Raw genomic sequence first — 72,089 nt, forward strand, 5'->3', positions numbered from 1 at the left:
AGAGAACAGACAGGAAAGACGAAATTCCAGGTCTTTGATAGCTAACATATTGGATCTGTGGGGGATCCTGGAAAGAAACAGAAAGCATAGTAGAATGGAGGCAATTGAGAAGAGTTGAGTGAAAGACATTATTTGCAAAGATATGAGCAGAGTTGGGAAAGGCCAACAAGAATTAGGGCTAGCCATGGGGAGGAGAAGAAAAGGGGAAGATCATGTCCTCCATGACCTAAAGGGGCAAAAGAGGGAGGGATTACTGCAAAGGATGGCTGCCTGATGAGAGTGTGGCTTTCAGAAGGTAGACACAGCCAACATTTACCAGAAAGGAAGCAAGGGAGTGTAGGTCCTGTCCTTGATCTTCTACTTCCTTGAGATTCTGCCGCTGTCTTTCATTGGCTGAACCCAGCACGGAAGCAGAGGAAAGGAAGCTCGTTGATACTGTCCAGACAAATGAGTGTTCCAGGACCGAGCAGAGTGGAGAAGATGGAGTCTGGAGAGGCAACAGAAAATGTATATAACGGTCCACCTGTTTGACCTTAGCATCGACTCTGGTCTTTTGTCCAGATGAGGGTAACCAAAATCTCATCAGTTACCATATCATTACACAATGGTGTCAATTCTTCCATACTATCGATGGAAATTAAAAACTCTTTTCATTATCAGTGCCTTTTAAAGAATTGAACAAAGAGGAAAGGCAAAGAAGGAAGCAAACATATTAACCTAAAATGTAGCTATTACAGTCCCAACTTCTATATCTGTTCTATTATTGGTTCCCAGGGTTAATTTAGTAATCAGCCTTCCTTCTCCAATCACCCATTCCATGTCTTCCCTAACTTCCTGACAGCATCTCTGTTAGAGGGATTCTTGACCAAACTTTCAATACTGTTGTCTTACTCTGTTTAGGCTATTATAATAAAATACCAAAAGACTGGGGTGTCTTACTAACAACAGAAATTTATCTCTCACAGTTCTGGAGTCTGGCACATTCCAGATCAGGGTGCCAGCAGATACTGTGTCTGCTGAGGGCCTTCTTCCTGGTCCATGGTGGGTATCTTCTCACTGTGTCCTCACATAGTAGAAGGGACATAGAATCTCTCTGGGGTCTCTTTTATAAAGTATCCATTCCATCCATGAAGTTCTGCCCTTATGACTTAATTACTTCATAAAAGGTCCCACCTCCAAATGCCATCATATTGGGAATTAGGTTTCAACATATAATTTTTTGGGGGACACAGATATTTAGACCATACAACTGTGGAGTCTAGGCCACAGTTCCATCCTTGGAATCTAGATTGTTGTAATTTTCCACTATCCAAAACTAGTGGGCAAGAGAGTAACAGATAATCCAGTGTTTCCTTAGGGTTCCAACCTTAGTCTTCTTTGCTCTCGTTGTTTAACAACAACCTAAAATTTCTAAGGTACTCAAATAAATCACCCACCTTCTACATCTCTGTTGTTTGAACAGTCCAAAATGGCCAGGAAAGAATCCAAAAGGCCAGGTCTTAGCTAATAAGTTAATAAAACTGTACTGTGAAGTAGAAGCATTTGTGCCATGAGACAGGACAACTTCATTGGTATAGAAAGCAAAAAGTACTTAAGTGGATTATAGGTATAATGATGATGATGTCAATATCACCTATATGTTTTGATTCCTGGACTAAGAATTCAGGTTTAGAAGTTACTTTCTAACACTGTTGATTGAAAATTGGAAGTCTATATCCCATTGTGGTATGGCATCCTAACCTCATAGAGTGTTGCCTCCAAGATGGCACCCTAGTCAATCTTTTAGTATGCCATTTTACCATTCTATCAAGCTCACCTTTTCTAGGTAATGAGGTATATGGGATTATCAGTGATTTCTATGAGAATGAATCTTTGCTCCTCTTCCTTTTCTATAAAGTGAATGATCTGGTGATCAGCGTATTGGAGGTCAATGAATAATGCATTCTTCAAATTCACAAATGATAATGCCTGCAGATTTGCTGCAAGCAGGGGAGGTAGAGTACGGTTCTATCGTTATGATGACACATTACTGACCTCTCCAAAACAGAAAGGAATGATGTCAATCTAGGGTTTAGTACTGGCTGTTGCTTTTCTTTCTTTTTTTTTTTCTTCATTTTTTTAATGGTAATGTTATCTGATCAGTTACTAAGTATAATGGTTTCTTTGCCATAGTATCTTATTTATTTTTTAATTTTAATTCCAGTGTAGTTAACATACAGTGTTACATAAGTTTCATTTACTTATTTATGTATCTCCTTCCTTCCTTTTATCATTTTTTTCTTCTTTATTTTTTTCAACGCACTTCTGTATTTCTGGAATGCTTTTTAAATGAGCATTTATCATTTTTCTAAAACAAAGGCAATAAGTGACCATTCTTTTAATATGCATTTGTAAAACAACAACAATGCAACCATTGCCTCAGCTAACTCATTACAAGAAATCAAGAGGGAAGTGATTGTAATGAACTAACTTGCACTTTTTCTCTTTATTTTTCCCAGGAAGGCTTATATCACCATGAATTTTATAATAGTACAATCAAAGGGATCATGGAATTGTGTTTTTAAATTTATGCTCAAAATTTTTTCAAAGACAGATAATTCCTTGGTAGTTTACAAAAAGAATATAGCTAACACCTTAGGGATGATATCAGACACTCTTTCAAACCAGGTGGATGCCATTTAGTGTGCTGAATTATTAAATTATTTCTAGCAACCTAATGGCTTAAAAGAGTTTACTGGATTGTCCCATAGCTTCAAATTACTCTTCAGTAGGAACTTAAGATAGTAGAAATTGATTCACCTTGTATATAAACAATGCATGTGATATAGCTAATTGCTTCTTGCAGCAAATTGAAGCTGACTATTTTATGGACCCAAAACCTGATATCTATATGTCTAGTCATATATTTTTGAAAACATAGTATTATCAAATATTTAAACAATTCTAAGTTATCTTCCCATTAAAATTATATTTCTATTTATGGAACATTGATTTAAAAAAAAAGGAATCACAATGTAATCATTCAAAACTAACAAATACAAATGAAATACAAATAACATTTTAATAGTGCACAGGAGGCATCTGAACAGATGGCATGAAGAAAATTATTTTAATTAGTATACTACTGTTTTGGCTTGAATTCTGTTCTCCCAAAATTCATATACTGAAGTCTTAACTCCCAGTAATGCAAACTGTAAGCTTATTTGGAAATAGGGTTGTTGCAAATATAATTACTTAAGATCATAGTGGAGTAGGGTGGGCCCCTAATTATATGACTGTTGTCTTTATGAAACGAGGAAATGCGGACCCAGACACACACATAAGAACACTCTGTGAAGGTTGTACTTATACTGTCACAGCCAAGGAAAGACACCTGGAAACATCCTTCCCTAGTGCCTTCAGAGGGATCATAGCCCTGCTAACACTTCAATCTCAGACTTCTAGCCACCAGAACTGCAAGACAATAAATTCGTATTATTTAAGCCACTCAGTTTGTGGTACTTTGTTACTGCTGTGCTAGAAAACTAAAACAAGTGCTAAAAGAGGTTGGCAATGATACACCAATATTTTATGATAGATATTCAATTGTATTATTATTAGTCACGAGAAAATCATTTAAGGGAGAAAAGGACAAAAATGTAGAGAAAAAAAAATTAAACACAAGAAAACTAACAATTTCCCCAAGAAGATTCATAAAAAAAGTGTTGTCACACCATTATCAAGATTTCCAGTCCCAAGTGGGGATAAAGGACTGATTTCCATGGGAAATGGTATCATGAATGAGTCAGCAGGTAGAGGCAATTAATGATCAAAATGCCACATTAAACTACAGGTCAGTAGTTACACTGAATCAGATCGAAGACATCACTCTAATAAACAATATATACATCTCATCTGAATAATATGTTAATATTCAAATGGTTGAATTTTCAGAACATTTGCCTCTTCTAAGTCTTATTAGACCTCCCAAGAAATTACTCATTTCTCTCTGTTGGCTATGGGAGGCTCAAATCCTGAGTGTTTATCATCAAAATGATAATCAGGTTCCAGATAACATAAATCCACAAAGATTTCCAGTAACCCTCTAAGAAGTATAACAACAAAAACCAACACGAAAAGAAAAGCCCAGTGTTGTGCCAACATGAAAAATGTACAGATAGATTCTATTTCTACATATATGCGACAAAATAGAAAAAAATTTTAAAAAACATACACTTGAGAGAAAACAGTGTCTGGGCATAAAGTTTTATTGTCCTATGGTTTCTGAGCCTCTGGTGTATTGCTTTGTATATCCGAGAATATTTGTATTTCATTGTGAAAAACAGAAGTTGGTGCATTTTTTTAGAGATAGTGTAAATTTAATCCATGGATTAAGGGAAACTACCAGAGATTCATGCACAAAATTGCAGAATTTTTATTGATGAATTACCCTTGGCATTCTGTTTTTACCCTACATGGAAGGACATTACAAGAAGACACTGTATAGACTGACTATTATTCATGACAGAGCCAGATGCGTGGCCCCGAACCCATGGACCATGAGATCATGACCTGAGCTGAACTAGGACACTCAACCAACTGAGCCACCCAGGTGCTTCAGTAGTTAGCTGTTTAATATCTTATCTTTGCTTTGATTTATAAGAAACTTAAAGTTAAATGTGTGTCCTAAGTCTAACATCATATACAGGTATCAGGGCATCAGGTAGCTACAAGCCTTGTCCTTGGTTTTGTTTTTAATTATCTCATTTTCAATTTTCCCGTAATTTGTCAGTTGCTTTGATGTGATGTACATATTGTGTAAAAAGAAAAAACGAATTCATCAGGATAACAAACTTCTGTTCTTCAAAAGAATATTTGGAAAATGAAAAGGCAAGCCAAAGACTGGGAGAAAAAAAAAAACGCAATACATATATCTGGCAAAGAATATATAGGGAGAATATATGAAGACTCCTACAAATCAATAATAGAGACAAACACCAAGAATAAAAATGGAATAGATACTGTACAAAAGAAGATATGGGAAGAACCAAAATAATATAAAATGATATAGATAATTATTAGTCATTAGTGAAACACAGAGCAAAACCTCCAAAAGACACTACATCAGATCCACAAGAATGATTTAAAAAACTGACTATAGGGGCACCTGGGTGGTTCAGTCAGTTAAGTGTCCAACTCTTGACTTCAACTCAGGTCGTGATCTCACGGTTCCTGGGTTCAAGCCCTGCTTCAGACTCTATGCTGATAGCACAGAGCCTGCTTGGGATTCTCTCACCCTCTCTCTCTGACCCTCCACCCCCCTCAAAATAAATAAATAAACTTAAAACAACCTGACAATATCAAATGTTAGAGGGAATGGGTAATAACTAGAACTCTCATCCATCATTAATGAAAGTGTAAAATATTATAACCCTTTGAAAAGCTATTTGGAAGTTTTATTTTTTCTTTAAAATGAAACATGTACCTTTATCATGATTCAGCAATTCTATTCCCATGCATTTACCCAGGAAAGATGATAATGTATGCCCCCTTAAAGATTTATATTAGGAAAGTCAGAAGAGATATATACATCATGAGAAAACCTAGAAACAACTGGAATGTTCATAAACACAGGGAATTAATGAACACATTACAGTTCAATGTGATATAACACAATGTAATACTACTTAGCAATGAGAGGAACAAACTATTGAAACATATGGCAGGCACCACTAATAAATTTCAAAATTGCAGTGGTAAGAGTTAGAAAGTCTTATTCAAAAGAGTACATGTTGTATAATTGGATTTATGTGGAGTTTACAACAGGCAAAATTAATCCATGACATAGAAATCAGGTCAATGAATGCTTCTGGTCAGGGGCGCAGACTGACTAAAGGAGCAAAGATGAAGTTTCTAGGATTGTGGAAGCATTGTAAATCATGACTGAGGTGATATGCATTTTGACAGGTATATGCATTAGTAAAAGCTTAATGAACTCTGCACTTTAAATGTGCACTTTTAGGATATGTAAATTCAATGAGAAAGTATTGGTTATATACATATATATATATATATATATATATATATATATATATATATATATTTTAGAAAGGATAGGAAGACATGATAAGAACCTTGAATAAATGTATATAGGGCTACATTTCTCAACCATCTGCCCAGACCCTCAAACCTCTGCACTAAAGTACACTTTCAGGAACGTATGATAGTAATTTTTGTGGGCCATTAACTATTATGGGAGGTCAATTTCTTTTAATTAATTTCAACAAACGTGTACTAAGTTTCTACTCAGAAAAAGACACTGAAGGATATTGGTGAGAGACAAAGGAAGATTCCCTACCATCAAGTAACTTGTCTAATAGACTGAAAGACTCCAGAGAGAACTATTTCAAAGGCAATTTAATTTTTTTTTAAATATTAGCTAGGACAGGTTACAAAGTCATAATCATTATAGTGGTCCTTGTACCAAGCATAGTGTGAGGTATAAGGCAGGAATAACTTGTAAAACTAAGCATTATTAAAGAATAATAAAGATACCATCATAAGGCAAAATTAGTGGGGGAAATAGGTAAAAACCAAGCCTCTTACATCCTCTTTGAGTCCTTCCGTACAGCAGCTTGTCCAAAAAATTGTGGCTGTGAGGTCTTAAAATAGCTATGAAGTGAAGCAAAGCAGCAACAAATTAACGTCCTTGAGGCTTTAAAAAATTTTTTTCATGGTCATAACTAGTCAAGTAGGTTCTGTGGGAAGAAGGATTTGAACTTCCTCAATAAACTCTGTAGGTAAATGGGAACTTAAGTGTTTCTGTTCAGTGGATTTTGATCTCTTATTTACTTTTTAGCTAGTAAAGCAAAAAATATACCATGGCAATAATAACAATACCTACAGAAAAGCATAGTGGTTAAGAGGCTTGGAATCCTGGCTCTGTCATTTACCAGCTGTGATCATGTCATTTAGTTTCTTCTTTGCCTTAGCATCTCGTCTGAAAATGGAAATAATTGCAGTACCTACATCATAGGGTGTTTCTACGAATGATATATGATACTCATACAAACCACATGGAAATTCCCTAGGGCATAAACAATAAATGTCTATTTTATTACTTTAAAAATCATAAAGCCCTTTTGTGTACTGCTTGGCGTTGATGACAATATATGTTACTTGTACTAATATTCATTATTTTTGTTTCACTTCAATTAATAATTATTATTTTAACCTCAGAATTGCCTGTGATGTCTGGTACAACAAATATGTGTCCAATACATGAGCGCAACCTCACATCAAAAAAAGAAATTGAAATTGTCAACTGGCCTGACTTTTTTTTTTTTTTTTTAAAGCAAACCAACACCTTTCAAAATAAACTCTGGGGATATAATTAAATGCTCCACGAATGACATATAGAGGAAAGTGAAATAAAAACAAAGACATTTTGTGTGGTAAGGAAAAGGACAAAATTCTCATGCAAAATGGTCTGAATTGATCAGGAGGGATAATGGAACAGAAAGTTCTTTTCAAAAGCAAAATCAATACTCTGATGGAAAAAAGACTATAGCTCATTTTAAACTGAGAAAACGGGCAGATGAAATAAACTACAACATATGTGACAGAGTTGGAAGGCAAATCGAGATTTGTCAAAGGAAGAAAATATCAGCAATTGAACTTGTAATATAATAGCTTCCCATTTTTCCCCATACATCTTAATTTAGAGCAAAATGACATAAGGAAATCAGCAGAATGCCAAAACAGTGTTAAGAAGGCACAAGTAGCCACAGCAGGGATGTAAAAGAGCGACATTGCAGATGAGATTTGTTTGATGTCAGATAATCTGCTTTCAGTTATTGATCTCGATTATCCACCAATCAATATCTTTTCTCTGTTTGCCAGCTGATTTCTGAATCCACATGTGCATTCGCCCACACGCGTGCGTACCCACACACACTCTGGAATAGGATATGTGATCCAACTGCCTTGAAGGAAGAAACCAGAACAGAGATGTGGAAACCACTATGTATGACAAGTTGCCTGCACTGTGGAATACAGCTGTTCCAGAAGCTGTCAGGAGACTTTATCCTGGCTATTAGACTTGAGAGCTGCAGACCCGGAGACAATGTCAAAGTGTTTCTGGAGGCAGGAAAGGTTAAGCAAACCTATGAAATGGTGAGTTTTAGTGAACGGAAGCACATCATTGCCTCCTAAGTGTGGGATCTGAGGACAGAAAGGTCTACATAGGAAGGCCAATCATGTCACTTAACAGGTGAATGGCTGGCTTAAAAGTTCCCAACTTTTTTTTTATATAAATTTTTAAATGTTTATTTATTCTTGAGAAAGAGGGGGACAGAGCGTGAGCGAGACACAGAATCTGAAACGGGCTCCAGGCTCTGAGCTGTCAGCACAGAGCCCTATGCAGGGCTTGAACCTATGAACTGTGAGATCATGACCTGAGCCAAAGTCGGATGTTTAACCAACTGAACCACCCAGGCACCCCTGTTTTATTTTTCCCAAAGAATTCTACTATAGTTTGTTGTTGTTGTTGTTGTTGTTGTTTTTGGAATTTCTACCTTTTTGTTTTGTTTTGTTTTAAATCACTGTGTTGCATAGTGCCCCCAAGGGAGAGGATACCAGAGAAAGCAGGGAAGTGGAGAGGAAAAAAAGGAAATGAGGAGGAACAAGAAAAGAATGATTCCTGGCTATCTGAGGCACACACAGCTGCCTGGTGTCCAGGTTCAGCAAGGAAACTTCTGCAGCTGTGGACCTTTGAATACTTTACAACGGTTACTACCTACTTTCCTTTAGTCAATGCAAAGATAGCTGTTAATAACATATTTTTGCGGTTGAATATTACGTATATTATCAGTCATTATTTTCTGATTCCTCCTCCCTCCTTTATTTCTACTCCCTTTTCAGAAGATGATCTGTTCTGTACTCCTTATCTTGGAAAAGGAATGTAATAACATGAATCATAAAAAACCCAGTAAGCTTTAAATTTTAACTTTGAAATGTTTTAATATTTAGAGACCAGGGACTCCACAGCAGCGTGGGGAAAACATGAGAGGGGCAAAAGGCCTTTCCACAAACCTGTACTAAACCTCTCCCACCACTATTCAGACTAACGAAAGAATTTCTTCGATCTTGGAAAGGGGCAGAAAAATGGAGAAGAGTTCATGAAAGGTTTATGGGTCTAGGGCTGTAGGAGGAAGCATGAGCCGGTAGAAGTTTAGGGGACTTTTATCCATTGAATTCAGAGTGTTTGCAATGGGGATGTGAGATTTATAAATGTGAATGACCAGGGTTGGGCCCTCTGCCAGGGAGTAAGTCCTATACCTCTTGCAATCCCTGGGGTCACTCTTCCCTTCAGCTGTGTACTCTGACACAAAGTTCTTATTTAATCCACCAAAGGCACAACATTTTTATTACATTTCTGCTATGGTCTGGATGTTTGTGTCCTCTTGAAATTCATATGTTGAAATCCTAACTCCTATGGTGATAGTATTAGGAGGTAGGGTTTTAGGGAGCTGATTAAGGTGATGAAGGTAGAACCCTCATTCATGTGATTCTTAGATTATTATAATTATCTAGTATCCTAATAAAAGAGGCTCGAGAAACTCCCTTGCTCCTTCCACCATGGGGGGGGGGGGGGCGCTGGGAAAAAACAGCCATCCAGGAAGCTGTCCTCACCAGGTACCAGACCTGCCAGCTCTTGATCTCGGACTTCCCAGCCTCTACAACTATGAGAAATGATTTTCTATTGTTTATAATACACTCAGTCCATGGTATTATTCTGTTATGGCAGCCCAAATGAGTTGACAATTTCTAATGATTATCGTGGGTGATTTTATAGAAGAGAGCTCATTTTTGATAAAATTTAAGTGAATTTTGATATCTATAAAAAGAAATAAAGTTGATACATTTTAAATGAGTTTGGGAATGATCTACTATTAGGGGGATAGTCGTATACTATTGTGACTCTCCTTGTAGGAATATGGTTCCTCTCTTCATGCTTTAACATTTTCCTTCATGTCCTTTAGTTGAGTTTGTGATGTAAGGTGAGCTCTGTATTTCCTAAATGTATCACTAGGTAATTCTGATGTTGTTGGCATTGTGATTTTTGTAGTAATGATTCCAGTTAACAATTGCTGCATGTTGATGATGTACCAGGCATTGTGCTGAGCAGTTTAATAGTATTAATTTGTTTAATTTTCACAATAATCCTGTGAGTTAAAAACTATGTGAAACCCATTTAGACTATGCAATTGACTCAGATAAATTAAGGAACTTGCCAAAAGTCATGCAGAAAGCATCTGTCAGGATGTAAAACAAGTTTTGTCTCCACATCACACTATTTTTTTTAAATCATTATACTATTCTGTTCTGCCTCATTGATTTAAGGAAACACACACACACACACACACACACACACACACACACACACACAGATGTTTTCTAATTAACAGACTACAAAAATCTTCCATGAGATAATCCTAATTTTCTGAGACATGTTGATACAGAAACAGTTTGTAGATATTGTTTAGAAAGTAATTAGTCTGATAGAATTAGCCTTATACACTTCAGTTGATTAACTATAAAATTCTTTTTCCACTTCACACCTTGGGTGATTTGGGGGCACTTAATGTAAACATGATTTCACTGACCATACTTATCTAAATTGTAGCTTTTACCCTGGAAATAATTATTATGTATGTGATTATGTAAATTTCCTACCAGTATAAGTAAAAACATGATACTACCCAAAATGATTAAGTATTCTACTTCATAATTCTCTAATGAGGTCCTGCTGCCATAAAATTTTGGAGGAAAGTCTTTTAGAGGTTTATGACACTATGCTTGTCACTTGGACAAAAAGAAGGGAAGAACTGGGCTCATTTTGTGTTTATACTGCTTACTTCAGTAATAAACTATGGGGCATCTAGCTAACTTCTCTGTTTTTAAGTTTCTACAACACACAAATTGAGAGATAGTATTGCTACAGCCCTTTGTAGCTCAAATGGTGTGTAACATTTATGTTTTATTATTCATCAGGTGTCTCTGAGTAGCATTCTTATTGACTAAAAATATAGCAACAATCTATTGATAGAATGATGCTTCTCTTAGTGCTTTGTTGAGAACCTTGAAGTGAACTCATGTAAAACTGCACAAAAGCAGACTTTTCTCTTTTGCAAATTTCCTACCAGTATAAATAAAAAGGTAACTCCAAAGAGCATAAGTGAATTATTTGAATCTCTAGCTCAAGCTACATAGGAGCTATTGGGATTATTATTGAGATAATTTGGTTCACTGTGCACAACTTTCAGCAGTAATAAGTTACTAAGGGCTGCCAATATATGATCAGATTTTTCCTGCAAATATAGAACCATTGTACTTGGGAAAATAGCCTAATGCAACCATCAGTGATACAATCAATTCTCTATTGTATATTTTGTTACTAGACTTTATCATTTCACTCAGTTATTAGGCAGGAAGAAGTCCTCAACAACCATACTGCATATCAACTGTGGCAAAGCTCTGTAAAAGACAATGAAGACAAAATGATTATATAGACACCTTACTGGCTCAGTCGGCTAAGCATCTGACCCTTGAGTTTGGTGGCTCAGGTCATGATCTCACAGTCATAAGATCAAACCCCACATCGGGCTCTGTGCTGGGCATGGAGCCTGCTGGAAGTTCTCTCTTTCCTTTTACCCTGGCCACTCCCCCCTCTCTAAAACAAATAAATAAATCTATTTAAGAAGGAAATATATATACATACATAGTATACATTTTTGCAAAAGGTATCATATCCCTTAAAGGGAACATATAAAGTGTCAGAATAGTAATTAATAATGGGTTAAAAGAAAGAACCAAGCACCCCTGAGATATAATGAGATCATAAGTCTTTCTCTCTCTGTGTGTCTCTCTGTCTCTCTCTTTCTTTCTTTCTTTTTAGCAGGAGCACTCTACTTATCATGCCCAGAAATCCCAGGAATAGAATGCTTGGGACATCTTGACAAAGGAAACATTATCTTTAAAAGTACAGACAATAGACAGCAACCTCCTCAAGTTAATAGTTAATATCTACACAAAACCAACAGCTAACATCACACTTAATGGTGAGAAACTCAAAAGTTTTTGCCTAAGATCAGGAACAAAATAAGAATGTCCCCTATAACCACTCTTTTCCAACACTATACTGGAAGTCACTGTTATAATAAGAAAATAGAATTAAAAGTATACATGTTGGGAAGGAAGAAATAAAACTCCTTGTTCACAGATGACACTGACTATTGGTGTAAAAAATCTGTAAGAGTCAACAACAACAACAAGCTCCTAGAACTAATAATGTTTTATAGCAAGGTTGCAGGATACAAGGTTAATATACAAAAGCCAACTGCTTTCCTATATAAAGCAAAGAATTGAAATTAGAAATTAGAAACACAGTATCATTTACATTAGCACACTCAAAAATAAAATATTTAGATATAAGTCTAACAAAATATGTACAAGTTATGTATGAAGAAAACAATACAACCCTCATGAATAAAGGAAATAAGAAATAAGGAAATAGAGGTAATATCAGAGACATGATTGAACAAGATATCCTGATTCATGTCTCCATTCCAGTGACAACAATTTGGCATCTAATCACAGATAATGGTACCTCTGTGGGAGCTGTGGGATTCAGCAACATGTTTGAAGGGACACAGGAGGACTCTTACCCACTCATGTGTTTAGCAATAGGCATGTAGACCTTGATCCTGGCTATGGACCCTGGAGGGCCTATGAACTAGCTTTAGCCCCACTCAGCTACAGTCCAGGGGCCCCTGGAAACCCTGTCTCAGACAGTCACCTATGGACAAGAGAGCGTTTGTGGAAGTCCAGGTTTCCAATGAAAAAGTTCCAGCACAATGTTGGAACAGCAATGTTTGAGTTTGGATGCACTGGAAAGGGGAAGAGGAAAAGTTTGATTTTACTTACATCAATCCTCCTTCAAGGTGGCACACTTAGGGCCAAGAGGGATCTTGTTGGGCTGTAATTTTTTCCACTTAAATACCTCATTTTCAACAATGGTTAACTTATCTATACAGAAAATCAATAGGAAAATGTTTGACTTAAACTACACTTTAGACTAAATTTACCTAATAGATGTGAACAGAACATTCCATTCAGCAAGAGCAGAATACACATTCTTCTCGAATACACACAAGACATTCTCCAGAATAAATTATATGATAGGTCACAAAACAAGTCTTAGCAAATTAAGAAGACTGAAAAAAACAGAAAAGACGGAACGAACTACACCCAATTTAGAAGAAATAACAAAGCTCACAACAAAAATAAAGACCAGAAAAACAATTTTAAAAACCAGTGAAACTAAAAGTTGGTATTATTGAAAAGATAAAATAACAAACCTTTAGCTATAATAACTAAGAAAAAAGAAAACTCAAATAAATAAAATTAAAAATGGAAGAAGAAGAATTACAACCAATACCACAGAAATGCAACAATCATAGAGACTAAGAACAATTATATGCCAGGAAATTGGATAAATCAGAAGAAATGTATAAATTTCTAGAATCATAACCCAACCAAGACCAAATCATGAAAAGTAGCAAACCTGAACAGACCAATAATGCCTAAGGAAATTGAATCATAAAAACAAAACAAACAAACAAAAACCTAATGAAGAACCAGGACCAGATGGCTTCACTGGTGAATCCTACTGAACATTTAATGAATTAACACCAATTCTCAAACTTATCCAAAAAATTAAAGAAGAGTGAACACTCCCAAACTCATTAACGAAGGCAGCATTATCTTGATATCAAAATCAGATCAGGACACCACAAGAAAAGAGAACTATAGGCCAATATACTTAATGAATATAGTTACAAAACTTTTCAACAAAATATTAACCAATTAAATTCAACAGTATAGGGGTGCCTGGGTGGCTCAGTCGCTTGAGCGTCTGACTTCAGCTCAGGTCTTGATCTCGTGGCTTGTGAGTTCGAGCCCCGTGTCGGGCTCTGTGCTGATGGCTCAGAGCCTGGAGCCTCTTCAGATTCTGTGTCTTTCTCTCTCTGCCCCTCCCCCACTCACACTCTGTCTCTGTCTCTCAAAAATAAATAAACATTAAAAAAAAATTCAACAGTATGAAAAGACCACATACTATGATCAAATAGGATTTATTTCTGGGATGCAAAGATCACTTAACACATGCAAACCAATAAATGTAATACATCACATTAATAGAATGAAAGACAAAAATCATATGATTGTCTCAATGCAGACAGTGCATTTGACAAAATTCAACCTACTCGCATGAAAATACTCTCAATAAATTGGGGTGAGAAGGAATTTATTTCAGCATAATAAAGGCCATATATGGCAATTTCATAACTAACATCATGCTTAACAGTGAAAATTTGAACATTATTTTCTCAAAGATCATGAAAATGGCAAGGGTCCTCACTCTCACCTCTCCTATTCCACTTAGTACTGGAAGTCCTAGCCACAACAATTAATTAGGCAAGAAGAAGAAATAAAAGGCAACCAACTGTAAGGGAAGAAGTAAACTTCTCTTTGTGTGCAGATGATATAATCTTATGCATAGAAATCCTAAAGACACCACCAAAATCTGTTATAATTAATATTCAGTAAAGCTGTAGGATTCAAAATGAACATACAAAAATCAGTTGCATTCCTACACACTAACAGTAAAATATCTGAAAAAGAAAAAAGAAAACAATTCTATTACTATGACATTTTTAAAAATGCTTAGGAATAAAATTTAACCAAGGAGATGAAAGACCTATACATTGAAACTGTAAGACATTGATGAAAAAATTGAAGAATACAAAAATAAATGGAAAGATCTCCTACCTTCATGGATTGGAATATTTAATATTGTTAAAATATCTCTATATCCCAAAGCTATCTATAGATTCAATGCAATTCTTTTTTTTTTTTTAATGTTTATTTATTTTTGAGAGAGAGTGAAAGACAGAGCATGAGCGGAGGAGGGGCAGAGAGAGAGGGAGACACAGAAACCACAGCAGGCTCCAGTCTCTGAGCCATCAGCAGAGAGCCCGATGCAGGGCTTGAAACCATGAACCATGAGATCATGACCTGAGCTGAAGTCAGGCACTTATTAGACTGAGCCACCCAGGTGCCCCAGATTCAATCCAATTCTTATCAAAAATTCCAATGACATTTGTCACAGAAACAGAAAAAAAAATCTAAATATTTATATGTATAGCCAAAGCAATCCTGAAAGTGGGAAAAAGCTGGAGGCATCACACTTACTCATTTCAAACAATATTACAAAACTGTATGCTTTGAAGCACTATGGTACTGGCATAAAAGCAGACACATAGACTAATGGAACAGAATGAAGAGCTCAAAAATAAACGCTCTTATGTAAAGCTAACAAATATATGACAGGAGAGGCAAGGATACTCAATGGCAAGGATGATCTCTTCCATAAATGGCATAGGAAAAATTGGATAATCACATGCAAAAAAATGAAATTGAACTTTTACATTACACCACTCAAAATTAATTTGAAATGGATTACGTACTTACATATAAGACTATAAAACTTGTAGAATAAAAAAGGGTAAAAGTGTCTTGACATTAGTATTGGCAATGATTTTTTTGGATATGACACACACAAAAAAAACAAAGGCAACTAAAGCTAAAATAAATAAATGAGACTACATAAAACTAAAAAGCAAAAGAAACAACCAACAAAATGGAAAAAAAACAAACTATGAATGGAAGTAAAATATTTGAAAACCATGTATCTCGTAAGGGTTTAATATAAAAAAATATATAAGGAACTCATACAACTCAAAAGCAAATAAAAACAATTTGATTTAAGAATGCCAGGGGGACTGAATAGTCTTTCCTCCAAAGTACCTATATAAATTTCCCACAGATTTGAAAAGATGCTCAGCATCATTGATCATCAGAGAAATGCAACTCAAAAACCACAGTATCACCCGCACCTGTTAGAATGGCTAGTATCAAAAAGGCAAGAGATAATTTTTGGCAAGGATGTGGTGAAAGGGAACCCTTAAGCACCATTGGTAGGAATGTAAATGTTTACAACCATTATGGAGTATGGAGATTACTCAAAAAATTTAAAAAAAGAACTATCTCATGATGCAGCTAAGTGTTCTGAACCCCAGTTTCGAAGTTTGTGTGTGATGGATGGAGCTAGTTTGCAACAAGCAATTCTTCCTTATCAGGGGGATGTCCTATAATTCAATTCAATTCTAACACTATCTACCAGGAGTTAGTATTAGATTCCACTGGTTAAGGGCTCAGTCCTACAAGACTGCTCTCTACTTCACTTACCAATTGCAAGACCAGGTTGTTACCTGTGTTTCAAACAAATGGGCTACAAAAATGAACAAATCAGGAGACTATAGATGCTGGAGAGGATGTGGAGAGGGAACCCTCTTGCACTGTTGGTGGGAATGCAAACTGGTGCAGCCACTCTGGAAAACAGTGTGGAGGTTCCTCAAAAAATTAAAAATAGACCTACCCTATGACCCAGCAGTAGCACTGCTAGGAATTTACCCAAGGGATACAGGAGTACTGATGCATAGGGGCACTTGTACCCCAGTGTTTATAGCAGCACTCTCAACAATAGCCAAATTATGGAAAGAGCCTAAATGTCCATCAGCTGATGAATGGATAAAGAACTTGTGGTTTATATACACAATGGAATACTACGTGGCAATGAGAAAGAATGAAATATGGCCCTTTGTAGCAACGTGGATGGAACTGGAGAGTGTGATGCTAAGTGAAATAAGCCATACTGAGAAAGACAGATACCATATGTGTTCACTCTTATGTGGATCCTGAAAAACTTAACAGGAACCCATGGGGGACGGGAAGGAAAAAAAAAAGAGGTTAGAGTGGAAGAGAGCCAAAGCATAAGAGACTCTTAAAAACTGAGAACAAACTGAGGGCTGATGGGGGGTGGGAGGGAGGGGAGGGTGGGTGATGGGTATTGAGGAGGGCACCTGTTGGGATGAGCACTGGGTGTTGTATGGAAACCAATTTGACAATAAATTTCATATATTTAAAAACAAACAAACAAACAAATGGGCTACAGATGGGGGGGTTTCCACAACCGCCCACCTGGGTTCAATTAATTTGCTAAAACAGCCCACAGAACTCAGAATATCCACTAGATTACAAACTTATTACAAATTATATTAAAGGATAAAAATCTATAGCCAGACTAAGAAATACATAGGGAAAAGTCCTGAATAAAGTAGTTTCTGCCTTGCAGAGTTTGGGGCTTGGCATGCTGGCATGTGTAACCTTCTGGTTCCTCAACCCTGAAGCTTTCTGAACACCCTCCTTTTGGGTTTTTATGGAGGCTTCATTACATAGGCATGGTTGATTAAATCATTGGCCATTGGTGATTGATTTAACCTCCAGCCTTTAACCCCTCTCAGAAATCGGGGTGGACTGACAGTTCTAACCCTCTCTTAATGGCTGGTTCCCCTGGCAACAAGCCCCATCTTTAAGGCATTTCCAAAAGTCATCTCATTAACATAAACTCATTTGTGGTTGAAAGGTGATTGATCAGACGAGATCGGGCACGTAAGATACCTATTTCAATGGCTTTGAAGGATTTTCAGGATCTGAGGACAGAGAGACTAAATATTACAGCAAAAGATGCTCCCATTGCTCATATAGGCTCAGGACATTTCAAGGGTTTTGGGAGATGTGAGCTGGGAATGGTGGATGAAAACTATATATATATGAGACATATATCATGGTCATCTGAATGGCCTGTACACAGGTATTTATAGCAGTTTGATTCATAATTGCCAAACCAAAAGGTTCTTCACTAGGTGAATGAATAAAAAACCATGATAAATCCAGGGATGCCTGGGTGGCTCAGTTGGTTAATTGTCTGACTTCAGCTCAGGTCATGATCGCACAGTCCGTGAGTTCGAGCCCCGCGTCAGGCTCTGTGCTGACAGCTCAGAGCCTGGAGCCTGCTTTGGATTCTGTGTCTCCCTCTCTCTCTGCCCCTCCCCTGTTCATGCTCTATCTCTCTCTGTCTCAAAAATAAATAAAAATATTTAAAGCAATCAAAAAAAACATGGTAAATCCAGACAATGGGATACTATTCAGCATTAAAAAACAACAACAAAAACAACTATCAAGATATGTAATTTTAGGGAGGAAACTTAAATGCATACTACTAGGTGAAGGAAACCAATCTGAAAAGGCTCCATATTATATGATTCCAACTATATGACTTTCTGGAAAAGACAAAACTATAGAGACAATAAAAAAAGATAAGTAGTTGCCAGGAGTTACGGGGGAGAAAAGAATGAATAGGTAAGGCATAGAGGATTTTTAGGATCATGAAACTACTCTGTATGATGCTATAATGGTGGATTCATGTCATTATACATTTGTCCAAATCCGTACAATGTATAACACCGAGAGTGAACTCTAATGTAAACTATGGACTCTGAGTGATACTGATGCCACAATGTAGGTTCATCAGTTGTAATAAATGTGCACTCTGGTGGGGGATGTTGATAATGGGGGAGGCTATCTATATGTGTGTGTGTGTGTGTGTGTGTGTGTGTGTGTGTGTATGTGTGTGTGTGTGTGTGTGTGTGTGTGTGTGTGTGTGAGTAGTGGTTATGTGGGAGAACTCTATACTTTGTGCTCTATTTACTATGAAACTAAATTTCCTAAAAAATTAATTCTATTAAATTTTTAAAAACTTAAGTAAGGTTAAGAAATCGGGAGAAACATTGTGATGTTTGTATTATATTGTACAGGTGGGTGGGAAGTCTCCCTCTGCTTGATAGCAAAGTGTTAGAGGCAGAGATTAATGAGTCAAAGCTAATTAAAGAAGTAATTGCTTCTGGGGATATACCCTAGGTAGGGAGGTAACTGTTTTGGAGGCTAAAAATATCATAGCTTAATAAAATAAAATTGCACAACTGAAAGGTAAGTAGAACAATAAAATGCCAAACATATTAAAATGTACTCTGTTTATTAGAAAAATAAATTGTATTCTGGAGTTCAATAAAAACCTAATTAAGGATTTTGGCTGGGCTTCACTGTTGTTGCAACTATTGTTACCTATTAATTGTTCTCTGGGGTCCAAAGATCTCTATACTGCTGAGGGTATCTGAGACCCTAAATTTCCTAGAGCAAGAGTAATTGGATATAAGGTTTTAAAATTTTTTGAAAACGTCCAAAACACTAATGAAAACTGCACCTCTATTCAAGCGATGGCTGTGCAAACTAATTAAAACATTGGGTTCTTTTGCTTTGGGGGTAGAATTGTACCTATTCCCTGTGGGGAAACTGGCTAGCTCAGATATTTGTTATTCGTCTTCTATTAATAAAAAGGAGAAACAAATTAAGTATTCCCTGAACAATGCAGTTGGGCAGTCAAGATTTTTCTAAACATGGGATTCATCCATGAGTGAGCATAACCAAGGAAGTATTATATAGTGGGAATGTCTCTAAAATTCTCTTAAAGCTTCTTGTTCAAATTTTATGTCACCCAGATCCTTCCAACCACTTGCCATCCTGTTGGTTTCCTATATGCTACAGACACTGTCTTGTCACATGAGTGAAATTTCAGTGAAGGATGATTAAATAGTGAGTAATTTAGATTAAGCAAAGGTGTACTTTTAGTTCTAGATTATTCAGACTGCTTTGACTTATTCAAGTCATCCAACATTTTACCGTACAAAGGCTGCCCCTTCTAGTTCTGTGAACAGGTTTATGTAAGTTTACCATGCACAATAATATTTGGTCACTTCCTAACAAATTATTCAGAAGTTCTCATTGATTTTATTAAATTTTTTTTAACATTTATTTATTTTTGAGAGTGAGACAGAGTATGAGCAGGAGAGAGGCAGAGAGAGAGAGGGAGAGACACAGAATCTGAAGCAGGCTCCCAGCTCTGAGCTGAACACAGAGCCCAACACGGGGCTCGAACTCATGAACCATTAGATCATGACCTGAGCTGAAGTCAGATGTTTTACTGGCTGAGCCACCTAGGTGCCCCATCTCATTGATTTTATTTGAGATCTAACCTGAATACTTCCTCCAGAGACTGGGCACAGTCACCAAACAACAACAGCACCAACCAACCAACCAAACAAAAAACACCAAACAAGCAAAAAACCCTGGTCCTTAGCAAAGATCTTAAATTAACACTTGGCACTCTACCAATGTCTTATGTCTTTACCAGAAGAAGGACTGAAACAAAAGAAAACAATAATTACATTATATCACAGTCAACTGATGCTTATAAAAATCATTGTATAGCGTCTAAAGCCTTTTCACAATGCTTCATCTCCTTGTTTCTCTATAGTAGATAACAGAGACACTTTTATTCTGATCTTGATATTCCCACTGCTCTGAATTTGACGTATCTGCCTGCCATTACTTCATCTGGTCTGTGACTCTTAATCAGAAGGTTCATTAACTGATGATTAAGTTGATAAACATTGATTCATCCTCTGTTACTTCATTAAGCTCACCCACCAGTCCACTGAGATTTATTTTCTACTATGTCATTATTCACCTGTAAAATCTCTGGTCTCCAGCTTCAAAAAGTGCTTTGTAAGTTTTACATACATTTCATTGTCCTATTTTTTTTTCACTCATCCAAAAGACCTGATAGAGTTTTCTTGTCTTTTTTTTTTCTTTTTGCAACAGGACACCAGCAACTTCACGCTGAGACCTTTCTTTTTAATTTGCAGTAGCTCCTTCAAAGAGGAGGTGTTTTCTCCATATCATTTCTTTTCCAGGGGAGGACAAGTTTCATTATGTTTAACTGCAATTCTTTGCTGTAAGTTTCCTCCGTGGTTCTGTGTCAGGGAAGAAAAATAATCCAGAGTGTGTATCACCTCACAATTTACAGCTCAGTTTTGTGATCAAAATATGATCTTTTACAGCAAATGCTAAATTGGAAAAATTCAATTTTCTGATTGACAAACAAAAGAATTCCAGATGTTTCCCAATGAGAAAGAAACTGGGCCATCAAGTATGAAGTGAAAAAATTGCTATCTTTTCCCTTTTTGCAAAACTCTTTGCTGTAGAACTCTGTTATTGAAAGGAAGAGCTTATGTAGATTCCTGTGTGAGCCAGCTTTCCTACCTCTCAGTTATGAGGATTTTATTTTTATTTAATATTTATGAAAAATGAATGACATGCTATGGTTATTAGAGAAAATACATGTAAACAAGATACCATAATCTTGGTTAGAAGAATCACCAACGAAATGGGAGATTGAAATCCCATAGCTGTTTGTTTGTTTGTCTTTTTTTCAGCTTTGAGATATAATTGATGTAAAACACTAGTAAGTTTAAGGTGTTGATGTGATAATTTGATATGTGTATGTATGGAGAAATTTTTGCCACAGTAAGTTTAGTTAACACATTCTTTACCTCATGTAATTACCATTTTGTTGTTGTTTTTAAGGGGAAAAGACTAAAACTATGTTCTCATTGCCACTTGCTTTTTTTATTTTATTTTATTTTTTATTTATTTATATTTTATTTGAGAGAGAGAGCACAAGAGTGTGGAGAAGGAATATAGGGATAGGGATAGGGGAAGGGAGAGGGAGGGAGGGAGAGAGAGAGAGAGAGAGAGAGAGAGAGAGAGAGAGAGAGAATCATAAGCAGGCTTCACGTCCAGCATATGGAACCCAACACAGGACTCCATCCCACCTTCCTGGGATCATGACCTGAGCCAAAATCAAGAGTTGGTCGCTCAACAGACTGAGCCACCCAGGCTTGGCTTTTTAAACAAAAGAGTAAGTGCTCATTTGGCAGCACATATACTAAACTTGGAATGATACACAGAAGATTAGAAAGGCCCCAGCACAAGGATGACTCAAAAATTCATGAAGTTTTCCATATTTTTAAGCGTTGGGTGATGTATGGAAGTGTTGAATCACTGTATTGTACACCGGAAACTAATACACCACTGTATGTTAACTATACTGGAATTTAAAATTAAATTAAACTAAATTAAAAAAAAATAAAAGAGTATATCACAAGGGCAAGGTCACTTCCAGGATCTATGATAAAATGAAAACCTCTCTGCAGGTGGAACAATCAAGAAGGATACTCAAAACAGCAGAGAGAGATGCATTCTAACAGGTATGCAAGAAAAATGAATAAAAAAGCATGAGGGGTGATGCAAAGGACTGAAGACACAGAAGAAAAAAAATGAGGAGTTAAATTTAATCCAACCCAGCTGTGCCTGGGTGGTTCAGTCTGTTAAGCATTCAACTCTTGATTTAGCTCAGGTCATGCATGATCTCATGGTTGGTGAGATTGAGCCCCGTGTTGAGCTATGTGATGGCAGCAGAGCCTGCTTGAGATTCTCTCTCTCTCTCTCTCTCTCTCTCTCTCTCTCTCTCTCTCTGATCCTCTCACAGTCTCTCTCTCCCTCAAAACAAATGAATGAATAAATAAATAAATAAATAATCCACCCCAAACAAGGAATCTCACTAGCCTCTGTCTGTTCATTCTCCACAAAACAACTCCAGATCAGAGCCTAGGATATTATCTTTGGCATAAATGAAATTTATACTATCTCAAGTTTCACTAGAAAGAATTCAGTTTCAATTGATTTTATATACTTTAGAAAAAATAGATGTGGTGAAGCTCTGCAAGCTTTAGCAATCGCCTAATAAGTTCCCTAGCCTATTTCAAATTCAATATACAGTATTTCTGGAAAGCATTAACTATGATAATTATACTGCCCATATATTCCCCTTTAATGTTTGCAATAACCAAAAGAAAATTAATGCAAGAAAAGAAATATAGATAATAATACTTTTCTTCTTAAGACATATCTTTCTAAGAGAGTTATTCTGGGCACCAGCTATAAATTACTGTACCCATTTAAAGCGTTATAAAAATAAAAACTAGTGGCTAGTGAATGGAGATTTGTGCCACACAGGCTGTACTGCAGAAATAACTAGCTTTTTACAATGGGGACATTCCCATTTACACAAAATAATTTCAAGTTATCTTTTTTTTCTTTATTTGACACCACAATGCTGTCATGACCTTCATCTACCCTGTGAGTTTTGGTAATATTTTCATTTATATCTTCTCTCCATAGGGATAAATGGTTCTAACCTTGAAATCTCAGTTCCTATGTGAAAAATAACTTTATAAATACTTCAAACACTTACATTTTCAGCAACAAATGTTCCAGTATGAATACAAAACAGCATTTCTGTCAAACACAGCAATACATAACTTGAACTCAGAAGACAGGAGTCCCTATACACACACAGTTCACTGTCAATTCTCAGAAATCGTTTACATATTCTTCAGTGGCATTATGATCATATATTTCTTCTTAGGTTGTGACTGACTTGGGGTTCCTACAGCTGTTCGCTGGCAACTCTAAGCGTTTGTTGATTAGGCTGTAATCTTTGAGATGCTTATAATCATCAATATTAATTACATATTTAAAAAGCTATCCATTCTATCCATTGATATATTAATTTCACAAACATTCTTTGAACAGCTATTATTTTCCAGGCACTTTCCTAGGCCCAGGAGATATAAAGATAAATTATACCTGATATCCTTTGCCTTTAAAGGACTCACATTTGAGTAAGAAAAGCAAACATGTGAAAATATATTTTAATCAAACAATAACTCTGTCGTGACAGTTTTTTATTAGGAGTACAGTGTGTGTGTGTGTGTGTGTTGACACAATGTAAATGCATTCTTAATTTGGATTACCCCCAAAGCACACACTAAGCAGGGATTTGAGTTTCAAGTAATTATTAAGGAGGTAATCACAAGAAGTCCTCTGAAGGATTGACTTGTACAAAAACTATCTTCAGTGGCCTCTAGGGAAGGACTGAAGCAATATCTCGAGATTTAGGGTACTCTAACATTACCTGAAGTGTTTATTTTATTTTTTTTTAATTTACATCCAAATTAGTTAGCTTATAATGCAATGATGATCTCATCAAAATGAAGTGTTTGATACAGCGCTGATATCTCCATACCCAGAGCTTCACATCCAGTAGATTTGCAATGGCATATGAGGACTTGCATTTTCAAATTCCTACTTGATGCTGAGACTGAGGGTCTCCAGACTGCATTTTAAGGACCACCGAGGTGGCAGGTATGAGCAAGGCATAATAGCATAAGCCATGCGCACATATATTCGAATATTTTTGAGGTCTTGTTCTCACCCAAACATCACAGTTTCCTCGTGCTTTGAGCCACGTATCGAACCAATGATGGAACTTGTATGAATTTCAGTCATGCGTGAACCTGGAAAGCTTTGCCCCCTCATTAACCTAGTTATTAGCCAGATGACTACATTCAGTTGGCTAATGAGAAAATATTTGACAGGCACCCTGCACCCATTTTTCCTTATTTTATATTTTCTGTGATGCCTGTACCTATAAACTAAATGTCCATCTTTGGTTTGAAAGGAGCCCAGTGCCAAGGTCATGTCTATTGTATGGAAAATGTCTTCTTGGATAATTCATGTGAAATAGCTTTTGGCTGCTTATCTAGATCAGGGCACGCAAGGATTGGAAGTGTGTGTGTGTGTGTGTGTGTGTGTGTGTGTGTGTGTGTGTGTGCCTGTGTATGTGTATTAATGATATGCGCATGTATAGCAGGAACAACTATTTTGTGTTCATAAATATTTGATAAAATTCTTCCAAGCATGAAATCGGAATTTTCTCTGCACCAAGCAATGTATTTCCGTGAGGTTCATGGAGCCAGGATAAAAACAGAAGTCTCGTAAAACAGTTTGGCAAAAATAACTACATATATACCTTATTGCCTTTGAATAAAGAACATTTTGTGTAGAAAGCTTTTCACTCTGTTTCTTGCCTGTGACTACACTACAGGTAAAAAAAAATGCCATTTATGGAGGGACATTTTTAAAACAAAATGAGTGTTTGTACCTATGTGGGGAGCATAGTAACAAAGAAATGTATTTAACTGCAAAATGCTATTTGTTTCCACAGAATACACATGCAATTTTCTATTCCGAGTGCACATTTAAATCCACATAAAAAGGGCACTTTATTTTCCAAGGACACTGAGTGGAATAATGTAAACTGACTAAAAAGAGATGAACTCTACTTCTGCGTGTATTCTGGGCCTTCAAAGGCATCAAAATTAGGAAAGCTAAGTAGATAATATCAGCTGTATAATCTGCTCATTCTAATGTATAATTTTTGATGTTAAAGGGTCTAAAATAACTATACTCTCTTCTTACTGAATACTTAATTATCTCAATAAAATGCACACAGGAACAACATATAATAAAACATTTGAACAAGACATTTAGAGTCTCTTGACTCGAAACATCAATATGCTGTATCTCTTAAAGTCCATCGGCTAAGAAGCTAAAAAATAAAATGAATGTTCTCATATTATTAACTGCATTTAAATAGTGCAGCTTAAACATCTAGCCTGAAAAAAATATAATTACATTTTTCTTTGAGTCAATGTATACATATTAAATAAAAATTTCCCCTCCAAATCTTATTTTAGAATCTCTTTCTTGCTTGTTATGTGGCTGAATCCCTTTCTTTTTGGAGAAACTCCAGTTATTCCCGTGCTCGGGTTTTCGACCATTTGTTATCTTCCAATTCAATCACATGCTTCAAAACCGGTGTTCTTTAAGAGAAGACTTTGTGATCTGCTGTACCTTTGCTGGTTTTACCAGGATTCAACTCAAGCCAGGTTTTTAAAAGCCGGGTATATAGAAAACTTCACTGGTCCCTCATTTACTATTGAGAGCTTACAGCCAGGAAAGGGGAGGAGGTGCGGAAGAGGCAAAAGTGGCATTTAACACAGATTCATTCAACAATTGCTAAGCTCCATGGGCCGCCTGGGTGGCTCAGTCGGTTAAGCAGTCAGCTCTCGGCTTGGGCTCAGGTCATGATCTCACTTTTGTGAGTTCAATCCCCGCATCCGGCTCTGTGCTGGCAATGCGGAGTCTGCTTGGGATTCTCTTTCTCCCTCACTCTCTGTCCCTCCCCCGACTTGCACTGTCTCTGTCTCACTCAAAATAAATAAATAAAACTTAAAAACAACAACAACAACAACAATTACCAAGCTCCTGCTCTGATTTACTGTAAAGTGTGTTCAGTGTGTGACAGCAGCACTTTGCATTTGCTATTTCCTGATGGTATATGTATTAATGTGATCATGCCTGTTCAGACTGCTTCTGCTCTCCACACATGCTTTTTCATGCACCACACTTCCACCACCAGCCCTTTTCACGTAACAAAAGGCAGCTTCAACTTCAAGACCCACTGCCAGTGTCCTCTTCTTTACAAAACCTTCTTGTCTAGTCTACTTCCCAATATGAATCCTTCCCTACTGTGCTCAGTCAACATTGTTTGTTTATAGATTTAAATCCATATTAGGGTACTTACCACTTTGATTATAGTTCTTAGCATTTGTGCCTACTACTCCACAAAGGCTACCAACTGTTGGGGGAAGAATGCTAGAAAACGATGTCTCTTTCTCATTAGCTAACAAGTTTTGAAGCATTTCCACGGACTGCCATCTTCTTTGTAATCCAGTTCTGCTCGGTTCAGCCAATATTTATTGAGTACCTACTGTTGTCCTAGGAATTGAGATAGTCCTCAAGAACTCGCAGATGGATTAATATTGAGCATTTTGGAGTGACAGCTATGTATCTAGGCTATTTCATACACTGGAAGTATGGTAGTTTTCCTGAGCAAGAAGCGTTATATACCATGACACAAGAAGGTAGCATAGACTCTGGATTGGAAGAGGGAGGGTATTTATCAAGTCTACATATCAGGAGGCATAGGGAGGAAAAGGAGTCACTCCTGATCGAGTGTGAGAGTGAGCCTGCTCCCAGGAAGTGTGCGTGTTTGTGTGTGTGTGTGTGTATGTACTAAAAGCTGTGTACTAAGGTTTCATGAAGATCTTATAGCCAAAGATAAACATTACCCAGTGATAAATTACTGCCTGGTCAGTAAATTCACAGAAGTCCTAAGCCACTGAAATGCTTTTATCCAGTGGAGAGAAATCATAGTAGGCAGCCAGTTTGCGAGGTTTCAGGAACAATGACCATCTGAGGCCAACTCGGTCCAGCTTCTATGGGTGGTCAGACCACCTCTGCACCTGACAGTGGAGTTAAAAGTCTTTCAGGACAGGAGCGCCTGGGTAGCTCAGCCGGTTAGGCATCTGACTTCAGCTCAGGTCATGATCTCACAGTTCACAAGTTCTGCGTTGGGCTCTGTGCTGACAGCTCAGAGCCTGGAGCCTACTTTAGATTCTGTGTCTCCCTCTCTCTCTGCCCCTCCCCAGCTCACGTTGTGTCTGTCTGTCTGTCTGTCCCTCTCAAACATAAATAAACATTAAAAAGTTTTTTAAATATGACATTTATCGTACCCAGTGCTCATCCCAACAGGTGCCCTCCTCAATGCCCATCACCCACTTTTCCCTCCCTCCCACACCCCATCAACTCTCAGTTTATTCTGTTTTCAAGAGTCTCTCTTGGTTTGGCTCCCTCCCTAATGTTTTTTTCCCCCTTCCCCTCCCCCATGGTCTTCTGTTAAGTTTCTCAGGATCCACGAAAGAGTGAAAACATACGGTATCTGTCTTTCTCTGTATGACTTATTTCACTTAGCATAACACTCTCCAGTTCCATCCACATTGCTACAAAAGACCATATTTCATTCTTTCTCATTGCCAAGTAGTATTCTATTGTATATATAAACCACAATTTCTTTACCCATTCATCAGTTGATGGACATTTAGGCTCTTTCCATAATTTAGCTATTTTTTTTTAAAAGTCTTTCAGGACAAACCTATTCCTTGCTGTATTTTCCAGCGCTATTTTCTCCTCATAGGAGTGATTAAGTCTAGCCATTTGAATTGGCTAAGTGTCTTGCCGCTTGGATAGTACAAAGCCTTATGATAGCAAAAGAGAGTAAAAATCATTTAATTTGAGCTGGGAGTCATTTTTATTATTTTTTTAATGTTTATTTATCTTTGAGGGGGGAAGGGAGGGGCAGAGAGAGAGACACACAGAATCCAAAGCAAGCTCCAGGCTCTGAGCTGTCAGCACAGAGCCTGATGTGGGGCTTGAACCCATTAACTGCGGGATCATGACCTGAGCCAAAGTTGGATGCTCATGACCTGAGCCGAAGTTGGACACCTAAATGACAGCCACCCAGGAGCCCCTGAACTGGGAAACATTTAAGTTAATTGGCAGTGAAGTGGGAAAAGACAGTTGCATAATGTTATTAGTGACTAAACCAGACTTGTCATTTCTAAATGCTACCAAACATTTGCCCCATGCTATTCCAAAATCTTTGTTCAAATGAGAACATTTCCAAGGATCTTAAAAAATGCACATTTTATTATGGAACATTAAAATCCATGTGATTGCCCCCAATGTCTCTTCCTCTTTGATCTCCAGACTAGGTTCAATTTTGTTTCCTTTGTTTTTCATACTCCCATCCTTCTATTTCCATTCAGAAGCTCTCTATCATCACCACACTATGTCTTCAATTTTTAAGGCAAGGGGAACAAAACATTAAAAAACTAAGGGAACAAAATAAAATTATCATAAAGTAGCAGGAAAAAAGAGGAAGCAATAGAAAGATAAGGCTAGGTCTAGTTAGTTTGGGGCAGGGGTGGGAGGGGAAACCATGAAGAGGCACTAGGAAGCTGCACAAATGAAGGAAATAAATACAAAAAAAGAATATGATTTAAACAATTTTTTTAATGTTTATTTATTTTTGAGAGAAAGAGAGAGAGCACAAGTAGGGGAGGGGCAGAGAGAGAGGGAGACACAGAATCCGAAGCAGGCTCCAGGCTCTGAGCTGTCAGCACAGAACCGAATGTGGGCCTCAAACCCACAAACAGTAAGATCATGACCTGAGCCAAAGTTGGATGCTTAACTGAGCCACCCAGTCACCCCAAAAGAATATGATTTTTAAATGAGGATTGCACGTGCCCTTCATTGTGCTTAAGAAACATTTTTAGGGGGCACCTGAGTGGCTCAGTCAGTTAAGTGCCTGCCTCTTGATTTGGGCTCAGGTCATGATTTCATGGTTTGTGAGATCAAGCCCCATGTGGGGCTCTATGCTGACAGTGCAGAGCATGCTTAGAATTCTCTCTCTTTCTCTCTCTCTCAAAAATAAATAAATAACCTTAAAAATTATTTTTAAAAAAGACCATTGTTTTAAACATTTTAAAAATTATTTTTCAAACTTAAGTTTTAATCTTTTTTTTTTTTTCAACTTAAGCAGCACTATATGGGTTACAGTTTCAATAGCATGGTAGGTTTATTTTCTTTTCCCAGATCAAATACATGGCCTCACTCAGCCACCACGCTGCTATGAGTGGGAACTTCAAAGTACCACTGAGGGACTTCTCAAATAGGTCTCTAAAAAGACCTAGTCAACTGGTAGTACTTTGCTGAAAAAGTGAATTAATGGTTGACACTCACAAAGTAGTAGAATTTATTCTTCCAGAAACTCATTTGTATTAGTAGAATCCTTTGTAATCCTACACTGAAAACTAATTAAAAGGATGGTATTCCTGACAGCATGTTCAGCGGTCAACATATTCATGATTGATTTAATATATAGATAATACATATTATATATTCCTGAAAGAGGTGAATGGAAAGAGAGCTAATATGAAGTATCTCCTATTCTACCTATTTTTAAGGCCACTGTATGCACCCAAAACTTAAAGAGCTAAATATGCAATAAAATCTTAATATATACTTATGCCTATGTTCTTTGATGGGGTTTATGGTGTATTGATTTTTTTTAACATTTATTTACTGTTGAGAGAGAGAGAGAGAGAGAGAGAGAGAGGTGGGGGGGAGAGCATGAGAAGGGGAGGGGCAGAGAGAAAGAGAGGCAGAGGATCTGAAGCAAGAGAGCCTGATGTGGAGCTCGAACTCACAAACTGTGAGATCATGACCTGAGCTAAAGTCAGATGCTTAACTGACTGAGCCTCCCAGGCACCCCAATGGTATATTAATTTCTAAACAATACCTTAATTCATGTTCATTTTGACCCCTTGAGAAATTTACAAGTTATGCATACTAAATTTCTTATTTTGTAGTCAGAGATGTTGTTTTGTCTATCATTGTATCCCCAGTGCATACCACTATGCCTGGCATTGCAAATACTTGGGAAGATACTTGACTTATAAGTGAATGAATAAGCGAACAAATACTACTCCATTTTATTTTGCAAAGGAAGTGCATGGTAGCAATGGAGTAGGTTCGTAAGTGAGCCTTGTGCAGATTATGACTGCTTATTCATAAACACCCTAAAGAACAGTATGTGGCAGTGAAGCAAATACTTGTCTGTTGGGTGGTGGTGAAAGATTTTGGAAGTTAGCTTGTCCAACAATATTCATTCAGATGTTACCTGTCTGGTGCTTGAAATTATGTCTGTGATACAACAAACAGAATTCTCTAAATTGCCTCTGATAACTTGCATGGGGATCCTGGACAACGAGGTACCAAGGACCTGAATGCCCCTGCCCATCTGGCTGAAGGGGGCCGTCCCTGAACTGAACCCCTCACAGGACCAACAACATGCATGGACTGAAGGAGCTTCCATATTCTTCAGGCCCAAAGGTCTCCCAAATTGGGGAGTCTGGCTTTACCATACAGTTCTTACAAAAAGCTGGCATCTAAACACAGACTGCCGAGACCCACGTGGTCAGTGTTTTTCTCCACTGGCAAATTTGCCTTCACAGTTGTTCCAGAGAAGAGAAAGCAATATAAAAGAAGAGGTTCTCCTCTTCCTGGGATGATTTACTCTCAGCGTGACCGATAGGATACTCTTGTCCTAGAATTTCTCTCCCCAGCTATATAGGGATAGGAGGAATATTTCCCTTTTCTTTTTGTTAATGCTGGCTTTATAATGTTCCCCAATAAAACCTGATTTCTACACCATATCTTGTGACGTTGTCAACTATGTCCCAGCACTCCAAGTCCTGTTGTTAGATGGTGACTTTAAACAGATCGTCCTTGTATGACAAAATTGTTCATTAGATATAAGCATTGCCATTGTCTTTTCTACTGGATGGGACAGGTTCAGGGAGGAGTCAGGTAGAGTGTTACCTTTTAAAATAAAATTCTTTCTGGGAGAAGTTGTTATAGTACTCTGAGTGAGTCTTTCAAATCACGATTTTCCTTCATGAGAGGACAATTCAGCCCACACGAGACATTCAGAAAGTGATGTCTAATCACCATTATCTAATTGTGTTGTTACAACAACACTGCATGGTGGGTAGTCCCAACTCAGTCAAGTAATTTGGTCAATGCCACAAAGTTAAAATACGAGCTTTGATCTTTCTATTTCTGGTTGACATATAGCACTTGGGGTTCTATATTCAGTTGTTAAACAAATGATCATGAATGGTTCTTGAAGGGTTAGGGAGATTTTCCCCATGATAGCAAGACTTGTCATGTCTTTTTATTGGACAAGGTAATGGCACCTATAAGTGCTTATTAATGTATGTAAAATCATTAAATATGCATGTAAAATTATATGTGAAATGTCAAGTATATACGATCTAAATTCTAGTGGAAATTTCAGTGATTCGAAGATAGTGTTTTATTTTGTTTTGTTTTTTAGATATCGGTCATGGAGGTAATTTGGCACAACATATAGAATGCATTCTCTGACATCAGAAAGATGGCTTCAAGTTCCTATCTCAAACCTTTGCCAGTTAGGTGAACTTGAGCAAGTTTTTGACCTTTCTGATGCTCATTTTCCTAAGAATGTGACTTATGCCAGGCTAGACCAGTGTGTACCAAACTGCATTGTGCACAGACATCACTGAGGGCCTTATACAAATGCAAATTCTGGAGGGTTGGTGGAAAGTTGGAGATTCTCCATATCTAACATACTTTCAGTTGACGCTGTTACTGCTCAATTTTGGACAACGTTCTGTAGCAAGGGGTAGAATTTCATCATCAGCCATACTGACATTTTGTCCAGATAGTTCTCTGCTATACAAGGTTTTCCTGTGCGCTGCACGATGTCCTGTGCAATGTAGTAACATTCCTGGCACAGTTCCTGATACATAATAGAAATCAGGTGAATATTTGTTCCTTTCTTTTCACATCTTCTGCTTAGACTTGGTAGTTGTCAAGAAGTTTAAACTGAAGCTCACCTCTATGATGATAGTGTCCTCTAAAGGAAGAGTCAGCAAACTACCTCTCATAGGCCAAATCTAACCTACCACCTCACTTTGTAAATAAAGTTGTGTTGGACCATATCTACCACCATTAGTTTATCAATTTTCTTTGGCCACTTTTGCACTTAAACGGCCGAGTTGAGTAATTCCAGCAAAAACCGTACAGCCTACGAAATCTAAAATATTTACTACCTGGTCCTTAGCAGAAAAAGTTTGCCAAGACCTCTTCTTGATACCTGAAAATCCTGGAGCTATAGGTTTTCTATGCTGTAGAAGCAGAGTTTTATAGCAGTCTTCTGGGTGTAATTCAACAGATGCTAAGTCAAGAACATTTCCTTTGGGTTGGCCCCAAAGAGAGTGCCTAGATTCTTTCCATTTTTCAAGGAGCCATTGGCTTCTACAATGCAGGTGTTAGGCGGCCTCTTCAGAAACAGTGGAAATAAGAAAAATCCCCAGTGCCAGAGAGCACTGCATAGGTTTCCCTTTTGTAAAAAACAGACAATTTACCTTCCTAATTACAATTGACAAGAATCAGTCACAGGAGTAAAATGTATTTCCTGTGGCTGCTAACTTTACTTAGTATGCTAAGTTGGTGACTGGTGATTTGCATTTGTATAAGGTTTCATAGGAGCCAGACTGTTTTTAAAAACAAACTCAGAGGATTTTGATGGAAAGCAAATAGGCAGGGAGTAAAATGAGGAAGTAACGATGAAGAACGGTTGTCTATGAAATAAGATTTGGGGAAGTTACATGGGTGAGCTGCACTTGGTTACTGTTAGTAGAAGGGACTATGGTATGTGTAGCCTAAAGTATAGTTTCATTGTGATGTGAGCAGTCATCACAAGGGATCTTTACTGTTGCTTCACACATTCTCATGCTTACTTTGAGGCAATAATGTGTGCTAGAATAGGCTAGATCAGGTTTCTCAATCTCAAGCACTATTTTTGGAACGGATATTTCTTTGTGGTGGGGTCTATACTATTCAGTATAGGATGTCAGGCAGTATCTCTGGCCTTTACCCAATACATGCCAATATTAATGCTTTCCCCAGTTGTGGCAATCAAGACTATCTCTAGACATTGTCAAATATTCTTTGGGCATCAAAATCACTCCTGGTTGAGAATTACTGGGCTATCTTATTCCACAAGAAGAAATAACTCCACAATCTCAGTGGCTTAATATACTAAATGTTTATTTCTTGCTGACATAAATCCTACCGGGCAGCTTTCCAGGGCAATTGTACTCTACGTGGTGGCTCGGGACTCAGACTGACTTTGATCGTATGGTATTTTTGACCCACACATTCTTTCTAGATCACCATGGAAAATAAAGGGAGAGTATAGAATTGAATTCAAGCTCTTAAATATTTATGCTCAGAAGTGACAGTTCCCACTTCTGTCCACATTTTATGAATCAGAGCAATTAATATGGTCATGCCTACCTTTAAGAGAGTGAGAAGTAAAATCTTCCTCCAAGACTAGTAACAAATATTCTGTTGTCAAGAGCAGATCTTATGTGTTAGTTTCCACCTTATTTAGTGAATGCTTGCTAATACTGAGAACTACCATATTGTCAAGGGTCTAGAGGCAGGATAGCAATGTAGTTGAAAGCATGGACCCTGGAACCACTGTACTTGGGACTCAACCAAGTTTTACAGAATTACATCTGTGATCGTAAACAAATTAGGTAACCTCACTGTGCCTGAGTTTCTCACCTATAAAACAAGGGAAAATAGAAGTACTCACCTCAGAGGGAATTCACAAGAATGAAATGTGTTAGCATTTGTAACACCTTAGAAAAATGCCTAGCACATTATAAGCACGTTGTAAATATGTTTAAATAAAAATGTATAACATTTAAAATATAAAAATATTTTATAAGTAAAATATAAGTAAAATTTAAGTAAAATTAAAATTTTACTTAAATTTACTTAAAATTTTTAAGTAAAATTAAAAATTAAGTAAAATATAAGTAAAATGTAAGTAAAATTTATAAGTAAAAATATAATTTTAAAATAAAAAAAATATTGAGAGTCTTAAAAAAGTATGCAGTGTCATGTGTATTGAGAGACATTTATCAACTCTCAAACAGGGCGCCTCCATAACTGTACCTTAGAAATACGTTGCAAAAATAAAAATGTCCAGAAAGGCATGTCTTCCAACTCCAGCTTGGAGGTACTTACCGAGTTCAGGGAAATAAATCCATAAATATTACAAAATGTTTGAAGGTATACTTTAAAATTTTAATGTAGGCAAAACAAGATAGAAATATACTTGTTCTCTGTTCACCAAAGCCATGTTACAACTGCTTAATGTTGACTATAGATGAAAACAGTTGTCTCTTGCTTATTAGAATTTTACTAGAATCCTTCCCTTAAGAAACTATTCGATACTATTTTAAACGTCCACCTATTTCAGATATCATGAAAGTACTAAGTGTCTAACTGTTCCGTCTATGCATTCATTCAGCATTTCCTTTCCTGCACAGTCATTAATGTTCTATTACCATTCAGAAAGCACCATCCTTTCCTGCCACCGTTTACCACCAGGGGGAGGTTAAGCGCCAGCACCACTGATAGAAAAGAATCAAGTTACAACCTACTTTTCTCTTGTGGCTGTTGTATTTCCTTTGAAGGCATTTAAGGAACTGTTTACATTCTAAATGCATAAAAGCAAATATTCTTCCACGTGCACCGTATTTGTGACTTGATTTCCTGAATTTCCCAGTTTCATCTGCTTTCCAACTCCTAGACCATTCAACGTACTGAGACACTTCTCTATCATTTTATCTTTAAGTCACCGCTTTAGCAGAATTCTGATCTAGTCTTTCTGATCTTGACTCCTTTTGTCTCTTGCCTCTCGGAATGTCACAATCACATAAAGCTTCCGGTGAACAACTTTCTTATCACCACCCAACTTCCAAAATCTTATTAATGTTGGTCTGCTAGAGATTAGAAGATTCAGAAAGAGGAAGTAATTTATCTCCTTAGATCCTGTTTTTCAAAGTGTGTATCAAGAAACGCTTGTGTCAGAACCATGTGAAGACCTTGTTAAAAATATATGTTCCTAAGATTCAGCCCAGACCTGGTGAATCAGAATCCCTTGGAATGAAACTGGAAATCTGTATTATTAATAAACTCTCCAGCTGATTTCTACCCACACCACATAACTATAGCCAAATTCCTTTAAGAAACTATATTATAATAGGATTCTACTACATACCTAAAATTCATTTGTAGACTAAGTAAAAGTAAGCAGAATAAATTGCTTGAAGTATATGTCATCAGGCATGTGAAATCATTATCATAGTCTCTTAAAAAAAAATACATACATATGTCTTTAAAATGATCCATCCAAGTGTTGGTCATGATTTGGTCTGTTTAATTCTTTTACTGGGTTTAGAAATATTGTCAGTAGAAAAACATCACAAGAATATAGTTAAAGAATAACAATAATGTGTCTGTGACTTTTTGCATGGAGTTTTTAGTATATTTCCCCCTTCCCTGTGGCTTTATCTTCACAGAAATTTCAGAAACATTTCTAAATAATAGATTATAGGCTTTTGGAGGCACTGCTTCCTTCCATCTCTAAAATATGCTGGTATGATGAAATGTCCTGAATTCCCTTTAAACATTAATTGTGATAAGCAAGCTCTTCTAAATGGTCTTTGTCCAGACCATTTTTACCAGAATTCCCTCTTGAAATGGTCATCTATAACCTATTTATGGTATAATTGATGAGGAAAAAGAGAACCATAATGTCAAACTTTGTATTTTATGTTGTGACTGAGACTCACTTCTCTTTTGATAGTTAAGGCCCCTGGTTTTAGAAGAGTTAACAAGACAAATACTTAAGACTAAGTAATCTGGGGCACCTGGGTGGCTCAGTCGGTTAAGTGTCAGACTTCGGCTCAGGTCATAATCTCACAGTTTGTTAGTTCAAGCCCCACGTTGGGCTCTGTGCTGACAGCAAGGAACCTGGAGCCCAGAGCCCGCTTTGAGTTCTGTCTCCCTTTCTCTCTGCCCTTCCTCTGCTTACACTTTGTCTGTCTCTCTCTCAAAAACAAACAAACATTAAATAATTTTTAAAAAAATAGGAGTAATCAGTAGCTTCAAGGTCAGCTTGACAAAGTAAATTTGTACAAAGTTACAGGCTTATGAACCTTTCCCTGTACTAGGACAGTTTCCAGACTCAAACTTTCTTTATGTCAGTATAATAATCACAGCTCATAAGAGGCAGTGACAACAGTATTAGAAGTAGGAAAATGAGACTGAATAAAACCTTTCCTCACAATTTGAAGACATTTGCCCTTTGGCATTTCACTTGGATTTTATCTTCTTAACATCTCTCTATCCCCATGTGGTATACAATATCAATACATCTACCTCTCTGAAAACCACCTGAGAGATTTAGGTGGCACTAATATCGTGACCTCAAGGATTTTACTTAGATCATCATGGTTCTTTCACCAATATCCAGTATCAACAGATGAGATGCAGCCTAAAAACATGTTAATCGTAGATACCAAACAGGAAAACGTGCAGGACAATACTGTTTTACAGAAGAAAATATGCAAATGTTCCAAAAAAATGTAGTTACAACAGACTTTTCTATTATCTGTGCAACAGACTTTTCTCCTTTCTATGCATGAGAAAAATGTAGGGAGTCAGAGATTTCTTTTTTGGCCAGAAAATCATGGTCTGAGTATTTCCTTAAAAAACAGGGCTATATTATTCCTACCCCCTCCAAATTTATCACTTCATACTTAGTAGCAGCTACCAAAGCAAGCAAGCATGATTTATAATAGTGACTGCAATGCAATAAAAACCCAATAAATGATGGTTTTGTAGCATATTGTTATTGTTGTCAACGACTATACCTTTCAAGAATAAAGAGAGCTATGGCAGTTGTGAAATGGAACTAACATTAGACGTATACTTTTAATCTAACCATGTAACAAAATTTACCTGATGCCTAACTACCTGCTATTTAAGCACACATATACACACAAACACACAAATTTGGGTCACCTTTCATAAAGTAGAATGAATAATTATCTATGGAAGGTGCTTGATACAAGATACCTTTTTTATGTCTAAATATAGCATTATGCCTATGTGCAAGTTTAAGATTTCCACCACTATTTTTGTTAAAACATTATACCCCAATATTTATCTTTAAAATCCAGGTACACTAGGTGGAATGCATTATGCTTTTTCATAGATGGTCTATTAGAAGAAGCTGAAAAGTTAGGCATTTTAATTTACTATGCCTACTTCTGTGTGTGTGTGTGTGTATGTATCACTACATCCATTGGGTTCTTCATTTCTTCTTACCAAGATTTCTGTAATGATCTCCAGTCTTTCATTTCATTCATCTCTTCTCTATGTTGCTACCATAGATCTCTACTGCTTAAAACCTTTTGTGGTTTCCTAAAGTCTTTTTTTTTTTTTTCCGATGGGGGAAGGTGTAGAGGGAGAGGGAGAGAGAGAATCTTAAGCAGGCTCTGCACCCAGCATTAGCCCAATGCGGGGCTCGATCTTGACCATGCTAATCATGACCTGAGCTGAAATCAAGAGTCAGATGCTTAATTGACTGAGCTACCCAGGTGCCCCTGAAGTCTTCAGTAAGAATTCCCAGTTTCTTAATGTCATGTAGAAGATGTTGAATAATCTGATCCATGCACAATTCTGTAGCCACCTTCCTCAATCCCATATAACCCATATGCACACTCACACATACATTCCTTATCTTGGTCAGTCATACTAAGCTTTTTGCTAAATGCACTGTGCTTTTTCATTATTTTTTATGTATTAGACTATGCCTGGAAACTTCTAATTTCTCTCATCTGTTTGCTGCATGTAACTTGTCATTTGACACTGAACAAGCACCAATTGGAAATTTGTCCTGACTTAAACAGGATGAATTAGATGCCCTTCATCGATAATCATCCCAGCTTACAGTTGCCCCTAAACAGCATTTATCACATTATATTGAAAGCTTTGGCAGCTTTGTCTCTCTTCTACTAGACTGTGGGGTTCAGGAAAATGGGGAATGAATGCTGTTGTGTCAGTATCTCCAATGGTTAGAATAATGTCATCTAAATAATAGAAACTTAGTGAATGCTTACTGAATGTGTGAGCATGAAAGTGTTTGATTCTTAGAGGAAGGGGAATTCTCGGGGAGGGGAAGGGATGCTATGAATGATACTGCTGAATTTGCAAAGGCAGTGTCCTTTATTTCTCCCCGGAGCAATTTAGGTAGCATGATAAATGTCTCTTTGTGCTTGTGGGAGTAACCAGCCTCACATTTATGGTGACTGTCACATCAAGGCTCTTGAGTCACACATAAATTCGCAATCTATTTCTCTTCCAAACATTTTTTTTCTGTTTAAGTGGTATCATAGATCCAACAACACTTACAGCTGCCATGTGTCCCTTTGCTTAATGATAATTATGAATATATCATAATAATGAATATCATGTGATTAGTTTGTTAACCTTGTATTTCTGAAATTGTTTCTGTGGAACACTGGCTAGGATATTCATAATTATTACAATTAAAAAAGGAAAGAGTGAGGGATTCTATGATCCAATATATTATGAATAATATTGAGTTAAACAATTAAATATGTTACATTAGTGCAGGACTTTGCCATTATTGCTATGCTGCTGTGCATTGTGGATCTATAAGAAAATAAGAAAGTAAGATAGTGATTTCCAAATGTATTTGAGCATGCACTTTTTTTGTTTTCCTCCCTTAGAGTATATTTAGCAACAGTAGGTTCTGCAGACATATGGAACATTCTAGAAGAGTGCTCACAGGTATGGATCAATGAGAAGGACAGAAACTAAAGAACCCAGTTCGACTAAACACACTCTTTTCTAACAAAACATCGCTTGATTTAAAGTAATTCTAGAAATACTAGTTAAAATAAATTAGGCTTATATATGCTTAGAAGAGAATATGCCATTGAGCAAGATAAAAGGATATATTTTGCCATGGAAGCCTCAAATTGGTGCTTTACCTCCAGTTTTTGCTTATTAATTCACCCAGTTTAGTTATTTACTGTTTATGCTTATGTATTGAATATTTTTGATCTTAATCTCTGCAAAGAAAGTAGTAGCTTATCATGTCTGAACTTGTCCTTCTTGCCTTGCTGTCTTGGTTAAGAGAGGAATCGTTTCGCGTGGATGTCAGAGGACCTAGGTGAATCTCTGTTCTACTTATTTCTAATTTTGTGATACAGGCAATATGTAAACCCTTTCTGAGTTTAAGGGTTTTTTGTTTTGTTTTGTTTTAATGAATCAGGGTGTTACTGACTCATCAGGTTTTGGTGAGGATAACCTGAGGCATGATATAATGCTGTGACTACCTAGTCAGTGCCTTGAATATTTGGGGAACTAAACAGTCATTTAGTCCATCAGTTAATCAGTTAATTATCCATCCATTCGGCAACCTGTAAGTACAGCTCTTCCGGAAAGCTTGTTGTCCCCATCCAGTTTTGGATTGAAGAGATTCTGCCATATCCACACATCTTTCTCCAGCGATGATCAAAAGCCATCTCAGATATGCTTCAACAAGCATTGATTGGCCTTGTCATCTTTCATACCCTCACTTCTAATAAATGCTTCTTTTTCATTAAATGATTTCACAGGCAAATTTAATTCTCTAATTTGGTTTTCTATGAAGTTTTACTATTTCTAGAGACTTGTGTATTTGAGTATTTTCCAGATAAAAATGAAGATAAACCTCTGTTTCAGAGGAAGCCTCTTACCTCAAGTTTCTTGTTCACTGTATTTTGAATAGAAGAGAGCTGAACAATGTAACCATTGCTTACATGGCTGAATGATGGTTTCTACACAAGAGAAAGGGTATTGTCGTAAGTGGTCAGGTGATAGTTATCTTTCGAACACAGTTAGACACTATGCAAGAAATTTTACATGAAATCTCTCATTGGAGTCCTTGTGGTAGCACTTTGTAACCAGTATCATCCTCTCATTTGCCAATAAGGAAGCTTGATGTTTGAGATTCTGAAAGTTCAAATAATTTGCCAGTATCACACAGCTAATGAATGACAGAGCTGGCATCAAACCCTGGGTCTATCTGATTCAAAATTAGCCCTTATTACATTCTGCCACACTGCACCAAGAGGCCAAACTGTGGCCAGAATCTAGCCTCTACTGATTCTAACTGCAACTGATAGATTTGACCAGAATGTACAATTGAAATGTTTTTGAAACAGTCTTCCACTCAAGTTGAAATACACAGCCAAGAAAGGAAAGAATCAGGAATATGGAGAGAAAAATGAGGAATGGAGGGAAAGAAAATAAAAGAACTCTATTGAGAAGCATGAAATAACAAGTGAATTGCAATACTCCAGAGAATAAACCTATTTGACTAGTTGGCTCTACCGAAAATGCATCATTTCAGCCCTCTGTGCCTTTTCACACTTGATATGTGTAGTGCTAGATTCCTTGATCATTCTGCGAGCCATACTAAATCCTGTACAGATTTCAAATTTATGCATGTTCTATATAGTTAATCAAATTTTTAATACTTTGGCTTTAGTATAATTATTTTAATGAGTATATGAAAATATAGACCTATCAAAGACGATAGCTTTATAGGCTGGTTAATATCTTAAATTGAATATTGTGTCATATTGAATTTGGAGAATTTCTGAACTTGGAAAAAAAATCACTCAACTTTCTATGTTTAAATGACTACACTGGTGACCTGAGTTTGGAAATATTACAGCCTATTGCAGTTTATTGTCATGGGGGTTGTCTCAGGCACAGTGGAAAATGAAACAAGTAGTCCCTTACAAAATAAGCCACATCAGCCTTCTTGCTAAAAAAAATGGTTACGATACCAGCTGGAACACCATTTAGAATGATATGGGATTCATGTGACCTTTATTATTATAATACATTCTAAACTGCATTTCCATGGAAACAAAGTAAAAAAAGAATAACTGGGAATATGATGGGGTTGAGAACAAGGGTATAAAGAAGGAAACTTTCCTTGATGCATGTCCTGCATGAAGCCTGTAGCAGGAGCCATACGGGGCCCAAAGTCTAATCCTACATGCAGCGAATCACTAAAACCTTATATCTAGTACTGTCCCTGCTACACGACTCCCTCAATGCTATACCCACCAAGTCTTATGTCCCTGTGAATCATGCCAAAAATATACACCAGTTTTGTCATCTATTATATCCTAAATTCTCCCAATTCTCATCCCAATACTACTCCTTATATTCCCTTTATCAACCAAACCTTCTCTCCACTCTCAAACTCTTTTGCTTGACTCATTGTGTCCAATGATCATTTAATCCTTTATATTTTCGTCCTCTTCTTCAAAGGTTCCTTCCATCTCAATGTAACTTAAACCTAGAGTTTCACGAAGATATCACTTTCCTTCCATGATGTTAAGTTGGGTTTTTTGTTTCTTACACTCTATTTATCTAAAGACCTAGAAGTAAAGTTAGGGTTCTCCAAGTTCCCAATTGCTGTTTCTGGGCAGCTAAATACTCTCACCTGAGCAAAAACCTTGTTCCTTTGAGTCTCATCTAGTTATAACTCACTTGGGCTCCTAATAGCAATCATCTGCAGACCTATTTACCACCGTGACTGTCCCTCATTTATTGAACATGTTAGTATTTCATTTCTAGTATTTGTATCCTCTGCAATTTCTGTCATCATTCTGGGTCTGTTTGACTGGAATCTAATACCTTGCATCGAGCTCCCAGATGCCCTCTAAAATTGCATTTTCCTCCATTCTGATATACTTTTAAGGTCCTTTCCCATTCCATGTAACCTCCTCAAATCATGAAGTCACTTAGTCCTTAACCACAACTTTCTGTCTTCTGAGTTGCCCAAGCAACCTAATGCAACAGTCATTAAATTCATAAGTTTATTACTCTGATATTTTCTCTCTATTCTTTAACCTTCTCTTCGATAGTCTTCACTTTTGCCAAGCTTAGAATCTATGAATCAAAATTATTGTCACCTCACTTTAAAGACTTTCATTTACTCTGTCACTCACTTATTTCTTTGAACCTGGTTTTCAAAACCTTACCCTCAAATGGAGCTGAGTCATCAGTGATCCCACCTGCATCTATGAGCTCAGGCAAGGCAATAGAGAATTACAAAATCAGATTGGTGTCATTAACAATTTACCATTTTCTGCCTCAGAGTCTAAAAATCACCTAAAAGTATTTCAAGAATTATGACAAATTCATGCTCTTACACTTTACTGTGATGTCCTTCCCATTTCATTTTTTAAATGTTTATTTATTTTGAGAGAGAGAGAGCTGGGGAGGGGCAGAGAAGCTTATGCAGACTCCGTGCTGTTAGCACAGGACCAATATGGGGGTTGAACTCACAAACCATGAGATCATGACCTGAGCTGAAACCAAGAGTCGGACACTTAACTGACTGAGCCACCCAGGCAACCCCATTTCATTTTGATTAAACGAGAACCTCTCATCTTCCCAGATCCTCAAACCTATCTTCTTTAGGACTCCATATGGTTTTCCCCCCTCTCATTTCTCTGGGTGGGGTTTCATCCACCTGTGAGAATACAAGCCTATATATCCCCTTTAGGAAAGGCAATCCCACTGATCCCATGGGCAGGCTGCAGGAAGGAGAGAGATCCAGCCTCGATTTTGAGACTTCAGCATATAAATAACAATTGAAAACCATGCAATGCTTGCAGAGTAAGAAGTGAAGCAATGACATTAGCTAATTCCAAAGGAAGATTAACCCGAGTGGAGAAAAAAGGAGGAAAATCAGAAAAGTTAAGGCCCAGTGTTTCAAGAAAGAAGCAAGTAAGTCCTAATACTCTGATGACTATGAGAACTGGGAAGTGCTCACTGGGTTGTCTGGTAATTAGCTCTTTGGTAACTTCAGCAAAGAGTGCGTGTATGACGTCACAACCTGCTTTGGGTAGGCTGATAGGTAGATTAAGAAATATTAACATTTGTGAAGCATGTGTTCACTAAGTGTAGTTGCGAAAAGGAGAAGCAGGTAGGAAAGTAACTTGGAGGAATGTGAGCATGAAGGAGCTTTTTGTTTCTTTTCTTTATAAGATAAAGGTGACTTGAGGATGTATGACTGCTACTGGGAAGAAGCCAATAAAAAAGGAAAGTGTGGGAAGAATTGGGAAAGATTGGGGTATTGAAGAAACATTCTCTCTGAAGGGGCAAAGAGGGATATGATTCTAGTGAAGAATTACCTTAGAGCTGTGGTCTCTGAAGAAGCAGCTTCAGCAACACCTGGGTCTTGTTAAAAACACAAACTCTCAGGCCCCACCTCCAAGACCTGCTAATTCAGAATTGCTGGGTGTGGGGCCAATCAATCTGCTTTCCTGAGCCATCAGCTACCTTCTAGCGTATGTTAGATTTGAGAACCACTGGATTAGAGAAATGAAGCTACCTCTTCACTGTCATAGAAGAAAGAAAAAAAAAAAAGAGTAAACTGCAGGTAAGTTAAAGATGTTGAAACCCAGTCAAGATGGGGATGGGGAGTTAAGGAGTGCAAATTTCTGGTTATGGAGTGAATGGTTCATTGGGATGTGGTGTCTATAGCAGATGCTGCATATTTGACAGTTGGTAAAAGAGTATATCTTAAAAGGTCTATGAGAAAAAAAAATTGGAACTGTGTATGGTAATGGACTTAACTGTGGTGATCATTTCACAGTATGTGCAGATGTTGAATTGCTGTGTTGGACACTTGAAACTGCTATAACGATGAACGTTGGTTACATATATGTATATAAAATCATATATATCTGTAATGGGTAACAAAGTTATCTGCTGAAAATGGACGGGTAGCATTGGAGTTTTAAAGACACTGGAAAAGGTTTACAGTAACTGCTCTTTTGGAAAAAGGGCTAACGTGAACACATGGTGGAATTCTAAGTTGTGTGAGGACCTGAGGTTGAAGAATACGAATCTCTAGAGCAGGTAATTGCTTATAAGCATGCTTATTTTCCCAGGTATTCAAGGCATGTGAGGATATGAGCGAGAAGGTAAGTTGATTCAAAGCTGAAAATTGATACTCAGTTGAAAGTTTTATAAGGTGTATCTAGGTGAAACATAGTAGGTTTAAAATCTGGGAATGGTGGCAAGAGAGTAGAGTAACGGACTTCTAATTTTAGTCTGGTTGGAGAAAAACTGAATACAAAAAGGTCCTAATAGACTGGGAGAAAATAGAAGATCCTCTGCCTATTTTTTAATCAGTTTGTTTTTGCTATTGAGTTATATGTTTTTTTTTTATATATATTTTGGGTATTAATCCCTTTTTAAGCATATGACTTGCACATATTTTCTCATATTCACAGATCTGCTGTGCAGAAGCCTTTTAGTTGGATATAGTCTCTCTTGTCTATAGTTTTGCTTTTATTGCTTGTGTTTGGTGTTAGATTAACAAAGATCCTCATCAAGACTGATATCAAGGACCTTAGTGCCTATGTTTTCCTTTAGGAGTATTATGGTTTTCTGGCCATTACAGACCTTCAAGTCCGTAATCTATTTTGAGTTAGTTCTTGTGTGTGGTGTAAGATAGTGGCCCAGTTTTGTTCTTTTGCATATGGCGGACCAGTTTTTCCAGCACCATTTTTTGAGGAGACTGCTTTCCCCATTGTGTATTCTTGGTTCCTTTATCATAAGTTAATTGACAATATATGTGTGGGCATACTTCTGGGTGCTCTATCGTGTTCTATTAATCTGTGTCTGTTTTTATGCCAATACCATACTATTTTCATTACCATAGCTTTGATTTTTTTTTTCTTAACATTTATTCATTTTTAAGAGGCAGAGTGACAGAGCACAAGCAGGGGAGAGGCAGAGAGAGAGAGGGAGACACAGAATCAGAAACAGGCTCCAGGCTCTGAGCTGTCAGCACAGAGCCTGACATGGGACTCAAACTTGTGAACCGTGAGATCATGAGCTGTGTTAAACTTGGACACTTAACTGACTGAGCCACCCAGGTGCCCTGTGATTATTATAGCTTTGTAATATAGTTTGAAATTGGGGAGGATGATTGCCTCCAGCTGTATTCTTTCTCCAGCTCGCTTTGGCTATTCACGGTCTTTTGTGGTCCTATGCATATTTTAAGATTGTTCTATTCCTGTGAAAAATGCCTTTGAAATTTTGATGGGGATTGCATTAAGTCTATAGATTCCTTTGGGTAGAATGGAACTTGTAACAGTATTCTCTCATGAGTACAGCGTATCTTTCCATTTACTTGTATCTTCAATTTCTTTCATAAATATCTTCTAGTTTTCAGTGTACAGGTCTTTTGCCTGCTTGGTGATATGTTCTATGTCAACTATACCTTAATAAAAAAGGGGAAACTGATATACAAAATACAGTAAAAACCACAAAGTACTGGGAATACTGGAAGTTGTAATAAAGTGTATTCCAGAGAAAATGGTGTCTTCAAATAAGAGACAGGTTTTAATGGTACGCACTCTTCGTCAAAAGTTGAAAATGTATGGGATTGTTTTTATCACAGAATGGGGGTCCCACAGGGGTGCAGTGGAAATGTTTGGAAGGAAAGGAAGCCATATACTTTCAGGCGAGAAGAAAGAAGGCTAGAGCAATGGGGAATTGGGATAAGAGGAGATAGATTGCAAAGAAATTTACAGTGTGGGACATGAACAAGGAAATGAACATAATTTTAGATGAAATTGTGGGAAAGATATAGTCAGTATGACCAATTGTTCATAATAATGAAATGGCCCAAAATGACTATTCGAAGGCTTTGATTCCTATAATGGATTGAAATGTTTTCTTCTTAAGTACTTACATTTAATTCTCGGGTTTTGTTTTAAATTTCTGACTCCTTTTATTATATAACTACTGCCCTTGTTTGACCAAGTCTTCCTGAATTTTTAAACTATGTATCCTGCACTAGTGGAGTTGTCTGAAATCAAAAACGTCAAAAATAAGCATTTCTAACTATCCATATATATTGTAAAAGCTCTTGTGAACCACAAGGAGACCTTAACGGCTGTTTTCCGGTTTTAAAATTCTATTTAGTTTTAAATTTCTTGCCTTTATATCTTAAATTCATTTTAGTGCATAATGACTACTTTTTAGCAGGGTTGTCCATTTATTCAATTGTATACTTTTCAAATGCTTTCATAAAACTACTCCATACGCTTATCATGGTGAGCATTGTGTAATGTATAGAATTGTCAAATCACTGTTGTACACCTGAAACTAATATAACATTGTGTGTCAGCTATACTTCGCTAAAAAACCTACTTTATAGGGGTGCCTGGGTGTGAGCCCGTTAAGCATCAGACTCTCCATTTTGGTTTAGGTCAAGGTCTCCTGTTTCGTGAGTTCCAGCCCGACATTGGGCTCTGAGCTGACAGCACAGAGGCTTCTTGGGATTCTCTCTCTGCCCCTACCCCACTCATGCACGCTCTCTCTCTCTCTTGCTCTAATTAAATAAAAAAACAAACTTAAAACTTTATATAGAAACCATAAATAAATTGAAGTATCTTACTTATGGACAGAAAGATTCAATATCATAATGGTGTTTTTTGATTTCCGATTAATATAATATTATAAAGCAACCGAGTTATGTTTAAATAAAACTGGCAAGTTAATCCTAAAATACATATAGAATTGTAGAGCAAAAAATCAAGACTCTGAAGAATAAGGACTTAAGATTATTAGGCATTAATAGCTTGAAAAGTTTAAATTAATGGAAAAATGGTCTCAGTACATAAATAGATAAAAAACCTAATAAGAAATAGAGGAGTAAGGTGTAGGAATGAGTGCTTGATAATTGAGATGATTTTGACATATGACAAAAGACATAAGTGAAATATTTTGTAAGTGACTACATTTAAAATTAATGTTTCCGTATGATAACAAGATCAGTAAAGTGGAGAGAGACAGTACTAGCAAAGCATGTGAGTAACAAATGATTCCTGAACGGAATATATAAAGGAAAGCAAAACCTAAATGATCCCAGTCAATAGAAAGTAACTAGTCACATAGGTAAATAGGTAACTTCCCTAGAAACACTGTTGCATTGCTAAGAAAGAAATGGAAAGATACTCAGTTTTTCATAATTGGGAAACTGTGCACTAAACATCCTGCCATTTCACTTCCATGGTACTGTTAAAATTAACGTTTAATTAAAAGTGTTAACAATAACAAGTGGAAATTGAGACTGTTTGACATTGCTGATGGGGGGGTATGCATTGGTACCACCACTTTGGAGAACTATCGAGCAAATCTCTACAAGGGGAATACATGCATATTCTCTGATAAAGCAGTTCTATTTCTTGTTTCCCTAGAGACCTTTTTGAGCATATGTCCAGGGATATTAATGTTTAATGGCAAGATGTTATTGGGGAGATGACTTTTTCTGCAAGAGAATGAAGAAGTACACTATGATTTATGTACAATACTTTTTTTGCAATTAAAAATGTTAGCTTGATGTGAAAAACATGGGAAAATTTAGAAATAGAATTCTAGTGATACAGCAAATCGCAAAATGACTGTAATGGTATGATCTCTTTTATAACAAGTTTTAAAAGACATGCCTCTGTCATAAAAATACAAAAATAGAGGATGATCTGTACAAATAAAGAATAGTTACTTGTAGAGGAGGAAGGCTGGAAAGTGATTGGAGGGATGGGGCTTTGGCTCTATCTCTAAACCACTGTTCCTTTAAATAAAAGGTGAGATTATAGATAATGTGAAATAACTAGTAGTGGTGGGTAAAGCTGTATATTTATGTGTGCTTGAACTGTCTGATAATTAACAAAAAAATGGCACAATAAGAACGCTGAAATTCTAGTAAATATGTATCCTTCACCCAAGCTTCTGCAAACTGACATCCATATCTAAAGTAAAAGATTAAATAGCATCCCACCCCAGTGGTTCACAAGAATACAATTAGTTCTTAGATGCTTCTGCATACACCAAGGTGGAAGAGGTCAGGGAAGAGAGCAAAAGTACATCGGTTAAGATTCTGCATGAGAAAAGGTGGAGGTGTGCTTCACTTACCTGAAGACAGGAAGCCATAGTTAGTATGATGATTAATTGAATCAATAACTTCAGATGGTGCCTGGTATAGTAAACATTCAAAAAATGTTGGTTATTATTACTATTGTACTAGGAGAGAGATTGTAGAAGTAACCAGCTCTAAAAACTATTAAGAACAAGTCAACAATAACAAGGCAGCTAAGAACCGAGGTTAGGGCACCACTCAGTTATAAGCACTCCATATTTACATATCATTTAGTCTGCAAATCTCAGGCAAAGAATTTTGATGAACAGACCCATGCCTGTGCCTTTATTATCTTATAAATAACTGAAAGGGATAAGAACAAAGTCTTCAACGTCAGCAATGATTCACAACCAGCAGAGCTGTGGATGTCCCTTTCACAATTATAGAGCATATTATTCCTCCCCAAGCTGACAAAGTGCAAGTGTTAGTAGCCTTGCAAAACGAAAAGTGTGAATTTTGAGGCTTATTTCAGGGTTCAAATCAGGATACACCTTTTTTTAAAACTAGGCAAATAATATTGGAAAAACAGTTAAATATTCTGTGCTTCAGAAAATTAATCCCATAAAAATAATGCCACGACTGACTTTCCCAGGTTGTTGTGAGGTTTATAGTAGTATAAACATAAAGCCACAAGCCCAGAGTCTGGTACTGCTATATGTAGATAATGTTAGTTCCCTGTGTTAAAAACATGCTCGACTTTCACAATATTTAATGTCTCATTGTTCGATATCCCCCATTATTACACCTTAGTCATTTCTATAAGAATCACTTATTAGTCAACTTAAAATATATCCTTGTAAATCCTTGTAGCTATACATTTCCATTATACCATCTAGGAACTCCACATGTATTATAAAACATTTATTATTACTATTACCTGCTTCTCCAATTCAAATCATTCATTACACACACACACCCCACAACCCACACAGATGTGCAACAACTTGTTTAACTGGAAGTGTTGAGAAAATATAAATTCACTGCTATAGCTAGTTCCCATGCAACCTCTCAGTGCTGGAGAGAAAACATGGACTCCGCCACCTGAATGTATTTTTTTTTTGTATGGCAGCAAAGAAAGCCAGTGGTCTGCTGTTGCACTCTCCCTCTCTCTCTTGATATCCCTCTCTATGCTTCTCATCGGTGATTCTTTACTAGAAGCCAGTAAAAGGTAGATTAGAGGATCTGTGCCAGCGATTGGCATCAATTTGCAGTTGAAGTTTCATTGCTACCCTATCGTGCCAATAGACCATTAATTGAGAAAATAGGCATATAGCTTCCTAATTCAGTTCTCATTTTTAAAAAAAGTAATAAGACAGTTTATGAGAAATTCTCAAGACGCTTGCCAAGATGGCAGAGTTGGAGACTCTCATCCCCATGCAAAGTTCAACATTTAGCTTACACACACACCACATACACACCACACACACACACACCACACACACACACACACACGTATGCATGTACACAATGCTCTTGGGGAGCGTAGGAGTCATTTAAACTTCAGCAACCTGAAATTATAAAACCTGAACTCGTACATTTCAACATAGAGAAAAAGCTCCTTATATTAGTCTTGGCAATGATTTTTCTGGTTATGACCCCAAACTTGAGCAAGAAAAGCAAAAATAAATACAAAAAGCTTCTGTACATCAAACTGAAAGTTTCTGTGCAACAAAAGAAACAATCAACAAAAGAAAAGGCAATCTGTCTAATCAGAGAAGACATATGCAAAACACCTATCAGATAAGGGGTTAATATCTAAAATATATAAGGAATTCCTATAACCCAATAACACAATAGCAATTTGATTGAAAAATGGGCAAAGGAACCGAATAGACCTTTTTTCAAAAGAAGACCTACAAATGGTCAACAAGGCCATTTGCTTGATAAAAGATGTTCAACACCCCAGTCATCAAGGAAAGGCAAATCAAAACAACAATTAGATATCACCTCATACCTGGTAGAATGTTGTTTATCGAAAAGACTGGAAATAGCAAATGTTGCCAAAGATGTGGAAAAAAGGGAACACTTGTGCTCTGTTGGTGGAAATGTAAATTGATACAGTAACTATGGAAAACAGCATGGAGTCTCCTAAAATCATTAAAAATAGAACTACTATATGACCCAGCAATCCTACTTCTGGGAAATGGAAATCACTATCTTGAAGAGTGAGATCTATACTCCCACATTCATTGCTACATTATTCACAACAGCCACAGCCTAAGTGTCCTCAGTCTATGGATGAATGGATAAAGAAGATGAGGGTGATATGTATGTAGATAGATAGGTAGATAGAAAGACAGATATGTCTCTAGATCTATATACAGAGAGGGATATTCAGCAATAAAAAAGAAGGAAATCCTGCCATTTGTGAGAACATAGATGGACCTTGAGGGCATTATACTAAGTGTGGTAAATCAGAGAAATACAAATACTATATGATATCACATATTATGTGGAATCTAAAAAAGCCAGACTCCTAGAAACAGGATGGCCCTTAAGCAGTGGGAGAAATGGGGAGATGTGGTTCAAAGGGTATGAACTTTGAGCTGCGAGATGAGTAAATTCCACGAATCTAAGGCACAGCATGGTGACTACAGTTGACAATATTCTATATTTGGGAGTTGCTATGGGAGTAGATCTTTATTGTTCTCACCATAACAACAGCAGTTAATTGAGGTGAAGGATGTGTTAACTATTGCGATGAACATTTCACATTATATACATGTAACAAATCATCACATTGTACACCTTTAAACGTACACAGTATTATGTCAATTAGATCTCAAAGCTAGAATAAAAAAAGGAATGATCATATATTAACAGCTTCACAAAGTAATAGCCGTTTTACCTCTTCTCAGCCATCCTGTGTCATCATGGGGGGTAAATTAGCAGAATCTGGCTTTAAAATTATGACCTTTAGTAGGGATTTCAAACATATAAGGAGTTATGTTTCAGGGCTTTAAGTCATTTTAATTTTTCAAATGTTTTTTATTTTTGAGAGAGAGAGACAGAGCACGAGTGGGGGAAAGTTAGAGACAGAGGGAGACACAGAACGTGAAGCAGGCTCCAGGCTCTGAGCTGGCAGCACAGGGCCCGGCACGAGGCTCAAACCCATGAACCACGAGATCATGATCTGAGCCAAAGTTTGACGCTCCAATGACTACACCACCCAGGTGTCCCTAGGGCTTTAAGTCATTTTAAATGTGGGTTTTACTAAAAATGGGGGTGTCTGGGTGGGTATGTTGGTTGACTGTCCAACTCTTCATTTTGGCTCAGGTCATGATCTCATGGTTTGTGGGATCGAGCCTCACATCAGCCTCTGGGTGGCCATGGGGATCCTGCTTGGGATTCTCTCTCTCCCCCCCTCTCTCTGCCCTCTCCTGGTTGCATACAGTCTCTCTCTCTCTTTCAAGAGAAATAAATTTTAAAAAATAAATAAAAATCATGAGGAATCAGTGAAGAACTAGGAACAAGTGTAGCAGCCTAATCACATTTGTTTTCCTGTCATTTGAAGCTTTGAACTATTACGTAAATTTTTATTAAAAATGCATACTGTAGGGGCGCCTGAGTGGCTCAGTCGGTCAAGCGGCCGACTTCGGCTCAGGCCATGATCTCGCAGTCCATGAGTTCTAGCCCCGCGTCGGGCTCTGTGCTGACAGCTCAGAGCCTGGAGCCTGCTTCAGATTCTGTGTCTCCCTCTCTCTGACCCTCCCCTGTTCATGCTCTGTCTCTCCCTGTCTCAAAAATAGATGTTAAAAAAATTATAAAAAAATGTATACTGTACATAGATGTGCACATAGCACCGTCTTCTCAGGTGAACCTGTATTCTAACAAATAATGGTTAGTTAATGGCTGTGCCTAATTCTAAGTGTAAAGTACAATTTTGTGAAGAACACATAGGTTCACTGGTAAAAAGAATATTATAAAATCTTAAACGTGGAAGGGACTTTAAAGGACCTCTAATCCCAAGTCTTTGGCAACACAAAATGCATCCCTCAGTAAGGTGATAGTGCCCATCATGTCACTTGGCACCTACTTGGTATTTAATGAATATTACTTCCCCAATATCTCGGTGCTATGCCTGTGACATTGAACTAGTTCCACACTGATTTAGTAGAAATTTCAAAAAAGACCTACAGATAATTAGATCTGTTTTTGGTGAACTTATGCCAACTGGTGGAAACTTCTGTGTCTCTAAGAATGAATCATTCGGATATTTTATAATTCTTTCCAAAATGTTTCCAGTCCTGATCATCAAGACAAACCAGAAGTCTTTAATTTTTGCAATTTCTCCTCTTTCACATAAAAATTAAAAATACCTTTAAATTAAAAAAATAATTGAACCCTCCCTTGTCACCCTGCCTTCCACCAGCCATTATTCTAACTCTTCCTTCTTATTCATACTTAAACTTCCTGAACAAGGTTCATCCTCCACCTCCAGTTTTTCATGGTCTCCCATGCCTTGTGCCCACAAATAGAATCCTTAACACACTTGTGGAAGCGATCACTTCTGAAACAAGCACATTTTACTCTCTTTTCTCTTTTGTAATACTGCTCTTTAAAAGCCCCATTACTTTGTTTCTTTAATAACCCCCCTTGTAAACTGCCTTCCTTGCATTATAAAGCATTCTTTGACATAAATGTCTCTATTATTTCAGCATTGTCTCTCACTTACATTTGATGCTGTCTTGCACATCACGTAGCCTCTTTCAGAGCTCTTTAACACCCACAGCCTCATACTACTCTTTTCCAGGATGTGGACCTCTGTAGCCCAGATAATTGGTTTCTGGTTTTTAGTTATAAGTAATCATGAGGAGTTTTCTTCAGCAAAGATTCCCTGGGGCTGATGATAATAGTCTTACTGCCCTAATTTAATCCTTTTCTGATAAATCTAATAAATATATTCTTGTTTAGGTGAAAGGTGTTTGGGATTATTATCCTTGGTTTTAGAATCTTCAAAATAGGAGAAAAGATTAACCAACCGCAGGATCACATGTATGAAGTGTGAACTCATTCCTTAGCAACTAAGCAGGATTTAAAGTATTTTTTGTCTTAATATCTAATTTAAGATGGCAGACAAATACACCTATAACTCCTTAACATTACTTCAGTGAAACAGTAGAAGAAATATACAAATAAAATGAATCCATAACTGTGCTTCAAAGTCAGGACAGGTCTCATTGACAAACTAAATGGTAGAAAATTTCTTGAAGTTAGAAAGAAAACACATACCTGAACACCTTGAAATCCTACTCAAGTGAAAGAAGAGGCCATCAAAAAAGAAGTGGATTGTTCTTCAGAAGAACCCCAGAATAACTTAAAGAGGAAAGAGCACAAAAGAGAACTCAACCATGGTGTCATCAGAGAAATTAGAGAGATGGGGAAAGTTGTATAAATCCTTTATTCTCAGGATGCACGCTCTGTCTCTTACTGTTTGCTCCATGATAAATCACAAATACAGCAAACCAATTAAAAAATAAACTGAAATAGTAACCTGAGACCCCCAAGGACCAGGAGTTATATAGACACACACATAGAGAAGACAATCTACCCACAGTTGTATTAACCCAACTGACTGGCTGCTTAGACAGTCTAGCTCTTTCATGGATGCTGTGAGCTATCCCTGTGTGTGTGTGTGCATGTGTGTGTGTTTCAGAGTTGTTTTCTGTTGCTTGCATTTTTTGAGAACAGATGCTCAGGGATATATAGGCATATGAAACTGGTTATTGGGTTGACATAAGGCAGAAGTGGTGAGACAACGTCTTCTGCCAACCCAGATTCCCAGATGAGAAATTAGCAGCAGAGGCAATAGGAAAATGATTTAACTGATCATGTAATTAGCTGGATCCATGTACACACTGAGGATGATATGTGGGTAATATACAGAAATGAATTCTATGAAATGCTGAACTTTCATTTTATGTCACAACTAAGTCAGCTCTGTTGCCTCTATTCATTGATCATATGAATATTTTAAGGCATTTATCAGAAAATAGTGAGATCCCAACAATCAGAACAAGGCTATATGGAAGAATCCATAGAACTTACCAAGCCCAGGAATGGCCCAACCACTGAAACATCACCCATATTAAGTGGAAGAGATTTAATCTTTGTTCCCACATGCTAGGACTCATTAGTAATTATAATCAAAACATTTTGGCCTGAATGTTGAATGAAGACATGAGTGAAGAAGAAAAAGTTGCATTTAGAATAAATTAGAGGAATTTATCAATATATCCTATCAACAATTTGGGTTCAATATATGGGCATGGATTTTTCTGGGTAGAAATCAAACAGGAGAAGTCAACAAAAAGTAATTTGGGATTGGACTGACTTGACGTATGTGTGCTCAGCAGAGGTTCTGGATTCATGCGCTTTTGTTTGAGCATTTGTCAGGGATTAAAATACTTTTTGGATTTGCAACACAATTAGAACCAAACAATGACAGGAAAGCCTTTGAGTGGCACTGGGTAAGGTATCCAAGGATTACAGGTAATAGAAATGCTGGATTAGATCTCAGAATATTCAGCATCTCACCATGTCTCATGATTAATTCCAGACCTCCTTTCCTTTTGATCAAGTGAAACAATTTATCAGAATCTTTTAAACAGAGGTCTCCTGGTTTCTGGGAGTTACTAAGGAATGTTTATGTATAAACTGGGAATGTTTATAAAATATTTTTTATTTCTGATCTCCAGTTTAGTGGAATGAGTCTGGGTTTTTGTCTCCAAGTGCTAACAGTTAAATGCCATTAACAAAGTGGGCACAGTCGTAAAAGCAGCAGTATGGATGTGATAACCTGGGTCAAGGGTATAGTCTGGCATCAAGAGATCTCTCTTGTTAACCAATCAAGGATTTGCCAGGGACAAAATCAACAGTTCACGAATCCAGAGAACAAAGGGCCAATTTGGGTTACAGGGCTGCAGAACCAGACCCTTCCTCCTAATTCCTAGTCCTGAGCTAATGTGTATCTCACAGCCTTTTAAACTTCCCTATGGCCATTGGCCTGGGTAACTCTTCACTGAAAAGGACACTTTTGAATCTTAGAAGTGGCAGAACACTGATTGAGGCTCAAAATAACATAGCAATGTGTCAGTAAGAATGGGGGTTTAAGACTTGTTGATAAAGCTCTCACTCACCTTATGATACGTCCAGAGGGACTCTGGCCATCCCTCTGGTCACTTCATCAGTTCCTGTGCATTTGGTGATAAGAACCTTGGCAAGTGGCAGAAACATAGTTTCATGAACTTAACATATGGGCTAATACAGCAATTATGCAAGTTGAAGTCATTAGAGTTTCCTCCTTACTGAAATAGCAAATCAAAAGAAATATTTCAACCTTGATGCAAATGCAAAGGTATCTTAGAAGAATTGAATGATACAGAGATGAAAATTTCAAATAAATTCTCATTTATTTTCTGGATTTTTCTAGTACGTATGATTGACAGTTCTCAAAATAATAAGATTATAGGGAACTTAATCAAGTGGTGGCTTCAACTGAAATGAGTGTTCCATATATGATTGCCCTAATGGAGCAAATTAATAAATCCCTTAGAACTTAATATGAAGTTACTGATCTGGCATATGAATTTTTTTCCTAATTTTAGAGTTAATTTTCATCCAGGCAGAACATATTTCACCCAGGCAGAACTTACTTTAATAGTATCCTATTGACTCAGGGATTCATCAGTAGTGTTCTTTTTCTATTACAACCTAGACAGCAATGACCTTGACACCATCATCAACACCAGGAAGGCCTTCTGTGCACTATATTAAAATTATCATATTATAAACTGGTGAGCAGAAGGTAGTAGGTACCCTAGATGTCTTAGTAAGATACATATACACATAATTAAAATCCATTTCCTTGGAAAACCTATCATCTCATGGAATTATCTGCAAATCTACTGTTTTTAAACATGTTAGAGTATGTCCTCAATAGTGAAGGATATATCCCTCAAGAGCTATTGTACCCTGAACCCTCTTTAAGAAGAAGGTAGTGTACCTACATGGAACTCTGGATTTAGAGACAGCAAAGACTAGTGACCTTCAACGTATATATTTTTCTCTTTTTCTGCTCATCTACCCTGATAAATTTGAAGAATTTCATCATGAGTTTTAAAATTTCCAAATGATAAATTCTTAGTGAATTGTAAGTATTGACATTTCAAAAGTGTTCTATGCTTCTTTTAAAATTTAGTCCATGGAGGGGCGCCTGGGTGGCGCAGTCGGTTAAGCGTCCGACTTCAGCCAGGTCACGATCTCGCGGTCCGGGAGTTCGAGCCCCGCGTCGGGCTCTGGGCTGATGGCTCAGAGCCTGGAGCCTGTTTCCGATTCTGTGTCTCCCTCTCTCTCTCTGCCCCTCCCCCGTTCATGCTCTGTCTCTCTCTGTCCCAAAAAATAAATAAAATGTTAAAAAAATAAATAAATAAAATAAAATAAAATTTAGTCCATGGAGGGGCACCTGAGTAGCTCAATCAGTTCAGCCTCCGACTTCACCTGAGGTCACAATCTCACAGTTCCTGAGTTCGAGCCCCACGTCGGACTCTGTGCTGACAGCTCAGAGCCTGGAACCTACCTTGGATTCTGTGTCTCCCTCTCTCTCTGCCCCTCCCCTGCTCACTCTCTGTGTCTCTCTCTCTGAAAAATAAATAAAAATTAAAAAAAATAAAAATAAAATGTAGTCCATGGAATCAAGATACCATAGTAACTTGATACCCACCATCAGCAATTTATAAAAGCACATCAAGAAGGTTTTCTTTAGCACCCATAAATTTTACATCTCTCTGTATCCTCCTTGAACCGGTGTTCACATTCTGCTTCTCTTAGAAAATTGCATCCTAATGTATCATCTTTTATGCCTGAATGAATTTATTGATCACACATTCATGCTTTTCTGCTACAAAAATATCTATTTTTTAAATTCCCTGTTATCATAAGTCTCTAAGCATTAAATAATTCCTTTTTATATTGAATCATCCTAACAATTGTAATTAACAATTGAACAAAATGACACAAACATATTGGGGATTTTGACAAATTACTAAACGTATTACATAATTTTTTTAAAGAAAGTAATGAAATAGGTCATTTCTTTCTAATGACTTTAGATATCTGTAGAAGAAAAACACTTACTGCAAAAATGAGACCAGGCTCAACATTAATTTTACATCTTTTGGTGTATTTTTTTAGATGTTTCTGCAGAGAAACACTCATATGGACACGTAGATCAGAATTGAAGAAATTTCTTTATTGTAATGCCAATTAAAAAAAAAAACTTTTGAAAATAAATCCCCCAAGACCAAAAAGACCAAATAGTGACATGTTATCAAAAATTATTCTTCTTTTTAAAATTTTTGAACGTTTATTTTTGAGAGAGAGCACCAGCAGGGGTGGGGCAGAGAAAAAGACACAGGATCTGAAACAGGCTCCAGGCTCTGAGCTGTCAGCACTAAGCCCGATGTGGGGCTCGAACCCACAGACCATGGGATCATGACCTGAGCCAAAGTTGGATGCTTAACTGACTGAGCCACCCAGGCACCTTCCAAAATTATTCTTAATTATATATCAGCAAGCAACTCAATTATGTATTCCTTCAATTTTGTTAACAGCAAAGAAATAGAAACCCCATTGCTTGTAAAAGGATATATTTTTTAAAAATCTCAGTCATTATAATGATTTCCTAAATTTGGAGAGAAATACAAAGATTTAAAGTGGTAAAATGACTATTGATTATAACTTTGACTCTTTTACCTAGAGGCACCTATTTCAAGCCAATATAGTCAGAAATATTTAAGAAAGTTTATGGGGTTATTTCAAAACACTTTCCAATAAAATATTTTTTAATTTTATTTTTTATTTCTTAAAATTTACATCCAAATTAGTTAGCATATAGTGCAACAATGATTTCAGGAGTAGATTCCTTAATGCCCCTTCCCCATTTAGCCCATCCCCTCTCCCACAACTCCTCCAGTAACCCTCAGTTTGTTCTCCATATTTGTAAGTCTCTTCTGTTTTGTCCCCCTTCCTGTTTTTATATTATTTTTGTTTCCCTTCCCTTATGTTCATCTGTTTTGTCTCTTAAAGTCCTCATATGAGTGAAGTCATGATTTTTGTCTTTCTCTAATTTCACTTAGCATAATAAACTATTTTTGATACACTGTATTACCAAGTCCATTAAATAATATTTTCTTCAAAACTTTGGAAATGCAATCTTTGTTTACTCAATATATGGAAAGTGGTCCATACAAAACAGATTTAATTAATTCTCAAATGTCTTACGTATAGGCTGCTGTTGTTCTCATCAGTTGAGTAATCTTTCTGACTGGTTGGTGCCTACATGGTCCTAAATACTCAACCTCATTTAACCTAATTATTAGAGCTAATTAGAATCTGAGGGAGAGGAAAACGGGAAGAAGGAAGAGAAGAAGGAAGGGAGGAAAGACAAGAGGGGAGAAGAGAAAGAAGACAAAGAGGAGGTTAGGAAAAGGCAGGGGAGGGAAGAAGGAGAACAGTTAGGTGATAGACTTTGTGGGTTTGTAATGCAGGTGAAATAAGCTACTTCAGTCCTTCTCAATGGTATTTTCTTTGTTTTGCTTTCATAGAACACGCCCCTGGAAAAAATTGTTTGACCTTCCTCTGGGGGGAGCAAGACTTGAGGTTGTTTACTAAAAACACTCATTGCTCTTATCCCCCACTCTATATGTGAATTCAGAAAATGCCAAACCATGCAAAAAGATCCCATTTATGATGCTGCCCTTGTATTTTAGCAGAAGTACATACAGGGGAACCTCCTATAGGTTTCTGGTACCTATATTAAAAAAATAAAGAGGGGTGCCTGGTTGGCTCAGTCAGTTAAGCATCTGACTCTTGAATTCAGCTCAGGTCATGATCTCACGGTTTGTAGGATGGAACTTTGTGTTGGGCTCTGAGCTGACAGCATGGAGCCTATTTGGGATTCTGTCTCCCTCCCCCTCTGCCCTCCCCCACTCCCCGACTCGTGCACGTGCGCATGCTCTCTCTCTCTCTCTCTCTCTCTCTCTCTCTCTCTCTGTGTGTCTCTCAAACACTAAAAAAAAACCCCGATGTCCCAGATACCAATATTTAAAATTGTCCATTTGTTTAGTACCCCTCAAATAATGAACCATGGTAAGCTTTAGCATCACTTAGAGGTATGCCTTTGTTTTATGATGTGGAAGAAGAGCTCTTATGAATATAAAAGTGGGGAAGGTGGGAAAGGAGAACCTGCTTGATATATTTTCAGGCAGATTCTTTTTTTTTTTTTTGAAAGTTTTATGGACTTGGGGATACAGAAATTCCCTTACTTTTTTCTTTGTCTACATATCCATTGTTAAGATACTAGCATAGTGCTAGAGACATGTACCCAGTTAACTTTAACAGGGTTTTTTTGTTAAGGTTTGTGTATTTATTTTTGAGAGAGACTGCACACAAGCTCACTATTGCATGGGCAGAGAGAAGAACGAGAGAGGGGAAGAGAAAATCTCAAGCAGGCTCCACACTGTCAATGCAGAGCCCAATGTGGGGCTCAATCCCACAAACTGTGAGATCATGATCTGAGCCAAAATCAGGAGTTGAATGCTCAAATGACTGGGCCACCCAGGCATCCTAACTTCTGTCAGTTTTAAGGGTTCAAAACAAGAGGCCCATTTCTAGGTGTTTGTAGCCATAATCTAAGTGGCTTTTCCACTCTGCACTTCTATCCCATTAGACCCAATGATGTTTAAGATCTGTCCAATAGTCTAGAATAAAACATGGAGCCCATAGCAAGTTCAGTCAAAAACATGGAACAGATACCACATAGGATTTTGCATCAAGGTCATGCCTGTAAGCAAGTAATTTTTCTCCTCCAATATACCTCTAGCATTTTGTCCATCTTTACTCTTTCCTTGCCCAAGCCACTGTCCCATCCCACCTGCACTTGCAGCAGCCTCCTAATACTGATTCGATTCTTATCTCCTTAATGATTTATTCTGAGACATGAGATTTTAGTTGTATTTTGTTTTTGTTTTGTTTTTATAAGTCTTGACCAGGTTACATCAACTCCTTGCTCATAAACTTCCAGTGGTTCTACGTTAAACTTAAAATACAAACAAACCTCTTATTCAAGCTTCTAAGTCCCTGAACTGATCCGGCTTCTGCCCATATGTCTACTCTAATACCAGAGTGTTCTCACTCTAGATACTATATCTACATGAACCCCTTTCTGTCTCTGAGATACTTTAAGATCATTTCACCTTTGGAGTACATGATGGGTCATGTGCTTTGAAAGCTCAATCTAAGTGTTCCTTTCTCTTTATTTACTGTTTATTCTCTATTTCCCAACTTTGTTCTTCTTTATCAGAGTGGGGTGGGTGTGTGTGTGTGTGTGTGTGTGTGTGTGTGTGTGTGTGTGTGTGTTTGGTTCATTTTCCTTATGTACTATCCTTATAATTAGATAGTATATTTTGTCTGTTTTGCTCACTTATGTGCCCCCGTACTTAGAAGCTGGTATGTACTTTGGTGTCCAATAAATATTTTAGCAATAAATTTGAAAAATTAATGAATATATTTGCCTCCGTATAGAGTCTCTCTTCCACTAGATTAGTATGGAAGAGATTTGGTCTAGTTTTTATTTGAGTCCCTAGCACTCAGAGCGTTGTCTGTAACCCTCAAAAGAACAAACAAATGTGGATAATAATCAAACAGTTAAAAATTATTAAAGGCAAGACACTATTCAAAATGAATTGTCTTGGGGCACCTGGGTAGCTCAGTCAGTTGAGAATCCCACTTCGGCTCAGGTCATGATCTCGCAGTTCATGGGTTTGAGCCCCACATTGGGCTCTGTGCTGACAGCTCAGAGCCTGGAGCCTGCTTCGGATTCTGTGTCTCCCTCTTTCTCTGCCCCTCCCTTGCTTGCACTCTGTTTCTCTCTGTGTGTCTCAAAGATAAATGAACATTTAAAAAATATAAATAAATAGTTTTGGAAATTGATGGAAAATTTAGCTGTGTGGAAATGGAATTCCCTTATACATGGAAATAAATTCATAAATATTCACATATTTAATTTCTGTACACGTTTTCAGAAATGTAAATATCTATTAAAGGTTTCACTTGAAGGGGCGCCTGGGTGGCTCAGTCGGTTAAGCATCCAACTTCAGCTCAGGTCATGATCTCACAGTTGGTGAGCTCAAGACCCACATCGGGCTCTGTGGGCTCTGTGCTGACAGTTCAGAGCCTGGAGCCTCCTTTGGATTCTGTGTTTCCCTCTCTCTCTGCCCTCCCCTGCTCGCTCGCTCTCTCTCTCTCTCTCTCTCTCTCTCTCAAAAGTAAACAAACATTTAAAAAGTATCTTAAAAAGAAAAAAAATTCACTTGAAGAAGCCATGGTCTTTGCCTTCAAGGACCTTTTCAACTTTCATAGGAAAAGGAAGATTCCTAACAGGATGTAAATGATACAAAAGAACATGGCCAAAAGTGAGCAATACTACTTATTACAAAACTAAGGTGGATTGGGGAGAACGGGATGATTGTGCCGAACTTCGAGGAACAGCTAGTATTTGGCTAGGCAGGGCATTATAAAGGACACACAAGCATGGGAGAAGAAAGCATGAGGCACGTCACAGGAGCAACATGGTCACTGTTCTTGTGGCACAAGAAAATCAATAGGAGGCTTAAATTTGGCTAAGATGCAATGGGAACTAAATGTGCTGATTGTCAAATATTACAAAATAAATGACCTATAAGGCAGATTGCAAGCGTTTTTGTCAAGGCCAAAACACACAGGATGGAAACGGAACAATCAACCACTATTTATTTCTTTTGGGGGAGTATAATCTTTTTTTAAGAAAAAGAATGGCAACCTTACATGTAAAACTTTCTTCCCCTCTCCAGTTCCATTTGCTTTCTCTATTTATTCTAGGCAACCATATCATTAATTCACTGTATAGCCAGCCAATACTTTTATATAATTTCTAGATAGATTTGTATGCATTTATTGCTATAAATTAGTTTTGAATTCTTTGGAAACTTTTCAAAGTGCTATTATCTGTGGCTGCTTCTCATTATTCAGTTAAGTTCTTGTGAGCCTAACTCATGAGAGTGGAACATTTTTTTGTCAACCAATTGTTACATAACCTAGTTTTATGTGTGTTTCTGTTTAAAGATACTTGGTTTAATATATATGGTTAATTCATTAATATTGAACTCACAATCAACGGGGCCATTACTCATGCCTGAATGGAATGTATCTAACATGTATTTTTTCTCCATGAGGCACATCATAGCCTTCTTATGCTTAGGAACACCAGACGGCACTTTAGTACCACACTTGGGAATGGTTTAAACTGTAAAACCACCAGGAAAAGCCACAAACGTGTAAAAAACAAAACAAAACACAGCAAAAAACATGGCACCAAAGATATCGTGAGAAGGATACTTGTGTATAGGATGGCAGCTGAAACAATAAGGTGGAGCATTGCCTTGTTTGACTTCAGCTGAGAAACCTTCAGTTGGGAACTCAAATGATGCTCTGCACATGTTTGCAAAGAACTGTGAAAGCACCATGAGTATTGATTTTTAGCTAGTGGGTGAGTTAGCCAATAGAGAATCTGAGAATAATGAAGATTGAGGACTGATTTCCTCCCTACTCCTTCTCTCTCTCTCTCTCTCTCTCTCTCTCTCTCTCTCTCTCTCTCTCTGTCTCTCTGTCTCTCTGTATACACACACATACACACATATACACATACTGAACAACATATATGGATATGCAAACGTGTATACATATATACACACACATGAATATATATGCACATCATATATATTTTTTATATTCTACTTTTTGATTCAATATTTTGTTTCTCAGACCTGTCCATGGTGATATCTGTATATCTAGTCTATTCATTTTAATAAAGGTGTAGTATCTCATTCTTCACCAGTGTAACCAGTGCATATTGATGGAATAGGCACTTTTACAGTGTACAAACCTCCCTCACAAACATTCATCATCTCTCTGTAGCATCATTTAATTAGAAACAAGGAATATTTTTTTGTTATTTAAAAAACTTTGAGTTAGTATTAAGCTTCCTACCTAAACCTAAGTCTGTATAAAAGATTTGAAGCTTTCCACCCTTAGCTAAATTCAACTATGTTAATAAATATTGCCTACAGCTTTTAGTAGTTAAAGCACTTAAAGTTGCATGGGGCACATGGGATATATCTGATACATATCAAAGGTAAATAGAAGGTCACTTTTACAAAATTTCTAGCCCGATGTAGGGAAATGAATCAACATGTATGTAAGCTAATGAGTTGGGTATGTGGGATAGGTTCTAAGATTTGAGAAATGTAACCTGGCAAAAATGTAATGAATAACTTAAATATAAGATTAAAAATCTGAGATGTCATTAGGAACTACTGCTTTAAAAATATGTAAGTGCCTATTAGGCACAATAGGGCTATATCAGACCGAGAGGACTTTGTGAACCAAAGCATGGGGATGAAAAACATGGACCAAAAAAGAATGCCAAATAATTCAGTAGAGTGGAGCATAGAGCAAATAAGTCAGTAGAATGGAGATGAGGCATGGGGTGGTGAGTGAGGAGACCAGAGAGGTAACAGAAGGCCAGATAACAGAGCCTATTTTATGCAATGATAATCCATCTGGATTTTATTCTGTAGATAGAAGTGAGTTTATGAAGTGTTTTCAAGCATGGAAATAGCTTAAGATTTGGGTATTAGGAAGATTATGTTGATGGCAGAAAAAATAGATTGGAGAGGGTGGTAAGACAAGGAGTCAGAAATATTAGTTAGGAAGTGATTACAATAGCTCAGGCTAGGGAAAATGCACCCCTGAAATGAGGCAATATTCTCTCCTGATGGAAATACATTCAGCCTAATAGCATCCTCAAAGACTGAAGAGTGTCAACTTTATGTTATCAGTAGATCACTCATTTGTTGCGTTTGTAAGTGGTCTGGACCACTATTCCTTCAAAATTATATTTCTCTATTAAGCAGACACTTATCCATCTCCAAAGGTGGAAACTTGACATCTCTATGGGCCATGGCAAACACATCATCTCTAAGTTATCTTTCTTTTATTGCATCATTTAAAGATTTATTTGGTCATCATGCTCAACTGCCTTTGCCCTCTTCCTCTCCTGAAGGTAGGCACTATTATTATTATAATTTTTTTTGAGTAGGCACTATTTTTTAATGCCCAGTCAACATCATTCAATTTAGGATTAACTCTCTTCACCATCGAACATAAAAAACAAAATCAAATATCAAAAGAAAACCCATTTCCTTCTGAAATAACCACCAACCAAACTTAGAAGCTAATGCCAGTGATCCTCTTTCCTTGACATGTTTGAAACTATTATCTATTTGTGGGGGGGAAACCATTAACTTTTAAGGGGTTTTTAGCTCAGCAATACTGAATTGAATTTTCCAGGTATCCATAAGGTATAATACCCCCAGTGGATGCCTGGAACCACAGGTAATACCAAATCCTGTATTTACGATGTCATTTCCTATCCATACATACTTAATAAAATAGGCACAGTAAGAAATTAACAACTAATAATGAAATAGAACAATTATAATAAGATACAATAATGAAAGTTATCTGAATGTGATCTCTCTCTCTCAAAATATCTTATTGTACTATACTCACCTTTCTTGTGCTGTTGTGAGATAATAAAGTACCTAGGTAATGAGATGAAGTGAGGTGAATGTCACAGGTATGTGGTGTGGTAGGCTTCTATTGACCTTCAGACAACTGGACAGAAGGATTATCTGCTTCTGGACCATAGTTGACCACAGGTAACTGAAAGTGAAATAGATAAGGTGGGCAGGGGGACCTCTGTAAAAGAGAAAACTTTTGTCTTACATCATTGACCTGGTGAAGAATTCAACCACTGGAAATTTTATATATTAAGTATACTTCAATAAAGTTGAAAAAACAGTAACTTGGGGCACCTAGGTGGCTCAGTGTGTTGAGCACCTGACTCTTGATTTTCACTCAGGTTATAATCCCAGGGTCGTGGGATCGAGCCCTGTACTGGGTTCTGCACTGAACATGAAGCCTGCTTAAGATTATGTTTCTTCCTTTGCCCCTTTCTCACTCATGCACATGTGCATGTGCACTGTCTCAAAAACAACAATAATAATAGAACTAAAAAAAAATAATAATTCAACTTCTAGATTAAAATCCAAAGCAGGTATCATAGGTCTCCATTTTTATATTTATCTATAGAGTCCAACAAATTGCATTCTGGAATTACCCACTTTTACCATTGAAGTCTACCGCATAGGTCTTTCTAACTGCTTCTTATGCCATTTTTACTGCAGCTTTAATTATGGTCCCTTGCAAATAAGAAATTCAGTTTATTTATAATCAGATCACATGCTAATCTAATAGTTCAGCATCCAAACTATGATCAGAGACTAAGCCCTATAATAGCCCAATGTAAAATTCTTTAATTGAATCACAAAGGGGGAAAGCTGTAATCCTATAAATCAGCCTTAGGAATTTGACATGCTGAGAATGCTTTTCTGGAACTTTTAATTGCATGACACAGCAGGTATCATAAGTCTATAAAAAGGAATGTATTTCCTATAAGCAATCATGTTATATAATTTTAAATGCCATGGTAGTAATACTAGTTTGTGAGCACATCACCCTTTCAGTCTTCTACAAATGTCTGTGTGAGCAAAAGGATAAATGGTTATACTCAAGGTAGTAAGGTGTGCTGGTGATAAGTTCAACAGTCTAAATTCAACAGAAAAAGACGATGGTCTTTGAAGGAAGTCCTGGACCTGAATCTCAGTTCTGGTACTTTCTAGCATGTTTTACATTTTAAGCATTTTCTACCCTGTCCAGGGAGGACCAACCCTAGAATTTCTACATGAGTAGTATATAAGAGTGACAATCTTGTAGAAAAGAGAAATGAGGGGAATTGCCTTAAAGCTACTTTTGAAAGACCATTTTTTAAATTGCAGGTTTATTTTAGATGCCTTGATGGAAAATATAATGTGTTATATAGTCAAGCCATTCAGCCATCCTTTAGTCCTAGGTCTTAGCTATCAAATTTTATCACCCAGAGATAGGAGGTTGTGAACGTTACATTAGATAATGTACTCTGTGCCTGAAACAGAGTTCAATAAAGCTTATTCTCTTTCCCTTTCCTACCCCTTCCTCTTCTCTCCTAGCCTTCAGTTCACAGCCCTGGTGAGGCAATCCTATTACTTCTGTTTTCTGTCGAAGAACATAGTTCTTTGCAAACCATCCATGTTGAAATTTGCAATACCAATCATCAAGGCAACAGGATGACTAAGTGGGTGGATTTTTTTTCTTTTTTACTCTGTTGGCATAACTAGTCAAGATTGCCAGTCCTGAACATCAGTTTCTTAAATAAAGAATATCGCATTTGTTGGGGTGCCTGGGTGGCTCAGTTGGTTAAGCGTCTAACTTCAGCTCAGGTCATGATTGCTTGCTTGGTGAGTTCGAACCCCACGTTAGGCTCTGTGCTGACAGCTCGGAGCCTGCAGCTTGCTTCAGATTCTGTCTGTCTCTCTGCCTCTCCCCCACTCACACTCTGTCTCTCTCTTTCTCAAGAATAAACATTTAAAATAAAAAGAATAGACCATTTGTTTTAAAGGGGAGGGAGTCATATTAAGTTTTTTTCTTGCTTAGCAATTTGGAAAATTTAAACACAAGACAAAAATCCCAAAGAGCTCCAATTTATTTTTTTCATTTGTTTATATCAAATAAGCTAATAGCTTTAAGGATTGGATCATATTGAAAACAATTTTTGAAGATACTCAATACTAAGAACAAAAGTAGTTACTGAATAGGCCCCCTTTTGAATATCCTTTTCCCTAACTGCTTCAGGATTAAACTTTTTTCCCCCAGTTTGGGCATTAGGCTTTTTCATGTTAATTCCAATATAGTTAACATACAGTGTTACATTCAACAGTAATCTTTAATGCATGGCTGATCTGTGAATTCCAACCCCCAACAATGCATTCCATTTAATGGGATTGGTTAAAACTAGTTGACAGTCACCTCAAAATTGGTTATCACAGTTCTGATGTTATTTAAAAATGCACCAAAGTCAAGATTTGTTTTGACTCAACCTATCATGCATGTATGGATACACCATATATAGGAAAATTCTATGTACAAAATACTTAAAAATATGTTTAATGAAAGTCACTGGGCCATTACCGTGTGGAGGTAATGTCTTCCTGATTATCTCCTAAAATATAGTGTTCTCCCTCCTAATAACTTCTAAATAACTTCTAAATAACCCTAACTCCTAAATAACTTCATGCCCGGTCCCATATCACTTCCCTTGGGATACCTAATATTAGCTTTTTTTTTTTCATGCTTGAAAGAGTTTGTATCCTTTTTCTATGCTCTCACAGAAATTTGTAATTACTATTATGGTACTTTTCACATCATTTTATAATTACTTACAGATCCTTATTTCCTTCAAGTTATGTTCTTCTTAAAAGGGTCATCCATTTACTGTGTATTCCTTTAGTACATTCTAAGGATGAGGACCTCTGGTAGGCACTGGTTCCTGACTTCAAGGAGCTTGGAGCCTCATGGAAGAGAAAAAATGTTAATAAAATTAACCTGCAACTCATTATAAAAGCACAGTTCTAATTAGTGCCACTACTGTAGGAAAAATAGATTTTCTACAGATATATAAAGAAAAATAAATTTAACCTAGTTATAGGGATGAGAAAAAGCTTCCTTGAATAAAAGACAATTAGGTGGAGGTGTAAAGGATGAGTGGGCATTAAATAGGCTAAGAAGAGTGGTTCACACCTCCCCTTCCAATCTCCTTAAGCTGTGTTTTTCATGATAAAAATACATACATATATGCACATGTATGCCTGTATGCACATGTATACACATGCATTCTCACAGGGTTATGTGTGATCATATTACTTCAAATATCTTGAACTACAGGGTTTTTAGCAGATGCATATGATCTTGGCCCTGTGTTCATCTGTATCTGTGATTAAATAGCCTTTATGCACCAAGGCCACTTTTTACCTCAAGAACAGATCTCTTCTAATTCCTAGAGTTTTCTCTAGCTCCCCAGGAGTTTTATTATACCAAGGCTGAGCAACCTTGAAAATGCTGAATTGAATGCTGCCTCCAGAGGAAACCACTATCAAATGACTAACAGTTGTTGGGAGATACATTCCCTACTTCCTCAGCTCTTGGTGGGACAATTCTGAAATGTGACCAACCCATTTCCTTAGAGGTTCCTCAATGGGATGGAGCCTATTATGGTAACCTGCTCATTGCAAAATCCTTTACTGTGTTCTCTCCCTTTGTGGTCTCACTATCCCTGCGTCCTCCCTTGTGCACAAGTCTTGGTTAGGGTTTGATATGGGGGTGGATTCAAACTGAGATGGAAAATGACCATCGTTCAAGACACTAGGGCAAATACAAATGTCTGTGAAATACACTGTGAAATTCTCATTTAATACACTGAGCTTTGAGGCACCTGGGTGGCTCAGTCAGTTAAGTGTCTGACTTCAGCTCAGGTCATGATTTTGCTGTTTGTGGGTTTGAGGCCTGCGTTGGGCTACTCTGTGCTGACAGCTCAGAGCCTGGAGCCTGCTTTGGATTCTGTGTCTGCCTCTCTCTCTCTCTCTCTCTCTCTACCCCTCCCCTGCTTATGGTCTGTCTCTCTCTCTCAAAAATAAATAATAAACATTTAAAAAAAAATACCCTGAGCTTTGACATAACTGTAATCACAGCTGGTATCAATCGATGCATGAGAAGTTTTTTTCCTCCAAATTTTAATTTAAATTCCAGTTAGTTAACAGGCAGTGCAATATTGGTTTTTGGTGTAGACTTTAGGGATTCATCACTTATATACAATACCCAGTGCTCATCACAACAAGTGGAAGATTTCTTTCCATCAGCATGTTGATCTGGAAGATTGCCTTTCCCCTCACTTTCTGGTCAGTGTTATGTCTCTGTCCTGTGGTCAACTCTGAACTGTCAGTATCCAGTGGCTTGCTTGACATGTGTTGCCTAGGACCTTCCTGACATGGTTCAGGCAGAGCCTGGGTAGGTAGGGTGGATCTTGGGAGGAATAGGTTGTAGGACATGGAATGGTTTTCAAAAGAGAGCTTTATTTTCTCCAAATGTTTTTGTGTCCTCTCTCTAGTGAGATTTACTGCGAGTGGCTTCTGTCCCTTAGACTGTTATTCTGCCAGCGAAAGAATGGGACTTCTCTAGAATGTAACAAGGCTTTTTTGAGAAGATAAAGGACCGAAGGCACGATAGTCCTAATATTACATAATTCCTCCTTGACATGATGAAGATATGTTCAAACTATTTAAAAGATATTGATACCTCTTCCTGCAAGTCTCTGTTTATTTGTTGCCTAAACAGGGCACTTTACATATTTGCACTTCAGGAAGGCGCTATCTAGCGAGGTAAAGTTCATAAATACTAATTTTTCATATGATTCAACATTTGTTGAGTCTTTGCCCTTTGTATGTAGACACTTTCAAGCTACCTCATTTAATTTATATACCAACCATATGATAAAGGCCTCATTATCCCATATTACGGATGAAGAAGCCAGTTAAGTTGCCATAAGCTAGCGATGGCAATGTCAGGAGTTGACTGTATACTTGGGGCTCCTCCTAGCACTTCATGATGCAATAGATTTGAAGATGTATGATCTGGTAAAACAAACAAATGAAAAAAACAACAACAAAAAAAAACCCCAAAACATTAATAGCCAGCCTACTTACATTTCTTTTCCCAATATGGACTCTTGAAAACAATTGTTTATCTTCTTAATTATTCCCTTTATCTTCTGATGGAGATAATAGATCTTAAAATGGCACCTTGTACAAGGATTTTGCACTAAAACAAATGATATAATTTATTCTCCCACATTCTTAATGTAGACCCTGGCAGCATTGTATTTACTAATGCAAAACCTACAATTCTGGCCACCATAGGCATAATGAAACCCAATCACAAAATCTAGCTGATGATTAGTCACAGAAAATGGGTGCTATTCAAACATAAGATGTGACTATCCATTCCCCACACACCATACACCTCTTCACCTAAATCACTGCAAACTTCTTTCCCCTCCTCCTCTGCTCCCATGTAGACTCAGAAGGTTGAAGAGAGTAATCATGTCAGGTATTTTAATATATTTAGATTCATAATTATATACTAAATGATAGCCACACAAAAATAGACATCTTGCTTATAGAGAAGAGTGTAATATGCTCCACAGAATTTCATCACAATGGAACCCTTAAGACAATAATATGTTAGGTGGAATGGCATTGTGTTCATGTTTGCTCAGATACACAGGATTTTCTAGAACTCAGATTTGATGTTTACTTTTCCTGTATTACTTAGTTTGAAATATGCAAGATCTCTGAGTGTGTGAAATCCAGTCTTAGAGAATCCTTTTCTTTACAGTTTCATTAATGTTAGAAATGTGTGTTAAAACTTCCTGGAAATCTATTTTTAAAGCCCTCAATTCTTCTTTCATTTTACAGAAACAGGTAACAGATTGCTGCAGGAAGGTTAAAATTGGAGGAATTTTGCTAGATACTAGAAGACCAAGAGAAGCTTCCTAACTTGTCTGGTTAACCCTTTCCCTCTATTAAAAATAAATAGGCTGGAGATAAATAAGAGAGCTGGTTAATGAGTATATATAATCCGTCAGTAAATTAAGGCCGGCAATTGACAATTATCAGGCACAATTTTATTCGGGAAATTGCATCTTTTTATACTAGGATATCACATTTGGCAAGTGAAAAAGCTAATCTATATTATGTCTCTTTGTGGAAAGGGATTTTCTATGGAAAAGAATTGGTTCCAGATGGCTAAGCATTTTTGATATGTCCTCGAAGTCTCATACCCATTGCTATATTAGAAGAACATGTTGGCTATTAGCATCTAAATTTTAAATAGATGTCTAAAGTACATTTGTGAGTGAGAAAGCCTAGTGATACAACAAAAGACATTGTTTTAAGTGTCAAGGAAATTTCTAACAGCAATAGAAGATTTAGTCAATTCCATATTTGCTAGACAATCCCAGACCTTATTTGATCTTAAGGTTGGATTTTCAAAGTATCTCATTTTAGTTGACATTTCCAGGATGTCCCCAGGACTCACAGCTTCATAAATGACATAATAACACAGGAAACCAGAGAGAATCTTTGGTCCTATAGTTAGAAAGACCTGGGCCCTGGGGTGCCTGGGTGGCTCAGTCCGTTAAGTGTCTGACTCTTGGTTTCTCCTCAGGTCATGATCTCAGTTTTGTGTTTAAACCCCACGTCAGGATCTGTGCTGCCAGTGCAGAGCCTGCTTGAGATTCTTTCTCTCTCCCTTTCTCTCTGCCCTTCCTCCACTAGCTCTGTCTCTCTCAAAATAAATAAAATTAAAAAAAAAAAAAAAGAAAGGGATCTTTAAAAAAATAAAAAGACAAAAGGAAGACCTGGGTCCTCGCCCCATATGGGACCTACATCAAGTTATTTACTCAGTGTTTTAGTTTTCTTATCTCTGTAATAGTGATAATTACAGTACCTATTTCATAGGGTTGTTTTGAGAATAAAATTAAATAGTGGACATATAGTGCTTAATTAACACCAGTAAGCTCTCATTCATCCTGTTTTTGTTGTTGTTGTTGTTGTTGTTGTTGTTATTGTTATCCTGGGATAAAGGGAGGAAAGTTGTTTGAGTGTTGATTCTTTCCTTAAGACTGTCCAAAGCCCACGTATGTTCAAATAAAGGGTATCAC

The 72,089-nt window shown here is 37.1% G+C and overlaps 1 long non-coding RNA gene and 1 other non-coding gene across 2 annotated transcripts; one reads left to right on the forward strand and one right to left on the reverse strand.

Moving 5' to 3' along the window:
* Positions 1–15,306: 15,306 nt before the first annotated feature.
* LOC121045160 (uncharacterized) lies at positions 15,307–33,811 on the reverse strand. The gene is made up of 3 exons (XR_005797618.1): positions 33,800–33,811; positions 28,553–28,556; positions 15,307–15,401 (listed from the first exon to the last, which is right to left on the reverse strand). It is a non-coding gene; the product is annotated as an uncharacterized LOC121045160 (long non-coding RNA).
* Positions 21,825–21,930, forward strand: LOC121045204 (U6 spliceosomal RNA). Its single transcript, XR_005797633.1, has one exon. It is a non-coding gene; the product is annotated as a U6 spliceosomal RNA (small nuclear RNA).
* Positions 33,812–72,089: the final 38,278 nt, after the last annotated feature.

Source organism: Herpailurus yagouaroundi, unplaced genomic scaffold (assembly GCF_014898765.1).
Source record: "Herpailurus yagouaroundi ecotype Mexico unplaced genomic scaffold, PumYag 189, whole genome shotgun sequence".
Taxonomy (NCBI): Eukaryota; Metazoa; Chordata; class Mammalia; order Carnivora; family Felidae; genus Herpailurus; species Herpailurus yagouaroundi.